Below are 72,089 nucleotides of genomic sequence, written 5' to 3' on the forward strand. Positions count from 1 at the left end.
CGTAATTTCTCGAGATAAACAATGTTCAACTTTCAAGTATAAATTTCTTGACTGACCAATCAGGGTCAAGGTTTAAGGCATAATTTTTAAAACTAGAAAAAATGGAAACTTAGAACAGCAGTTTTTCTGTCTGGGAGACGAATCTGACAAAAGTTAAGAAGACTTAGTGTTAGTAGAGAACAGTTGGACACAAATTACTGTTGGTGCAAACTATTTAAACTAATTTCTGGCAATTTTAATTTTTTGGTTTTTAAACACAAGTGTGACGCTAAAATCAACAAAATTGTCTTTTTATTCATGAAATTTTGCTTTTCTTATCGATAGATGTGACTATGATGTAGCAGGGGCATAAGGTTAAATTTAAAATTAAATAACTTCAGCTTATTTCCAAATACCGTCATAACTAGCTTCGCAATTGTATTGAAAGCACGATAATGGACAGAAAAGACAAGCACCGCTGCTTCAGGTGTAAAATCTTGGCCATGTAAAGCCTGGTATTTTTTTTCTATTTTACGTCTATGATGTTGCTTGAGATATAGTCACTCAAATGTGCACCTAGGACTCTACTTAAAAAATTATTATGGAAAAAATCTAGCATAATTCTTCCTCAACCTTTGAAAACATCCATGTTTTTTCAGTATTGACAGGAAAATTTCGACCTCATTAAGAAGAGACAAAACTGTTACTTTAATTTATATCTAATAAAAAACACTGATATTTCTTAATATCACGAATGGTGATTCGATCAACTTAGATCTTAATTAAATATTTAATTTAAACTAAGAATTTTTGAACTGCTGACCGGAAAACTGGCCTAAAACTCCCCTATGAAGCTGAATTTTTTTGGGAGTTATAATTTTAAACCAACAAAAAAGAACTTTGAATATGCATTTATTTCTTTTTAAAAATTTCTGAGGCGACATCATCTTAATAGTTAACTTAAATTGAAAAGAGAGAAGACAAGAAAACTAATTCTCACTCTTATGTAAGAAGATTGTAAAATGATACATATAAATACCGGAAAGCTACGACAATTTGAAAATAGTGCGTCCACCTTAAAAAAAATATTCAAATTGTCAACAAGCATACTGAGAAAAAGAAAATCAAAAAAGTACAATGATTCTATATGAAAACGAAAAACGCATCAATCAATGCAAAATGACTATTCAGATGTTGGATAAATGTGAGATCATTTATGAATGCAAGAAAATTTATTTTGTAAATACTCTGTAACCGCATGAGATTTTATATTCATTGTACCACACGACTACATATAAAAATCCCAATTTTGAAGCTTGCCAGATTTTAGAATTCTGGACACAAAATTAGGCAAATATACCTTTTTCTTTTTCAGCAAAACCAAAACTGTAATGGATTGAAGTCCTATTTTTTTTTTTAAATAGAAATGACAGCGAAGCTAACGATTATTTGGAGGGTTCAATAGTATAATGGCCAATCCGATGTTGTCCCAAAAGACTCATATTTTTATCAAAATAGCTCTGAAATGTCGGCCGACCTTCATCAAAACCTGGTATCTACATACAAATTTGATTTTGAGTTACGGATAGATCACCCTAATTTTGACACGGCAAATCCAACAGTGGAGTAAGAATCTTTCAATCTGCTTAATTTTTTTTAGAGATTTCACTGGTTTTCAACAGCCAACAGTTGGTATGGACATAATAGAATTACAAAACCGAATATCAATGTCCAGCAAAAAATCGAGTGACAAAAAATAGAAAAAAGGGCACTCAGAAAGCCTGCTGAAGAAATTACGTATTGTCTTCTATTTCTCCCGTTCCAAAAATTAAGAAAATCAATATTTTGCAACTTTCCCAGGATATGAAAAATGCAGATACTATTATGGCAGAGAATAGACAATATGTTAAAAGGTCTTAAAATTTACCACCAGTAATAAGGTTTTAATTGTTGGTGCCTTTTATTTTTGATTTTACTGGGATACCACTAATAATGAGCCCTTCATTCAATAGTAGACTTAGGTAAATACTATATCATCGCTATTTTAACTAAAGGTTTTCTTTTAAATTCTAATATTCACCTTGAATCCCTCTTCTTTCAATTCACTCAAAAGTACCATTATTTCATATAAAACCCTTGTCCTTACATCATGTTATAGACACTTAACAATTAGACCAAGCTTTATGGGTTACATTTCTGACCCTTAAAGTGCTCCTGCTCGTAAAGTCAGCTAGATGCTTGTAAAGTAGATGTTTTTTTTTAGTGTGAATGGCATGGTTAAACGTTTTTGCACAACCCTTTCTAACTGCTCAAAAATAAAAACGAACAGAAAAACAGACTAACTATGAAAGTAAACAAAATGGGTGAAAAAAACTCAACATTTTCTTATACAAGAAATGAAAAAAGGTGTTCTCCCAAATTAACAATAGGCGAAGGTAAGAAGTATTTGAAAATTTTTTAATTTTATTGACATATTAAACAAAAATGGATTGAATCAATATCAATTCAAAATTGAATAAAACTTCGGACTATCAAATTCCTCAACCTCCATTTCTGAAACTAAATGCAAATTTTACTTATAAATAATAATCAAATAATGTATTATATTTTCCTTAACTATCCGGTCGTTTGTACGTCTAATTCATTCTCATACTATGAACATCTTTTATAGAAAAATACCCAGCAACTTTGACTATTCGTTCTTCAACGATAATAACTATACAAAACTATCATTATTACTTCAGTTCTTTTATCAGGCGTTATCTATTAATTAAGGTCTTAATTGAAATTTTTTTCTAATCCTTTTTTTAGCTGGACTCCTGACGACAGTAATTGTAACTTTAGATAGAAGCGGCTGTAGACAGTAGATCCACGATCATTTTTGATGGGTCTCAGGCTACTTTTCGAAATCTTCAAAAATTTATTTTTGTAGTAGACTTTTAAAATTAAGATTAATTGAAATCATAATTACCATTCCCGAATCAGCTTCAAATGGCGATTAAAAAGAAGTAAAAAAAAAAAGAAAATGATAGACATTTGCTGTTTTGTTTCTCCTACTGCAGATTCAAGTCTCAGCCAACAAAGAGTAGATCTTGAGCTTAAAAAAAAAAAAAAAAATCAAGATTCAATCTGTCAATTAGTATAAATAACCGTTTGTAAATTAAGATATGTAAATAGCCTAATAAATAGCGAAAAGAGCAAAAAACATGAGGACTGACTAACTAAGAAAGTAGACAACAAACACAATTAAACAAATATATTTTATTTTCATAATAAAAATGGATAGTCAAGAGGCTTACACGGAAAAAGTCAGATGTATATAAAAAGTATGGCACATACTATCAAAATGAGTTGGTAGTGAAACTGAACTAATGGTAAACGAAGTCTAAAAAAGCGTAAGAAATAAAAAGACAAACATATCCTCAAACTATTAGTTTCCATTCTTATAATAAATGAAATAAAACAAAAATTTAGCTGAACGTAAGGAGCAACGTAAAAACTTGAAACGAACAGAAACTACTCGGTGTAGGAGGGGAGCTGCCCCTTCCTCAACCTTCGCTCTTTATGCTAAAGTCTTAAAGTTCTTTAAAAATACTTCCGATCCAAAACCAACGCCACTAGTGTTTGAGCAGTCTTTCCTAAATAATCAGGACAAAAATTCGAACTTTAGCACAAAGAATGATAGTTGAGGAAGGAGCAGGCCCCCTTATGTACAAAATAACTTCTGTTCGTTTTAAGTTTTTAATGTTACTCCTTACTTTCAGTTGAAAAACTTGTTTTAAAAAATTAATTTCTGATTGTTTTTCAAATCATGCCAGGAAATCCCCCCCCCCCCACGGGCGCCCATAAGGTGAATTCCAGGGGGGGAACCTGGTCTAATTGGCACTTTTAATGCTATATAATAGAGATCTCAGAACAAAAATATAAAACTAAGGCAGCATCATTCAGCCAGGGGGGGAGGCGGTTGCCCCGCCCCTTTTGGGCGCCCCTTCACCCCCCTCCCCCCGTGTAACATTTCTCCTGGAAAATTCTCCCCGGAAAACCCTCCATATGGACCCCCCCCACCATAGAAAATTACCCAAAAATGTTTCCATTTTTTTTTTTCAATAAGAAATACTATATGTGAACAATACAGAAAAATTGCGGAACTTACAGCCATTCCCCCAGGGACTATGAAGGGTCATGTCATCACCAAAAGCATAATTATTGGACATCTAATTTATACTGAATCAAAAGGCTATCTTTAAATTTTGATCAGACGTGTTTGGAGAAAAAATGGGTGTGGGAGGGGGGGGGGCTAATGTCCCTCCAATTTATCTGGTCACTTTAAAAGGGCACTAGAACTTTTTATATTATGTTCGAAAGAGCTACCTAGATTTTCTAGGACTATTGGTTCGATACGATGATCCCTAAACAAAAAAAAAACACAAAAAAAACGAAAGAAACAACAAACAAACAAACAAATAAACACAAATCCGTGATCTTTATTCTGCCAAAAATTCAAAATTCCACATTTTTGTAAATAGTACCTTGAAACCTCAAGAGTAGGGTTCTCTGATATGCTGAATCTGACGGTGTGATTTTCATTAAGATCTCTGGACTTTTTGGGGTGTTCCCCCCCTTTTTCGAAAATTAGGCAAATTTTCTCAGGTCGTGACTTTTGATTGGTAACATTAATCTTAATGAGTTTTACATATTTGGAATTAACATACAAAATCAATTGTTTTGAGTTATCCAGCGTTATCAAAATCCTGTTTTTAGAGTTTCGGTAGCTAATGAGCCGAGTCGCTCCTTACTTACAGTTCGTTACCACTGCATTAATCACTGATACTACTTGAGCTGTAGTTATTTTACTGCCTTATCTTCAAGACAGGGTATTTAGTTTTGGATCTCGAATCATTTTTAGGTTAAAATCAGAGTAAATAAATAAAAAAAAATCTTTAAAAAAAACAACAGTTTCATCCTCTCTGTCGATCAAAAGTATAAGAAAGCGATGGTTCATGACAAAAAAGACTCGAGTCCCAAGTTATGCTCAAATAACTATATTTTCTCAACAAGATTAGTAAATATCTCTATCATTAAAACAAACAATTCAATAGTTGTGGTTATTTTGCTAAGGTATCACAACAAGAAATGACATCAACTAATTCAGCAAAAACTACCGCATTTTAATGAAGAACAAGAATTATATACTGTTGACTGCAGCGCTAATTTTGCTAAAGGCAAAAAAAAGAAGAAAGACGACTGCACGAGATTATACTGATATACTATTATATTTCAGCAGCATGACATTTACACTTCATTTGATTGTTAATAAGGCATGTGAATTAATGGCAGAGCAACTCTCCAGAATTCCACAGCTAGACGTCCTTTTATCAATAGTGCACATAGAATTATCCTTACCATGCCTTCAAAAAATTTAATTGTTTCCCTTTCTGAAAACGTACACCAAAAATTTCCTGTTCACTTGTGGCAAGCTCAGATATATTAGTATAAGTTTTTCTCGCATTATAAAAACGGTGCAGTTTTAAAAATGCTAGCTTTATACTTAATAATAAAGATATTTAAAATCTAAAGGAATGTGTCATACGGAAGAGGGTATGTTGCCCTGAAGATAGAGCTCTCTTGTTTTTGTGGGGTTTTAAACCGCTAAATTGACCAATTAGATGTAATTATACACTGTTACTCTTACATGTTTTACTACAGGCCGTACCAGACTTTTATATTATTACTTTGGAATGTCTCTTGTTTCATTGAAAAAGATGCTTTATACCAATACAAAAGACGCACGTGAAAAATGATCCGCTACACTTTCTCTCTGCTAAATACATCTTTGAAAAAGTTAAAGCAATGTTTTTCAGGCCAACTAATTGTTCTTACGGACCGAGAGTATGTTTTCCAGTTTGTTTCTGAATATACTATTAACTTTGGTTTTTTGAAAAAAAACTTAAGTTTCTTATTATTCTTCACTATTCGGGCCACTACATAACAAAAATAACATTAAATAAAGTTCGAAATGAAAGTTTCAAAACTAAAACAGAAAAAAAATAAATTAAAGCATCATGTCTGAACAATTAAAACTATAACATAGATCTAATTAATATCACACTTCCGTTTAAAATTTTACTATATATGAGTGTCTTTATCTCAATTTTCTTAAGATATAGAGCAGCCGCTCGTTTTCTTTTTTTTCTTCTCCTGTCGTTCCGGATTCAATTGCGAGTTTTTGATAAGTCGAACCACCTGCAAGAAGAAACAAAACAAAAAAATATTTTCAACCTTTTTTTTTATTTTTCTTGTGCTTGGCATTAACAAACACAGAACAAGCAAAAAAAAACAAAAAAAAAAACAGCTAAGTGTTAACCGTCTTTAAACAATTAGCCTATAAAACTTAATCCAAGTGTTTAAAGAAGTGATGCTGATTGGCAACGTTAGCAAAATCGCAATATGTCCCCTAGGTATCCCCTTTTCTAGTCAAAACACAAATTCTAGCTATATTTGTGGGAAAATGAATATTAGGCGACTGTATAAAAACTTATCCCTACCCCCCCCCCCATTTATGGGTGAATACCCCGTCGGTTAGGGTCCTTGGTGCTAGTAAAGCGAAGCGAATATAAAGATAAAATACGGAGGGTTCAATATATAAGTGAAGAAATTTCAGAAAAAAAGTTACATTTAAGTTATAATATATTGCAAGTAACTGAGCTTTGTACATCTGAATTTTAAACAATTAGTAAAAATTATGAGGTCAATTTGTAACGAGGATATTTTAACTCACGACAAAAGCTGAGAATAGTACCCCCCCCCCCAAAAAAATGCATTTGTTCAATTATGCTAGGAAAGGACGTAATATAAAAAGACAAATAAGTAGGAGGAGCCAGGACCACATCCAACCTAAAATCTCGAGATACTTAGATCTATTCTCATTTTCATGTAAATCCCACATTACACCACAAGACAAAGCTCTGACTCCTCTGACAAAGCTTGAAAGTCTTCTTTCCTTCAACTCCTTGGAAAATTACAACCCCTGTTGTATACTTTATGCAAGTGTTTCATAATGGCATGGTCGAAGGCCTTGTTTTTAAGACTAATTGGTATGTGCTACACAGGGAGGAATATTCAGCTAAAAGTCACCAGCAAGGACATGGAACAGGTCTTTAGAGTCCATATACGTATGGGACAATAAAGCAACCTCGGACTTCCCAGTGCTGGATGAGAGCTAATAATGCTCCCTTATTGCCGATGTCATATCCAAAGACCGACTCAAAACCCTCAAAGATTTTCCACGCCAACAATAATCACCTCGATATACCAGACGGTTAACGTGGCCCTTTCTTCAAAGCACAGCCGTTGACAGAAGGCCTGCAAATGAACCGAAAAAAATCCTCCAGAATTCCGTATGATTCCAAGTGACGAGCAGACGGTCTGTTATAAGTTGAGACTGGATCTCAAGTAATATATCAAGAACATACCCCACTCCTGGTAAATCAAGTTTTTCACTAATACAGATACCAGTAAAATAACTATGACTTAAGAGGGAACTTCGTGGGCGGGTGTAAAAAGGGAGGCTTTGAATAGATTGGGGTGGAGGAGGAGCGTGCGTAGCTGTGTTGGCCTCAGGCGGCTTGGTGCTGCGATGAGTTGTTAGTAGTAGTAGTAGTTAGTCTTTAAAAGTGATCGGCTATTAAGATTTTTGAATTTACTATTTAATTTTAGCCTATTTGCTATAAAAGGGATTTGGTATCTTTTTGAAAATTTATCTCATTCACAATTAACCAAAGGGATTTTATAGGCTCCAAAACGAGCCGACGAAGAAGCGAGTGAGCGAATAGGGGTAACAAGAATTTGTGATTCATAAAAATAACTCGCCGGATACTGAATATCATAATGCCAGAGCGATAATTGCAATTCCCTAAGTTGATTAAGGTTTAATATATGAAGAAATAAAAATAAAGTTTTTGTTTCAGAAAGATTTTGAAGTCGTGCAGGACAACGAAAGAAAGTACCAAGGACTCTTACGGCTTTATTTTGTAATGTCTGGAGGGGTTTAAAATGATTAGGAAATGCATTTAGGTAAATAATGAGACAATATCTTAGGTATGATTCTATTAAAGAATGATAAAGAATTTTAATAATTGAAAAAAGAAAAACATACTTTAATCGATGTTAACACCTTAAATTTCGGGCTAATTTTATACGGAGATGATCAGAATGACTACGGAAACATAAAAGCTCATCAAGAATAATCCCCAATATCTATATGTCTTAACCCGTCTAATTCTACACCCAGAAACAACTAACTCATCAATCCCAACTTTAGCAACTCCTTACTTAGATCTCCCAAAAACCATAAATTCTGTCTTAGACAAATTTAGAACTAGACAATTAAAAGAAAACCACTAGATAAGTGAATTAATTTCAGACGCCATATTCTCGATCAATAATAAAGGGATTTTAGCTTCAACAGATACCACTGTATCATCTGCAAACATAAGTGCTAGGCCATCCTTATAGGATAGACAATTAGGGAGATAATTTATATATATCAAAAATAGTAACAGTCTAAGTATAGACCCCCGAGGCACTCCAATATCATCCAGGGAGTTAGGCTGAGACACATGGCCTTGTAGGTCTACTTGGAATCCACTGACTTTATTAAATCCAATGCCTTTAGAGTATCAAACCATTATTCAGTGAATCATTAGTTTTAAGCAAAAGGGCTGCAACTGCTTATTCAGTAGAACGATCCGATCTAAACCCAAACTGGCTTTTGGTTAAAAGATTTATTTTTATCTAAAGAAGACAAAATTCTTTTGTGAAATAACTTTTCCAAAATCTTTGACAAAGGAGAAAGTATTGCAATAGCTCGATAATTATCAGCATTAGTTTTATCACCTTTTTATACCGTGGGATAACTCGGGCAATTTTCCATTTAGTAAGGAATACCCCAGAAGATAAACCCAAATTAAAAATATAAACAAGAGGTGTACGAATTACAGACGCAAGGTGTTTCAAAAGATTAGTTGAAAGTCCATCCAAACTTAATGAATTACCTCTATTTAAATCTATTAAATTTTTTTGCAATTCATCAAGACTAACTGGGGTCAACAACATACTTGTGTCCTATAATTGACGAAGGTATTATTTATATGACTGAGATGAAGTCGAGATAATACCACTAGTAACATCAAAACCAATAATATCAAAATGAGCACTGAAAGATTCTGCAATAGCTGCATGTCCCTTTGATGTAAGACCATTTTTATTTATTAAGAATTCTGTGAAAAATTATTCCAATTGTTTCCAATCTTTTGTTTAATTAGATCCCATGTTTTTTGGGGTGAATCCACATTCCTAGAAGAATTTTCAAAATACCTTTTCTCACTCGTTCTAAGAGTTTTCACCAACAGATTTTTATAATTTTTAAATCGTATAATATTATAGGTGATGGATATTTCATTCTTATCTTATATAGACGATTTTTTTCATTAACTGATCTCAGGAGTGACTCATTAATCCATGGTTTTCGTGGAAAAAAATTTTTACGACGTATTTTTTCATAAGGACAATGATGGTCTAATCGTTCATTTAATACTCTAAAAAAATATCCAATGATCTATTAGGACCTCTCTCTTCTAAAACTTCACTCCAATCGACGTCACCGAGGGCTACTTTTAAATTATGTATATTTTTAAGTGAAAGATTTCTCTTTCTTGTAACGATCTCCCTAATCAAAGTCTTTCGAACCTTATAATCTGACATAATCATACAATGATCTGATGATTCATCCATAATCACAGACGTAGCCTCACATGTATAAGGCGAGAGAATATTGTCAATAAGCGAAGTAGATTAGTCGACTTCACGGGAAGGGATAAAACAAGCCGGATATAAATTACAAGAAAGAGAACATTCCAAAAACTGTAATGGATAATTATCCATCCCATGATAGTCTGAAGGTAAACATCTCATTAGGTCTATGTTAAAGTCTCCAAGGATCATGAATGGAATACGCCGACTTGAAAGGTAAACTAGCATATTTTCCAATCTACTTATGAAATTTACCTTACTAGAAGAGGGGGGACGGTATATCGCTACAATTAAGAGTTTTTCATTATTAGGCAAAAAAAAAATTCAACTACACAACATTCAAAAATTCATTTCAATATTAAACTGTAAAAAATCATCTCTCATTCGTGCAGGAATATAATTTTTAATTAAAACAGCTAAGCCACCCTGTTTTTGCTGAGTTCTATTTCTATGAAAAAATTGTCAATCTTTAACATCAATTTCATTTGCAGAAATTTCATCTAGTAAAGTCTCACAAACGCCTAATATATCAATGCCCGAATCAAATAAAAACTTCTCAATCACACCTCGTCCGCTCACCCATCCCCGACAGTTCCAAAACGATATCCTCCTAGAACAAGACTTTTTTTGAGTTATTTAATTAAAAATTCATATTTATTTGTGGAATATTAAAAGAATGTGAAATGTCATTAACCTCATGAGCTAAATGATCTTGAAAAACCGAATTAAATTAAATTAACCTTCTTTCTAATTCCTGCAACCTTGATAACGGGATTTCATTCAAATCACTATCCATTATCATAATTTAGTGCCACGCGAAAATATAACCTCCGTATCTCCCCCCACCAGAAACGAAAAACATTGAAAATCACACTGAATTGGCTTTTTCTCCTGGAAAACAACATAACACTCTACTGTGAGCCATAATATAATAAATAACACCTAGATATTGATAAAAAACGGAATTTTTTCCCCTTCTCAGCATACGAAGGCTAGATAGTTACACTCGTAAACTCAAACAAAATAAGAAAAACAAAAGCAAAAGTTACTTCCCGACCAAACCACAGAATCCATATTCACATTAGTCAACCGTACACAACTGGAACCAATCTCATTTCTTTTTGACGCCAAATTCATTGATGTATCACAGCACAGGGGGAACTACTGGTGGGATCCAGGCTTGTGAACCTTTCTGTTTGAGCTCATTTTTCTTCTTTATAAGAGATGATCTAATTTCCAGGACTCACTTGCTGAAATCATCTTTAATTAAACCTTTGAGAAATATGGCAATGCTCAATCTTTATTTCTTTTCTGAATTCATGGTTTCTAATTTTTTTATTCACTTGCAAAACCATATATTTGTTATTTGTATTTTTAAGTCTGAACTTGGTAAATTTATCATTGTGTTCCGTGATTTGAAAATCACATCTAACAGCGCTTTGACTATCAGCTGCGATTCCAAAACAAGAAAATTTCAAGCTCCATTTTCAACAATTACTACACAGGTACACCACCCGTTTGCAAGCTCCATTCATTCGAGATTAATTTTGCTGATAGTTAGTACAAACAAACTGAATGGTTTTTATCTTTTCCACAAGATTGTATCCGGTGCCTGGCAAAAGAGTCATTTCCCGAGTTCTTGGTGCGAAGCCACAATTGTTCCACTACACAAGAAGGGGTCAAAGGCAGTATGTGATTATTACCGTCCTATTAGCCTAACAAGTCAAACTGCCAAGATCTTCACCCGAATTATACTCCAACGGATCAAAGCCGTGTCATCCTTAGTCATCCAAGAATACCAAGCCGGTTTTCACCCTGGGAGATCGACCGTTGACCAAATTTTCACCGTTCGCCAAATTTTAGAGAAATATCTGGAATTCGGTCGCGACCTGTATCAGCTCTTCATCGACTTTAGGCAAGCATTTGACCTTATTTGGAGAAATGGCCTATGGCATATCCTCCTCCATTACGGAATCCCACTAAACCTAGTAGATCTTATCAAAGATATGTACTCCAAATTTGGGAGTCGTGTCATGACTAGTGAAGGTCTCACTGACACTTTCCAGACTTCCGCAAGTGTCCTTCAAGGACGCCTCTTGTCTCCAGATCTGTTCATCCTCTTCCTCACAGCAGTATTATCCCTGGCGGAGACAACTTTTGGCGCACATATAGGGGGTGTTCAGATAGAAAAGCTAGCCTACGCCGACGATATTGACGAAATGGCTGAAACACCCGAGGATCTACAAGCCGTTGCTAACGACGTCTTCGAAGCCACTAGTTCTTTTGGAATGATCATAAATGTATCAAAAACAAAGGCTATGTGCTGCTCACGAAAGACGCAGGATACAGTAAAGCCAGACCTGAAAATTAATGGAGAGAGTATCCAGTGGGTTGAATAGTTCCCTGACCTCGGTAGTTTGATCATCAGCGAAAAGAGTCTATCAAAGACATTAAAAGACGTCTCGCCCTTGCAAGTTTCAGTTTCAAAGCCCTTATTCCCATATGGCAAAGCAAGGATTTTTCTCTGTGGCTTAACACACGACTTTTCCCTGATCATCCCCCAGATCTGATACCCTGATCATCCCTATCGCAATCTGCTCATGTGAAACATGGACACTGAAGGTAAATGACAATCATCGACTTGCAGCATTTGAAACTAAGTGTCTCTACCACATTGGCGGGATCACTTACCTAGATAGAATTTCAAATGTCGAACTTCTCGAGCGCCTTAAAGTACAACAAACAATTCTCATGAAGATCCAGCTCCAGCAACTTCGATGGCTCGGTCACGTACAACGGATGAGTCGGTCCCGTCAACCAAAATTCACTTTCGAAGGCCAAATTCACGGTTCTCATCCTCATGGTCGTCCCTCGAGAAGTTGGAAAGAAAACTTTGCACCTCACCGCCTCTCAGACCTTCTTCGCCTAGCAGAAGACCGTGAAGCATATAAAAGGCGCATCCACGCCATTACGAAGAAAGAGGCCCCAAGACAACCTTTAAGGGCGGATGGACCTTAAGTCAAGTAAGTCAAGATCTTTTCACGGGTAGACAAGTCAGATCTCTCTTGAACGCGAAACTTGGCTTCAACGTTGGAACATTAATTTTGAAGAAACTATTTTTAAATTAATTTATTCCAATACATACATGAAAATCGGTAATTAGTAGTGCAATGTTATTATTAGATGTTTTTAGGAATTAAAAATAGGTTTCGAAGTCTCAAGTTGGTTTCAAAGGCATTTTGAGAAAGTTTCTGCCAAAATACGTGTTCCAGGGTAATTGGACCGCTGACGGCAGATCAAATGAGGGGAGGTGTTTGTACGCGCCGATATATATATATATATATATATATATATATATATATATATATATATATATATATATATATATATATATACATATATATATACATATATATATACACTACGAAATCTATACGAAAAAGAAAGTTTTTTTTAAAGAAAAGTAAAGGCCATATTAAACTTAAGATCAGAAGAAATAGAAACCTACAATAACTCAAATTCAAAACAATCAGAAATTATTATTAAAGAATACAAAAGGAAAGGAGAATAATTGGTATGGCGGTAACACTGCATATAAATGTATATGAATGTATATATAGTGAGTTGTAATAATGCAAAAGATAAATATAACATAGGTTTAAGAATAGAAAGAAAAACAAAGAATGAATTTACAAGGGTAATCATGTTAAAAATAAGTTTTACTTGAATAATGCCATAAAGCGATGACATTTGATTATGATATTTGGCGCTTCGTATTGATATTTCAGTTTTAAAAGTTTTATCAATTTTTTATCAAAGGAAAATTACGTGGTGGGCATGAATGTAGACTTGCAGCTAAATTAAATATAGTCACTTCCACTTTTCACATATGTTTATTGATATTGGTTTGATTTTTATTGTCTGTAGTACTAAGGAGCTCATTAAGGAGATAGTCAAACGCAAGTTTTAAAAATTGTTGCCCCTTTGTTAAAAAAAAAGAGATAATCAAATATTTAAACTACTAAAACTAAAATAATTACTTGCTGGTTTATTTTCCTTGATAGGTACGTCTCTCGATTTCCGGATTCTTAAATTTTACTTCGTAATATGCACGTGTGCGCAAAAAAATCTTATAAACTGTTCAAGGGGGAAGTCCTCGCAGCCAGTTTCCCAATTCAGTTCTTTGCACTCAAGCACTCATTACGAATAATGCTCTTTGTAACCATTTCTCATTGATTGACGCATACACACTAACCCATAAGTGCAGAAATAAGTGGGAGGAGCTTTTTGTTCGCACGGAGAATGTAGAGTCGGAAATCATCTGCGGTAAACTTACTGCCTGATTATATAAACTGTGCTGATGACATACAGAAAAAAAGGAATGAGAAAGTTTAGGCAGCGGAGCTTAGACAAATGGTGGCCAAGTGGTTAGGCAGTGGTTCGACTATAAGAGCATCTACAATGCCTCATTATGTGAAGTAATGTTTCTTCAGACAACTACAAATAACACGAGAGTAAGCTAAAGAGCTGTGTAAATGTTGTCCGTACCCATTATAATAGTAAACAAAACAATTCATGGTGTGTTGTCCTGATTAACATACTCATTGAGATGCGGCGGATAGAATCTGTGGAAAGAAATGGTATAAGCGTCTTTTTTTTTTTTACTATTTATTGAATTTCAGGTTTTAACACATAGCTGCATTATCAGCACCTTATAGGTCATTAAGGTAGAACCCACGAAACTAACCTATCAGACTTCAAGAACGAACAATCTAACTACCTTGCCTCCATAAGTAACACAAACCCCAACATCTCGTGCCATAGCTGCAACCACAGTTTGAAAGATAATTTTTCTGTACCTTCAGTAAAAATTAAAAAAATCTCTGCCCATCGGTTCTCTATTTTTTTTTGAATTGGTTCAACTGTATTTTCTTCTAGAAGCGAACCCCCTCGAAAACTTAAACTCTAGGTGGTAATCCCCAAGACTATTAATTAGGTTCCAATAAACTCTTCTGATAGGTACAAACGACAGGACTTTAGTTCTTTACTCAAAGAGGTTGAATCGAGCACGGACACAGAGAACCATTATCATCATTGTTGACCAGGTATTTTCAATTCTGCCGGCCCATCAAGTAGTTATGCTGATGGTTAGAGATTTGGAAACCGTCTTTTTTCCTTCTTAGATAAGATCAAGTGCACACGCTAGCAGGGCAAAACTTTGGATTTAGTTCTCGATTCCAACAAAGTATGGTTGGTATCCAACGTTTCCTTCTTATACGTCTTCCAAATTCATTAAAACCAAGCTTCATCTTAATATTTGTCATGAAAAGTACAGTTGATAGTTTAGTTACGTTCTTTATTGAAATCACACATAGGAAAAAGCCTTAACCGTTTTCTTAGCTGTAACCTAGTGTACAACAAAAAACAGTCTTAAGGTTTTCTTAAACTATCATCCTTACAAATGTAAAACAAGGCGTTTTAAAAGGTGTTTCTCTTCTTTTTATAAAATTGTTCCTGTGTTCTTTCTTCTGTTTGGGCTGGTCTCTGATGCTATATTCCTTCGATCCTATATCGTTTTGTTTTATTCCACTGTCGGTTTATTTTATTCTTCCCTCCCGCACCACTTTGCTCGCGTGTTCCTATGTTTTAACCCGTTTTGTTATTGTGTTCGGTCTTCTTTCCTTAGACTCAGTAGACATCGGGCTTCGAAAGCGGTATGAGGCCATATAAACTGTTGTATGATTTGCCATGAAACGTGCAGTTAATAGTTTAGGTATGTAGCTTACTAATATTTTTGAATTTAGCCGTAACTTTAGATTCAATTATACCCTTGTTTCCTTGATAGTATTTCTTTTGTGCTCTACTTTAAAAATTTTTGTTAAGCTCTACTCGAGGAATTTTGATACATTCTTTTAAAACTATTTAATACAATTTTAAAGGTGTAACTTTGCTCTTAATTTTTGTCTTTATTGCCTCATTTGTGCCTATTTTCCTTTGCCCCTTCGTTAATTTATCTTTTCCTCTGTCAATCATTTTCTTCGTTCCTGTTTTTGTCGCGTGAGTTCGTTTTGGTGATCACTTCTGTGTTTTACGACTTATGGAAAGGCCGTATCCATGGGGAGGGGGGGGGGGGCCTGGTTTTGAAACATTCCCGAAATATTAGTCCGACGCGTCAAAACGTAACAAAAACGTACATAAACAAAATTTGATGTGGTTGAAAGTTTTCTTCTGCAGCCCGGATGTGTTCCTGTGTTCATTCCCGTTAAAGCTCCAGTGTTTTTAAGACTTTGGGTCTTCCTACATTCTCATTCTCCTATTTTTGCTAAATTCCTGTGGGCTGTTTGACCTTGTGTGTTTGTAACACAAATGAAATACTTTTTTTTTCGGTGTCACTGTTCAAGTAATCAAGGAACGGTTCAAGGTCAGGTGAAAATAATCTGCTGCCAAAAAATCCAGTTTTGTAAAAACTGCATATTATTCTAATCCAATAGCTTTCGAGTCTAAAAATGAATGATTACTTTCAATTTTCAATCGAATGAGGCTCTGCCTTAGTACACGATCAACCCTTCTATACTAAGTGGCCGGGAAACAAAACAATAATACAGGCAAGACACCCGACTCTTTACTACGTGCCTCCAAAAAGGGGGCATTCAGATAATTCTATTGAAAAGAAATGAGCTTTACATGAAAACTTACAAAAAAATACACAAAAAAACATAAAAACAATGGTATATGAATTACAGACAAGATAAAATTAAGTTTATACTAAAACAATGTTTCAGTAACAGTCAACCAATACAAATGTTTGATTTCGCACTATTTTTTAATCATCGTCATCATTTCAAATTACTGAAATAATGTCAGATAAGTAACGTAGAGCTTCTTTTTCTCCGGAGACGTGTCAAATATGTACGCTGAGTAGCCTGCATGGCTTTTTAATATTTTAAAGCGAAAAATCAACGACCAGTCTGAAATGGCTAAAAATATAAACCCAAAACAAAAGGCGAAACAAAGGAAAAAACCTAGTTATTATTAAATTTGACTATTTATATCTTACGCATATGAACGAATTAAAAATAAAAGAATATGATTACCATGTGAAACGCCGCATCTATATTAACAGGAGGATCCTTTGCACTAGTTTCCATATAGGGGATATTCAGTCGGGATGCCGCCTCTCGCCCTTGTTCTTCAGTGATGCGGCGCATATGCACCAAGTCTATCTTGTTTGCAACTAGAAGCATCGGTACTGAATCTCTACAAATGAGCAGCAATACAAACAGTTTTTAGTCCATTGACCTCTTTATAATAAATGCAGTCTAAACAATGACAAAATTGTACTTTGACCGTGGTATATATATAAAAAAAAAAAAAAAAAAAAAAAAAAAAAAAAAAAAAACAGAAACAACAACTCATCGCAACTGATCTAAGTGTATTCTCCCTAAATGATACCTTCCGAATTAACAAGCTAGAATTTTTGCAGAGTAAGGGGGGGACTTTCAGGCCTTTGCCCCCTTTTCTGTCTGCAGTCTGAGGATTCTTACTAAAAGAGAAATTTACTCGTCCTTTCTCCTTCCCAGCAAAGCTTGAATACAGTAATTGTCCTGACGAGAAGGATTTAGCGTCCCTAATATCCCCCTCCCTAGGTTGAATTAAATAAGAACTCGCAACAGGGGCACTTACTCTCACTACTAATACTACAACTAACAACCTTTCTCTCATTATAGCCATAGAAAGCGCGATTGAACCGTATTTTTCGTACAGCCGACTGTTTGAAATACGGTCGGTCAGCCGAGTATTCAGAACAATCCGTAGGCAATTTCTCCGGAAAACATCTAGAAAATCTTCACCCGCTTTTCGGAGCGCCCATGCTTCAGAACCATACTGGACCACTGTCATCACTGTAGCTTCCAATATTCTAATCTTGGTTTGCAGACTTATCTTCGATTCCTTTCGAACTTTTTTCAACTGTGAAAAAACACCCTAAGCCTTGGCTATTCTACTTTAAACATCTTCCCTGCTCCCACCGTCTTTACTAATAATACTACCAAGGTAAGTGAAACAAGGTAAAATGGCACTTTGCTGTCGTGTAGTTTCTTTTCTTTTTTTAATAAAATACTCTAGCCGAACTCTAAATTTTTAAAATTGATTTAACATAAGGTAAGAGTCACTCCTTGCTAATTGTACATCCTAAAATATACCATTTTAAGCTTATACTTTACAATCTTTTCTTGTCAAAAAATTGTTGCTCAAACTTCAAATAAAAGATAATTTGAAAGTTTATCTTAATTTTAATATTTACTCGACGTGGAACGGTGAATAGCTACACATTATTCGCACGCAACACTTTGTAGATGGTAAAAAGCAAAAAAACTTGATAAGTAAACAAGAACTAGCAACATGTCAATTATATTTATTAAAATAAACCATAGTTCATAGGCTATCTATAACAATACTTATGATATGATCTTTAATCAAATAGCTTCTTTTTGCCTTCACATTTCATTTTGGTATTTTATATGAGCCTAGAATATTATCCACCCTTAATTTATTAATTTAAATTATATCAAATAATGCAGTCGGAAAAACTCCAAAAATAGTGTTTTTTCAAGCAACTTTACTGGGTGCACAGCAAATCATTTTGTACTGCTGAGGTCCATGTTGGGCCTCAGGTTAAACCTTATATTTTGTGACTGGTCCTTGCAAATGGGGTGGTTTAGTGGAAACGCATTGATGCATACCTATATGTTATTCATAGATAAAGTAAGAAAAAGAAAGGCTCAAAGTAAGCAATTTCCCATCCCAGCCGAGCGGCAGTTTGATCTTTAACATCAGATAATGCGTTTAAATATAATGACATTATTGAGGCGGTTGTTTCACGATAAAATGGAAAGTAGCAACAACCTATGGACTTCTGCAGTCAATACACAAATTAATAGCTTAGATTGAATACTTTTTTTAGGGTAGTATATAAAACAAGCATTAACAAATCATTCCTAAAAATTGAATTTCAGGCAATCAAAGCCATACCATAAAAAAAACTTCAATATTCCTAAAGATTTGATAAAAAAGATCCCACATTTCAGCTTGGAGATATTACTTGTCCTGATCAACTTCTTGTTATCAGATAGGACCCAAAAATACATTTAGAGGAGGATACGGGGGACAATTTTTTCCCCTTTAACCCTTGTGGCTCAAAACTTATAAAATGTTAACCAAGTGAAGAGATACATTAAAAAAGGGCATAACTGATTTTTATGCAGTCATAGACATGGTCACAATGGCACGACCTACAGTGTAGGTGAATGTTTTTTTTAACCACTCAGAGGGTTTTTGTAGTTTTTTTTTCAGTGTCTCCCCATTTTTAATTTTCTTTCACCCTCCAATTAAATATGATAAATTTTTTTTAAGCACAGGAAATACAATCACATTAATAATAATGTTACAATTTTTTTTTAATTAATTAATATTTATGTTACAAAAGGTGCATTAATATAAAACACAGCATTTTTGAAAGAGTGAACATGGATAAGTCTTATTCTGATTTACTCAAACTTTTCAGTAAAAAAACTGAGTATTTTCTTCAAATATAGAACGCAACCCTAATTGACTCCTGAATCACTACGAAACCTGCTACTAACCTCATTCCCTACTTTAACTGGACCAATTTTATTGCCGCTTTAACCAGACAAATTTTATTGCCCTATATACCATCGTATAAATCACTCGTATAAAGTTTTATTATTAAAATTTGTTACATATATCTATATATATATTATATATATCTAAATTTGTTATATGTTATATATATATATATATATATATATATATATATATATATATATATATATATATATATATATATATATATATATATATATATATATATATATATATATTCATTTTATTTAGCCAACCAATAAAAAACTATGCCAATTAAAAACAAACAGAAATTAATTTCAAAAACTATTTCCACAAAAGAGGTCTTTCCAAGAAAGACTGCCCAAAAGTGTACCAGGGTTTTTCTCCAGGTCTAACAATAGGTTTACATTACATCTCTAGTCATATATTCTCGTTTCTTAACGAGTGTATATGAATACAAATGTATAATTCTTATTCTGATTCACTCAAACTTTTCAGTGCAAAAACTGAATAGTTTCTTCAAATTGATGTAGGCTACCCATGGTCAAAAGTACTGCCGAAAAGTATACCCGGGCTTCTCTCCAGACCTAACAAGTTTTTTTCGCAAATTTATTTCCCCCTTGGTCAAAAGTATAAATCAAAAGCATACGAGGGTTTATCAATAGGTTTACGTTAAAAAAGAGAAAAGGCAGACATAACTAGAGGAAAAGTCTATTTAAAAGTTTAAAGCCATTTTAAATAATATTTCAACTGGAATATAACTTTTCTAAACAGCCATTCCCCTTGATCTCGTCCTAGAAACACTTAGCCATTCCCCAACGGACAGCCTCTTTTATTAATTTTCTTGGGCGTCACTAAATAGAATTTCTAAGAATTGATTTCCCTAAGTCATTTTCCTGAAACACTGCCAAGCCTATCCTACTGTAGATAGCAGCATTATGGAGGATGATAGAAAAGTTGATAACACATTTTGTACCTATCTTTAACTCGCTGAACTTGTGTCCGGAATTGATCAATATTATCAAAGCTTTGTTTATCTGTCACTGAGTAGACAAGTAGAAAGCCATCTCCTTTTCGCATGTACTGCTCCCTCATAGCACTAAATTCTTCTTGTCCTGCTGTGTCCAATACTGGAAAATAATACAGACTTCCATCAAACATCAATTGCTATGCTATTATACCGTTTTGCAGACAGATAAGTTTTAGCTGCTTATTTTCGCAAAATACGTCTCTCCTTATAAAAATCTTGAAAAAAGAAGTACTGAATGCAATATCACTCTTTTTTTTTCTTAACACTTTTTAATGTTCCATTTTTATTTTAAACCAAATACAAAAACTGGAATCACTTAACATTTCCGTTTGCTTACTAATGAACAGCAACCAAATTTGTGGATTTTAAAAATAAAAAATTAAGAGAGAAACGGGTTTCATCTAAATAAAGCAGTAGAACAAAACAAAAGATTAAAATCACAACAACAAAACTTTAAATAATAAAAAAGGTCAGAATATTTCGACTCCACGTCCGGGAGCCTTTTTCAACGACAAAAAAGAGAAACAATTAAAAAAAAATCATCTAAAGAAAACGGCAATTGATTATGAAATTTGACACTTCGCATTGATATTTCAGTTCCAAAGTTTTATCATTTTTTTCTCAAAGGGAAATAACGTGGTGGGCATGAATGTAGACTTGCAGCTAAATTAAACATAGTCACTTCCACTTTTCACATTTGCTTATTGATATTGGTCTGATTTTTATTGTCTGTAGTACTGAGGAGCTCATTAATGAGATAATCAAACACAGGTTTTAGCACAAACACAACAAAAGAGATAATCAAATTTTTAAACTACTAAAACTAAAATAATTACTTGCTAGTTTATTTTCCTTGATAAGTATGTCTCTCGATTTCCCGATTCTTAAATTTTACTTCGTAATATGCACGTGTGCGCAGAAAAATCTTATAAATTGTTCAAGGGAGAAGTCAAGAAGGGTTCAAGAAAATGATAAACCATCACATCTATTCCACCAGTTATTAGAAGAAAAATAAAGATCCTCTATCAAATTTCGATTGACGTTTCTATGACCCAAAAAAAGAGCATAAACGAGAAAAATTAAATGAAAATTAAAGGAAATTAAAATGAAAATAAAATAATGGAGATTAAAGGGAAAATTTTTCCTTACCAATAAAGAATAATAACAATAAGAATAGGTTTTGATGCTCCATGGCGCCTTACTATTATCTAAAACCACAGACAGTTGTGAAATTTTATAGATAATAAATACTACAACTGTTAGGTTGTCATTTTCTGGTAAAAAATTTTGTGGCCAATTTCAAAAACTCCCACCACTTCGTGGATCCCTTTCCACTATGAAATTTCGCTATTTCCTAGTTGCAGTATTGACTAGAAGTTAACACTAGAGATTTCCTTATTTTCACAGTTTCACCAACCCCCACCCCCCTTTTTAGAAATCCTACTTAGGCCAATCAGTTAAGTCCACTGTATATAAATAATAGATTAAGTCACAATATGTATATAAATTAAGACATACCTGTGAGATAGGACAGGTGCAAACCACTTCACCGGCTCACCAAGTTCCAAGTTTCTTACTGTTTTCGCAATTACGAATAATACAATTTCGAACCCTTTTTCAGTGACTGATAAACACAAACTAACATTACTAACCCGCTAATGAAAGAGTAAGTGGGAGGAGCTGTTTGTACGCACCGAGAATGAAGCGCCAGAATTCATCTGCGGTGAACTTACTGTTATATTATCTTTATACAGTGATTCACTGACAAGAAGGGAATTATTGTTCAAAATGGTTAAGCCTCTTGTGCTGGGGGCTGACATAACGTACTTAATCACATCTCCTGTGAACTAAATTTGTCCAATCAACACTCAAGGTCCTCAAATTCAACTTGTGGCTAGCATTTTAGTGCAGTAGAAATTCTTTTGTACGAAGAGGAGAGGGCCCCCGAAAAGCCTGAAGAGGAAGCTGTAACCTCTGGCGCTGTCAGTGGATCAGCTACCCCAATCAGCTGTGTGAATATGGCTAGTGGGTTTTCTCCAAAGAGCAACAGCTCTAAATTTCCTCATGGTCACACATAAAAAAAAGGAGACTGCTTGATCAAATAATGTGTCCGAACGATGATGCAGAACAGGATGAAAATAATTATGTGATTCATCGTCAAGTAGATTTAAATCTGGGCTTGTCAGCCCACGCCAGGAGATCAAAAGATCCTGTCCTAGTTGATGCAATCAATACAATCATTGCCTTCTGGAAAATATATTTTACTCAGCTGCCATGGATTGCAGCTTGACAAGAAAAGTACTATTGTTGCCGGCATTTTGTGCCACAGCAGAAAGGGTTTTCAGTGGTGCAGGACAAATTGTTACTGCCAAGCGTTCTATGCTGACTCCACACCGCGTAAACAAGCGTATTTTTTATACATGGAGACTAAAATCTGGTCAAAGCTTTAAAGGATAGTGCTTGAGTTTATTTCTAGCTAAGTGTTTTGAATTTTTAATTCTGGACTGCCTGACAATTGACAAAATAGGGAATTTAAAACTTAAACTCTTATTCAAATTAATCTTATTCAATCTTATTCAAATTAAAGTCTGAAATTTAGAGCCACAATTAAAAATTTAATAGTATATAATACTTTCCTCTATAAGATGTTGCCTTTTTTTTATATCAATAATAATAATAATAATAATAAAAAAAAAATCATATAACAAGTTTTTCAAAGAAAGTAAAGAGCTCCATTAAGCCAAATTTGAGCAGGAATAATGCAAAAAAATATTCCAAGCGTGTAATTACCACAAATCTTCATCAATAAATAAATGAAACTCAAAACGAACAGAAATTACAATAGTTAACCTAGTCAAAATCAAAACGAGCTAAAATTAGCAGGAATAGGGCTGACAGCCCCCATGCCTTCTCAAGACCAGAACATAATTTGCACTTTACTGAAACAAAATACATTTTAAATGTTTTCACATTTTTACTTTAATAAATAAAAAATATTAAAACTTTAAGGAATAAATATCAGTATATGCAAATTAAACTGACAATCCACGGTCATTTGTTTTTTGTCACAGTAGTAGTAATGGTATTGCTACTTGTGTCATTAATTGCAACAGCGCTAGTCCTAGTAGCAGCAGTAGTATTAACGAAATGCCTTTTGGTCAGTTGAAGATCCCTCTCATTAAGTCCTGGATGTTTCAACTTAATACAATTAGTCATTGCTATGTCAATGCTGATATGTCCTTTTGATAACCTATTTGTTCATATACTTCTTGAAATTTCTATCTCAATGCTCTTAGCCTTACAATTAGTTGCAATAGCAGAAGTATTTGAAGTAGTAGTAGTAGTAAATGAAGCAGTGATAGTAGTATTAGTAATAGCGTGCATATATTGCCTTTTGCTCACATGATCTTCCCATTAAGCATTCTCTGAAAGTTCCAACTTAATTCCCAAGTCAGTTCTTGAGATACGCTCTTTTGATAATGTAAATTCACATAGCGTCTTTTGATTTAGTTCAAATTTTCCCTCAATGTTGCAAATGGAGTAGTGCGGTAGCAGTAGTGGTAACAGTAGTAGTTGTTGCACCTGAATGCCCTTTGTCTTTTTAGAAATTAAAGTTCAAAATATATACCTTTCTCAATAGCATATACTTTATATAAACAATGAACAAATTGCCCCGAGGACTGTGGGGAGGTTGACATCCCCAAAGACATACTTACTGGATCTTTTAACAATTCTGAACAAAATAGCTCACTTAAAATTTCGATCGGATGTGTTTGGGGAATTATAGGGTTGGGGGGAGGATGATTGTCCTTCATTTGCTTTTGACTCTTAAAAAGGGCACCAGAACTTCCGACTTCCATTCAAATGAGCCCCATCCGACCCGAAGTTTATACAACCACCCGGTCCATAAAAAACCTTATATGCCCCGGGGCATAACTTGCAACCCTTGCCCTGGGATATGGGAGGGGGGGGGGTTGTGTCCATCCTGAAGACATTGTTATATGCTCTCTGGAATATTTTAAACAAAATGGCTATCTCACAATTCCGATCGGACGCGTTTGGGAATGGGAGGGGGGGGTTAGTTGCCCTCCCATCGCCTTTGACTCTTAAAAGGGAACTAGAACTATACATTTCACATCAAATGAGCCTCCTCTAAAGTTCACACGACCACTCCAACCATAAAAACGTTATATGCCCCCAGGGCATGACTAACAACCCTTGCCCGAAGACTCTGGGGGCTGTGTCAACCACAAAGATCTTTTTATGTGATCTTTCAAATCTTTTTGAACAAATACCTATCCCGAAATTTCTATCAGATATATTTCGGGAAAATACAACGTGTGTGTGTGTGTAGGGTGGTTGCCTCCCTTCGATCACTTTGATTGTTAAAAAGAACACTAGAACTTCTGATTACCAATTCAATGAGTCCCCTCCGAAGCTTATACAACCACCCTCTTTATAAAAACTTTATATATCCCCAGGCCATAGCTTACAGCCCTTGCCCTGAGGGCTGTGGGGTTTGTCATCCTCAAAAACATATTTTCGGGCCTTTCAACTACGCTGAACAAAATAGCTATCTCAAAATTTTGGTTGGATGTGTTTGGGGGAATGATAGTCATAAGAAAGGGGCTGGTTGCCCTCCAATAGCTTTTGACTATTAAAAAGGGCATTAGCCCTTTTGATTTCCAATCGTATGAGCCCCGTTCGAAGTTTTTACGACAACTTCTTCTATACAAAGTGCTGTGGTCTAAAGAAGCAAAATAAAATAGAAATAATAATAATAATAAAAATAACACATTGTGCCCACATCGCTCTTTACTTAGGGAGCACTATTGTGTTGCCTATGATAAAAGCTTCTCTTCACAAGATGTTGCTTCTTTTTCTTCTAACACCTGGGAACGAACTGTTCTTAAAGAACGACATGCCAAGTTTCCTGAAACCTGGCAATGTAAAAAAAAAAAAAAAAAAAAAAAAAAAAAAAAAAAAAAAAATTTAGGTTGATCAGGAAATTCAAGACCAGGAGATTCAAACGTCAAGTACGATATACACATCAAATTCTATTGAAGTTTCATAAATTAGCCATGGATTTTATAGTGCTTTAAAATATTTCTCATTCCACTTCAACTTTGTCCAAATTTGCGTTTGAGTCGCAGAGAATTGGGACAAAAGTCAAACTTTAGCCCAGTCAAAATACCCCAGACAATTCCGAACCCGCAAAAAATTTACCCCGGAGCATCTCCACATATAAAATTGAGTCGCCAAAGGGAAAGTAAGAAAAAAAAAACTGTGCATAAGATTTCTATCAAATGCCGCCCTCCCCTGTAAAATTCATCCCCGGGAATTTTTCTCCGTGGAAACCCCTCCCTCCCCCTCTCTCGAAAAATATCTGTATACTTCCCAATAGCAAATACTATGCGTGAACAATGGGCAAATTTTATAACTTACAGCCCTTTCCTCAGGGGCTGTGGAGGGTCCTGCCATTCAAAGAGGCATAGTTATGAGACTTTCCTACTATGCTGAACAAAATAGATATCTCAAAGTTTTGATCGGATGACTTTGGGGAAAGAGGGGCGTGGAAGGGGGACTAGTGGCTCTCCAATCTTTTTGGTCACTTTAAAGGGTTAAAAAAAACTTCATTTCCCGTGGAATGAGCATTCTCTTGATCTTCTAAGACCATTGGCTCGACAGGGTCACACCTTGAAAAACAAAAACAAATGAACCCTCATTCTTGATCTTTCTTCTGGCAAAAAAAATACAAAATTCCACAATTTTTTAGATAGGAACTTAAAACCTATAGGATCTGGTGGTATGCCTTTCATTTCATTTCTTTCAATTCTTCCAATGTATCTATTGTTTCCAAAATCCCACTTTTTAGTGTTTCGGTTACTATTCGCCTAAGTCACTCCTTAATTACAGTCCGTTACCATGAATTGTTTGATTTTATACTCACTGGCCTTAAGGTGTTGTCTGATTACTATTCTCAGGAAATTTTTCATTTTTTTTTAGGGGGAAGGAAGTTGCACCCCAATATCCCCCCCCCCCTAGATTTTTAAAAATGCTTTTTTGTATATTTTCACTGAAAATGTATTTTTATATTTTCAATAATAAAACTTATTAAAAAACAATATTACCCCCCTCCTGACAAATTTAGAAAAATACATTTTTATAACCTCTCCCCCTCCCTTACGCTTTCACAAAATTATGCCACCGTGAGCTATACTATCCAGCGTATAAACAAGGTCTTTGCTTTGTTAAAATCTAAATATGCAAAATTTGGTTTTGAATTTAACGCCAAAAAGTCCTAAGTCGTACTTCTTAACTGGAAGCAACAGTCTCCTTAAGATATTCCTCTTAGAAATAGCAGGATCAATCAGGTCAGTCATTAAATTAAAAAAAAAAACAAGTTTTTTCAACTGAAAGGAAGGGGCAACATTAAAACTTAAAACGAAGAGAAATTATTACGTATCTGAGGGGGTTCGCCCGATCGTCAATACCTCGCTCTTTAGGCTAAAGTTCGACATTTATTCCAATTCTTTAAGAATGACCTCAGAATCACAAAGGCCGTATAATTAGAATAAATAGGTCTTTTGAAAGTACTAAAAAAACTTTAGTGTAAAGAGCGAAGTATTGCTGATGAAGCGAACCGCCTCATATACATAATAACTTCTGTTCGTTTTAAGTTTTGATGTTGCTCCTTACTTTCAGTTGAAAAAATTGTTTTTTTTTTAAATTCAATTTCTAATCATTTTTAAATAATGCTGGAAAATCCGGCGCCCCCTTCATGGAAAACTCTCTTCTCCCATGAAACGATCCTCCCACGTAGCCCCCTCCCCACCGACCTGAAAACGTCAGTATACATCCCAATAACCAATATTATATGTAAACAATGGGCAAATGTCATAACTTTGCCAATTCCCCCGGGGACTGCGAGGGATTAGGTCATCCTCAAAGATATATTTATTAAATTTTTCGACTATACTGAACAACATGGCTATCTCAAAATTTTGATCGGGTGATTTCGGGGGAAAAAATGAGCATATGACGTGGCATAGTTGCCCTGCAATTTTTTGGTCACTTAATATGTGCACTAGAACTTTTAATTTCCGTTCAAATGAGCCCTCTCGCGATATTTTAGGACCGCTGGGTCGATACGATAACCCCTGAAAAAAAGTATAAATCTTTCTTCTGGCAAAAAATATCAAATTCTACATTTTTGCAGATAGGAGTTTGAAACCTTTACAGTGAGGTTCTCTGATACGCTGAATCTGATGGCGTGATTTTCATTAAAATTTTATGGGGGCGTTTCCTTCTTTCTTCGAAAATAAGGAAAATTTTCTCAGGCTCGTAACTTTTGATGGGTAAGATTAAACTTGATGAAACTTATATATTTGAAATCAGCATAGAAATCCGATTTTTTTATATATCTATTGGTATTAAAAATTCCGTTTTTTAAAGTTTCGACTACTATTGAGCTGGGTCACTCCTTACTTACAGTTCGTTACCACGAACTGTTTGATATAACATACCTTGATCTCACTATTGCATCCTCAATAAGGCATACATTAAAGTTCTGGTAGCATATGTTAAATGACAGGTTGAGCTTTCCTATGCATCTTTTGTAACCAATAAGCAACATTCTAACCATTGTCTGTTTTTGAAGATTTTCAATTTGGTAGCTCTCTTGTGTTACGTGTGTCCTCCACTGTTCTGAAGAGTATTACCAATTCAAAAAATTCAAAACTTTTCAATATTTTCACGCAATATTTTTATGTCCCTCCTGCCTTCATAAACTCATAATTCTTATCTTTTAAGAAAGCGCAAGATTGTTCATCCCATCATTTCTGTTGAAAGACACGTATCTGTAACACGTTGTGCCTGTTATTAAAACTAATTCATTGATGCTAATGCAGACTCTGCTAGCACTGGTCTTGACCCAGAAGCTCTATTTCTTTTCCAATTTTTTTCACATACCTTTTGTGTAATCGAATTAACTTTATAGTATATTTGCCGTCATTAATTTTTAATATTGTAAGTAATGTATGTTTATTTCTCCACGACCCCTTTTTGTTTTGTATAACGGATTATCAAATAAATAATAATAGTAACATAGTGTATGTACAAATTTACCGTCTAATATACACATATTTCCATCCACTTCACAGTGCTGCAAATAGCTATCTTCAATTGTGGGGTCATAGTCTGTTACAAACAGTTTCTGAAAGAACTGTATTGTTATGGCACTCTTTCCAACACCTCCATCCCCAACAACAACAAGCTTGTACCGAACCAACTGTTCATCATTGGGTATGGACGACATTAATAAACCTGAAAAGTGTATCCAATTAGTGTATATTATCAAATTAAATATGAAAATAATATGATCGATGATAGTAGTAAATATACGATTTCAGTATGAATAAGTAAGCAAAAATCAGTAAAATATAAAAAAAAATCAGCCAACTCATTCTGAGGTTCTTATATTGCTAGGACGTCTGTCTGTAAATATCTAACCTAATATGTTTTTCATTAAAATTTGCACTTTACTGAAAAAATATATATGTTTTTACTTTTATAGCTTAAATAATTCAAGCAATATTAACATTTTGATAAATAAATATCAGTATATGTATATTAAACTGACAATGCACATTCATTTGTATTTTTTTCTGTAAATTGCAAATTATGCTCTCGCCTTGGGAAGACATAGGGGTTTTGAGCCCTACTCATGTTAATTTCTACTCGTTTTGAGTTTGACTCGATTATTTATTGTAATTCTGTTCATTTTGGGTTTCATTTATTTATCGATGCTGATTTGTGATAGTTCCACGCTTGGTAGATTATTTGATTTTATTTTTGCTCATTTTTGGTTTAATGGAGTTCTTTACTTTTCTTTGAAAAACTTATTTTATGGAAAAAGTTTTTTTTTTAATTAATTTCTTTTCGTTTTATATTTACATAGTCTTTTCAGGGAAAAAGAAAATAATACTTTAAATCTTTTCGTTTTTAAATTTTCAGCAATTTTTAACAACATACACCCTTTTAAAAATCTGGACACAAATAGTGGTGTTTAATTTAGTTTCATACCTCCTCTAGTTGACCTGAAATAGAAAACTTGATACCATTCGCGAAAAAAATCTGTTTACTTACTTTGATAGCTTGGATACACTTACGCTCTTTTGATTTTGCTAAATTTTAAGAGCAGAAGTAGCCCCGAAAGTTTGAACATAATACCCTCAGTCGTTCTTGGGATACTGCTGAGATGCCTTATTGGGAAATAGCATTAAAACAGTGCAAAAAAAAACAAAAAAAAACAGTGCATTTTGATGTAATCTTAAGGCAACATTTAGTTTTTAAACATAATGGCCAGATGAGAGGGAAGTTTTCGACTATTAAAAAGGGCAATTGCCCTTTCAATTCCAATCGAATGAGCCCTTTTTGAGTTTCTACAACAACACTTTCCATAAACACCTTATATGCCCCCAGGGCATAAAATACAATCCTTGCCCTGAGGGCTCTGGGGAGAGGGTCATCTTCAAAGATCTAATTTCCAGAACTTTCAACAACAATAAACAAAGTGGCTGTCTAAAAATTTGGATTGGATGTGTTTGGGGAAATGGTGGGTGCGAGAGGGGTATTAGTTGCTCTCCAATCAGTTTCAACTACTAAAAAAGGCACTATGGGCGTGAGAAAGGGGTTAGTTGCCCTCCAATTACTTTCTAGCATTAGAAAGGGCATTAGCCCTTTCAATTTGCAATCGAATGAGCCGTTTTGAAGTTTCTACGACAACGCTTTAAATAAAAACCTTATATGCCCCCAAGGCATAACTTTAGAACCCTTGCCCTGAGCGCTGGGTGGAGGCTTTCATCCTCAAAGGCCTAATTTCCAGAACTTTCAACTACGGTGAAGAAAATTGCTATCTCGAAATTTTGATTGGATGTTTTTGGGGAAATGGTGGGCGTGAGAGGGGGTTAGTTGCCGTTCAATAGCTTCCGACTATTAAAAAGGGCACTAGTCCTTTCAATTTGCAGTAGAATGAGCCATTTTTGAAGTTTCTAGAACGTTTTCTTTCTTACGTTTCTTCTCTTTCTTTCTCTGAAGTTTCTTTCTTATAAATAAATTGATTGATTGATTGACAACACTTTCTATAAAAACCTTATATACCCCAGGGCATAACTTACAACCCTTGCCCTGAGGGCTGTGAGGGGGTTGTCATCATCAGACATAATTTCCAGACCTTTCAACTACGTAGAAAAAATGGTTATCTCAAAATTTTGATTGGATGTGTTTGGGGAAATGGTGGCCGTGAGAGGGGGGTTACTTACCCTCCAGTCACTTTCGACTATAAAAAGGGCAATAGCTGTTTCAATTTCCAATCGAATGATTCCCTTTTGATGTTTCTACGACAACGGTTTCTCTAGGAAAAAACTTTGTAGGCCCCCAGGGCATAACTTACAACCATTGCCCTGAGGGCTGGGGGGGGGGGGAGTGTCATCCATATAAACATAAATTCCAGACTTTTTAACTACGTCGAACAACATGGCTATCTCAAAATTTTGATTGGATATGTTTGGGGAAATAGTGGGTGCGAGAGGGGTGTTAGTTATCCTCCAATCACTTTCATCTATTAAAAAGAGCAAAATCTCTTCTAATTTCTAATCGAATGAGCCCTTTTTGAAGTTTCTACAACGTCACTCTTCTAATTTCCAGTCGAATCTTCTACAACATCACCCTTCTAATTTCCAATCGAATGATTCCTTTTTGAATTTTCTACGACAACGTTTTCTATAAAAAAAAAACTTATATGCCCACAGGGCATAACTTATAACCCTTGCCCTGAGGATTGTGGAGGAGTGTCATCCATATAAACATAAATTCCGGACTTTTTAACTACGTCGAACAAAAATGGCTATCTCAAAATTTTGATTGGATGTGTTTGGGTAAATGGTGAGTGTGAGAGGGGTGTTACTTATCCTCCAATCACTTTCGACTATTAAAAAAGGGCTCAAGCCCTTCTAATTTCCAATCGAATGAGCCCTTTTTGAAGTTTCTATAACATCACTATCTATAAAAAACCTTACATGCCTCCAGGGCATAACTTACAACCCTTGCCCCGAGGGCTCTGAGGGGTTATCATCCTCAAAGACCTAATTTCTAAAACTTTTAACTACGTTGAATAAAACGGCTATCTCAAAATTTTGATTGGATGTGTTTGGGGAAAAGGTGGACGTAAGAGGGGGGTTAGTTGCCCTCAAATCATTTTCGACTATTACAAATGGCGCTAGCCCTTTGAGTTTCCAATCGAATGAGCCCTTTTTCAAGTTTCTACGACAAAGCTTTCAATAAAGACCTTATATTCCCCCATGGCATAATGTACAATCCTTATCCTGAGGGCTGTGGGGGTAGTGTCGCCCTCAAAGATATAATTTCCGGACCATTTAACTACTTTGAACAAAATGGCTATCACAAAATTTTGATTGGACGTGTTTGGATAAATGGTAGGCGTGGAAGGGGTGTTAGTTGGGACTTGCCATTTCAATTTCCAATTAAATGAGCCCTTTTTGAAGTTTCTACGACAACGCGTTCTATAAAACCTTATATGCCCCCAGGACATAACTTACAACCCTTGCCCTGAGGGCTGTGGGGGAGTGTCATCCACCAAATCACAATTTCTATTTGGGAATCAACAACATTGATCAAAATGGCTGTCTCAAAATCTTGATGGGATGTGTTTCGGGAAATAATGGGCATGAAAAGCATGTAAGTTGCCCTCCAATCAGTTTTGACAATCAAAATGAGCACAAGCCACTCCAATTTCCAATTAAATAAGTCCTTTTGTAAGTTTCTACTATAGCTTCTTTGATACAAAGTGCCCTGGTCTACAAGAAAAAAAAAAATAATACATTGTGCCAAGAGAGAGAGAGAGAGAGAGAGAGAGAGAGAGAGAGAGAGAGAGAGAGAGAGAGAGAGAGAGAGAGAGAGAGAGAGAGTAGATAGAGAGAGAGAGAGAGAGAGAGAGAGGGAGAGAGAGAGAGAGAGATGCAGTCATAATTGTTTACACCACATTCTTTTTTCTTTTTTACTTAGTAAGTTATCTCGAGAAAAAATACCTCGAAAATAAGGAATACAACCAAATTCATACAATATATCAATATTTGTCAGCGGTAAGTAGTATCCCATCTCTGCTTTCTCTAAGGGCCCTATCCCTTTTCCACAGGATTCCTATGAGAGCCCTCTGACGTCACAGGAGCCCTGTTTCTAGCTGGCAAGATTCCCGGAAATCCAGCATTATGTTTCAGTATAATTAATCGGAGTGTGGTCGGGATAATACACAATTGGTAATAAATGATGTTACTATCACCTGTGCAATGCAGTCAGCTGGCAAGATTCCCACCCCTGGCAAGATTCCTAGAATTCCAGTATTTTTTTATATGATTAATCAGAATGTGGTTGGGATAATACACAAGTAGTAATAATAAGAGTTACTAGCCCATGTGTTCTAATATAGGAACACAGTTGGCAGGACTCCCACGGCACACCCCTCTGGTCTCTAATGACATCACATGACCTACACCCTCTTAAATGGTCAGGTGTAATATGCTTGACGCAATTTGTAACCTTGCGTTAGAAACCCATTGAGAATCCACTATTGTAACCGAGAACGGCACACACCTTATGTGATGTCAATTAATGATTGCGCAACCATCACTGTCACGTCATACATTTTTGGCGTTTGGTTTTCGCGCGAAACGTTCAAAGCATTTTTTTCTGTCTTTTAACTTAATGACAGCGCGCACTTTATTTAAGGTCAGAACACACTTTTTTGTAATGACAGCGTGCATCACTATCGCATATTTTTTTGTATTTTATTTTTCGCCTGAAACGTTCAAAGCATTTATTTTATTCTTTTAGTTCTTTGACCTCGCTAGGACTCGAAAGGTCAATTTTCTTCCAATGAGTCGGCTTTTCAAGCAACATGACTAAACTGCCATTGTCAATATTCTGTATTAGGGAAAAACATTCAAGAAATAGCATATTCCCATGACGTCATAAGACACACCTCTGTCTATTCCATGATAAATCTAGCGGGATTCCAAGCTCATGTCAGTCTTCACCTGGCCAGGTGTAACATCGATGATGCAAAACACGCATAGGAATTTTTTTTTTTTTGACAAAGTTGTTCTAAATGTATTTCTAGAAATAAAGACTAAGGGATGCTAAAATTGTGTAAACACCTTGATTGTGCTAAACAATAAATCTTAAAAACACAGGCTTTTTAAATAAAAGTTTTATTATTTCAAACAAATTTACAACAATATTAAAACACAGAAAAAAAACAGTTAAAAAACCCGACAAACAAAAAATAAAACCTGAAACAGGCTTATCGTAATATATGCAAAAAGAACCATGTATTATAGAAAGTCAAGGGTGCTAACATGGCGGGAGTCGGTGTTGGACTCGTCATATTGAAAGTGCCAGGAATTAGAGTTAAAATCAGTTATAAATTACAAATCTAGTTAAAAGAACCTTTAAAACAGGACTCTGAAGTTGGAGTTTAACAGCTGCCATCCCCTCCCCCTTAGCAATCATTTCCAGAGGGCGAGGTAGATATTAGATGCAAATTTTTAAGTACTATTGAAGTATTTTCGAGAGCTCTTAACGAAAATACCTCGTTTCTTTATGCCAAGACTATGAATATTTCACACCACCGTGACAATATACGGCTGCCCCCACCTCCCTAGCAGTCATTTCCAGAGGGCAGGGTTGATATTAGGTGCAGAATTTTTAGGCACTATTGAGGTATTTCAGAGAGCTCGTAACGAAAATATAGCGTTTTTGTACCAAGACTATGAATATTTCACACCACCGTGATAATATGCGGCAGCCCCCTACCCCCTAGCAGGCAATTCCAAGGAGGAAGGGTTGAAATTCGAGATAAATTTAAACCGTATTAAGAGGTATTTTTGAAGAGATTTTAATGAAAATGCATCATTTCTTTGAATGTTAGTTAAATTTTCAGCCCCCCCCCCTCCAAGGTAAAAATTCCTTAACACCTCCACCATAACTTTTAAGCTGTAAAAAACTATACTCCAAGCAATTCACACCACAGCAACATTATTTGACTGCCCCTCTGATATTACATCATCACCTAAAGACATTTTTCAGACATTTCTTGTTAAAAATTATGCTTCAATCTGGTAATTCAAGTTTTTGCAAGCCAAGTTTATCATAATAACCTTCAAAATACTCCAAACCATCGTGGTATGACACACCTCCTCCGTCATCCACGTGGCACCACCCTCATCACCCCCAAGGACATTTTCAACCTTTTCCCCACCGAAAATGAGCTCATGAATTAAAATTAAACCCTGTTTTTACTTGAACAGCGGAACTGGGCATTTCATTGTAAGAGTGTGATAGTTCAAGCAATACACGCCACAATGTCACACTATTACTGCTCTATGGCACCCTCTGACATCGTCCCATCACCCCCAAGACATTTTTCGGGCATATCGTATTTAAAATTATTCTGCAAACCATTGACTCAAGTTCTCGCAAGCCAACCTTATCGTAATAACCTCCACACCACCGTGGCATTACACACCAGCCCCCTCCGTCATCCACTTGTCACCACCCCTCATCACCCCTAGGATATTTTCAACTTTTTCCCACCAAAAATAAGCTTAAGAATCTAAATTAATCACTTTTTCATTTGAAAAGCAGAACTCGGTACTTCTTTGCTAGAGTGTGATACTCCAAGTAATTCACGCCACAATGCCACACTATTACTGCTCTCTGACACCCTTTGACATCCCCTTCATCATTTCTAAGACATTTTCAGATATTTCTTGTTAAAAATGATGCCTCAATCTGTTGATTCAAGTTTTCGCAACCAACCCTAAGTGATACACCATGTCAATTCACACTACCGTGGCATTATTACATTTTTACATATTTTCATTGAAAAAGCAACAAATTCTACATTTATTTTGGATAGGGGCGTGAAACCTCAACATTAAGGTTCTTTAATGTGCTGTATTTGATGCTGTAACTTTTAACCAGACCCGTTACACCTTTGAGAGTGTCACCCCTTTTCAAAAATCAAATTTTCTTCAATATAATACAAAACTTAGATTACATGCAAAATTGTCGTGGATTTTTCTCTGATATAGTGAATAACCAATATTTTCTACGTTTTTACCACTGACTATTCACAAAATTGTGAAGTTGTTTGACTACTAGCATATATTCACCAATCTTACCACATTGACTTTTCCATTTTTTGAATATTTTCATTAAAAAAGCAACAAATTCTACATGTCTTGTGGATAGGCGCATGAAATCTCAACAATAAGGTTCTTTGATGCGATGTATTTGATGCTGTAACTTTTATCAAGACCCTTTGAAGCCGTTGGGAGTGTTTCTGCCTTTTCAAAATTCACATTTTCCTACAATAGACTACAAAACTTAGATTACAGGCAAAATTCTCGAGGACTTTTCCACTGATACATTGAATAACCAAGATTTTCCCCCCTGACTCTTAATGATATTGAGAAGTTGTTTGACTACTAGCATACATACACCAATCTTATATTGAATTTTCCATTCTTACATACTTTCATCGAAAAAGCAACAAATTCTACATTTCTTGTGGATAGGCGCGTGAAACCTTCACACTAAAGTTCTCTGATGCGCTGTATTTGATGCTGTAACATTTTCTCTTCTTCGGAAAAAATCCAGAACAGAAATTGATCTTTTGTTCTCTTCTTTGAGTAAATTCAGAATCAAAGTTTAACATTTTTCTCTTCTTTGGAAAAAATTTGAAATGGAAATGTAACATTTCTCTTCCATGGAAAATTCAGAAGAGAACTTGAACTTTTCTTCTCTTATTTGAGAAAATTCAGAACTTAGTTGGAACTTTTTCTTCTTTGAGGGAACTGAGAACTGATGAGTAACTTTTTTCCCTTTTTTGGAAAATTTAGAATTGGAAGTTTTCTCTTTTCTGGAAAAAAATTAGAATTCGTTGGTGAATCACATAGCCGGAGTTCTCTCCTTAAAATAAAAATTCAGAAGGGAACTTGAACTTTTCTTCTCTTCTTTCAGAAAATGGAGAATTTATGTTGAACTTTTTTTTCTTCTTTGAGGGAACTCAGAACTGATGTGTAACTTTTTTCTCTTCTCTGGAAAAATTCAGAATCAAACCATAGGATTTTTTCACTTTCATGGAAAAATCCAAAAGAGAAGTTGAACTTTTTTTCTTCTTTGAAAATTCAGAACAGAAGTGGAACTTTTTTTATCTTCGTTCTTCACTTCTTTAAGAGAACTCAGAACTAAAGTGGGACTCTTTCTTCTTTATGAAAACTCAGAACTGAAGGATAACATTTATCCCCTTCTTCAGAAGAAAAATCAGGGTCAAAATAAAATTTTTCGATCTTCTACCAAAAATTCAAAGTGAAGTGGGACTTCTTTCTCTTCACTGAGAAATTTAAGAAGTGAAGTGAGACTTCTTTTCTTCTTTGAGAAAATTCAGAATTGAACTGGAACTATTTCTATTCTCTGGAAAATTTTAGAATCAAAATGTAACTTTTTCCTCTTCCTTCAGAAAATTCAGAAGAAAATTTGAACTTTTTTCTCTTTGTTGAGAAAATTCCAAACTAAAAAAGAACTTTCTCTCTTCTTAGGAAAACTCAGAACTGAAGTGTAACTTTTTGTATCTTCTACCGAAAATTCAGAGTCAAAGTTTAACATTTTTCTCTTCATTGGAAAAACATTCCTAATTAAACATTAAGATTTTTCTCTTCTGTTGAAATTCAGAAGAGAACTTGAACTTTTCCTTGGTTCATTGAGAAAACTCAGAATTAAAGTGAAACTTTCTCTCTTCTTTGGAAGAAATTCAGAATCGAAGCATGACTTTTTCCATCTTCTACCAAAAATTCAGAAGTGAGACGTCTTTCTCTTTACTGAGAAAATTCAGAACAGAACGAACCTTTTTTCTCTTTGTTTAGAAAATTCTAAACTAAAGTGGAACTCCTTCTTCTTTAGGAAAACTCAGGACTGGAAACTAACTTCTTTTCCCTTTTCGGAAAAAAATTCAGATTTGAAGTATAACTTGTTGCATCTTCTACCGAAAATTCAGAAGTGAAGTGAAACTTCTTTCTCTTAATTAAGAAAATTCAGAAGTGAAGCGAGATTTCTTTTTCTTCTTTGAGAAAATTAAGAATTGAACTGGAACTATTTCTATTCTCTGGAAAAATTCGGAATCAAAATGTAACTCTTTTCTCTTCCTTGAAAAAATTCAGAAGAGAACTTGAGCTTTTTTTCTCTTCGTTAAGAAAATTCAGAACTAAAGGGTGAAACTTTCTCTCTTCTTAGGAAAATCAGTTTTAAAAGTTTAAAATCAAGTTTAAAAAGTTTAAGTTTTTCTGTCTTCTATGGGAAATTCAGAGTCGAAGTTTAACATTTTTTTCTTCATTGGAAAATATTCACAATTAAACATTAATATTTTTCTCTTCTATGAAATTTCAGAAGAGAAATTGAACTTTTCCTCATTCCTTTGAGAAAACTCAGAATTAAAATGGAACTTTCTCTCTTCTTTGGAGAAAAAATCAGAATCTAAGTATAACTTTTTCCATCTTCTACCAAAAGTCAGAATTGAGACTTCTTTCTCTTCACTGAGAAAATTCAAAAAAGAATTTGAACTTTTTATCTCTTTGTTTAGAAAATTTCGAACTAAAGCATAACTCTTTCTTCTATTGGATAACTCAGAAATGAATTGTAACTTTTTCCCTTCTCTGGAAAAAATTCAGAGTCGAATATCCACGTTTTGTGTCTACTTTGGAAAACATTAAGGGCTGACTACTAACATTTATCTCTCCTAAAAATTCAGAAGAGAACTCGAACTTTTCTTCATTTATTTCAGAAAACGTAGAATTAAATTCGAACTTTCTTTCTTCTTTGGAAAAAAATCAGATTCAAAGTATAACTTTTTCAATCTTCTACGGAAAATTTAGATGTGAAGTGAGACTTCTTTCTCTTCGTTGAGAAAATTCCAAATTTAACTGTAACTTCTTCTTCTTTAGAAAAATTCAGAACTGAATAGTAATTTTTTCTCTCTTCTTTGGAAAAATTCAGAATTGAACTTTAAATTTTTATCTTCTTTGATAAATTCAAAGGACAACTGGAACTTTTTCTGCCTTGAAACATTCAGAACTGAAGTGTAACTTCAGTTAACTACATTTAAGTTAACTACATTTAAGTTAGGTTCATTTAACTTAGGTTAGCATGAGTGGTCATGCTAACCTAAGTTAAATGAACCTAACTTAATGTAGTTACTTTTGAGGGGTAATTTTTCGAGGGATAACCCTCCAGGGAGGGAATCATTTGGGAGGGGCATTAGCCAAAAAAGTGTTAATGCACAAGCAACAACAAAAATCCATTGAAAGTTGAATTCAAAGTGTTTTCTTTGGATGGGGAGCAAATTGATTAATGAAGAAATAATTAGCCTAAACAAGAAAATTAATAACAGAAAACATTACAGTTTTTTTCTTGTGAAAAATATTTGAAACAGGTAAAATTCAATGCTTATAAATATTGAACAAATTCTGTTATCATCAACTAATAAATGGAGAAACTTTTACACAAAATGAAAATGGAAAATAAATATAATTAAACTATTAGGAAAAAAGATTTAGACATTGAAATGGAATATACAATTAAAGCAACGAAATGTGTTACACCTAAATATGGAAAGAAAATCATTATTATTATTGATTTTAAGGGTGAAATGGTTGGTCTATTTGCACCTAAGCGTATTGATTCTAATGTGGCTGATCTTGGAAAGAAATTAAAAAAAACAGAAGCTATGATTTTAAAGGTTATTGAAAGAAAAAATAAAGATAATATAAATTATTTAGATACTGATCTAACAATTAAATATTAGAACAAAGAAGTAGTATAGGAAATAATCAAAAATATGATGTAATATATATTAATAATAATAATAATAAATTTAATAATTCTAATAATCTGTACTATTGCATAAAAAAAAATATTTGTAAAATCATGTCCATTTCTTATTTTTTAAAAGCTTTTTCTATTGTCACATCACCTGTTTTGATGGTAAGTTATGATGGGAAATGCTTAAAAATACAGATTTTTCATTTGAAAATCATGTAAATTGGGTTGAAAAGGGGTTGTTAAAGTGAATGGAATTGATGAGTGTGCAGAAACTCCATATTCTATACTACTGATACAAACAAATGAAGAACTGTCTATGTATAATACCATACTGACTTCTAGCAATTTCTTCTTTTCTAAATATTTCTTTTAACCATCTAAAAAAAAGAATTGACATAACTGTGCTAAGAAATATGACTGAAGTTAGTTGCATTTCACACAACACCAGTGCTACTTGTGTGAAATTTACCTCTGCATCAGCATGCTGTAGAAAATTTCTGCAGAGAATAGAATAAAGTGAATGTAAAAAACATATATAGGCTATATTTTTCTCATTATTTAGAAATTTTGTGAGCACCTATAAGCAGTACCAACCTTTGCTTTTGAAGGGAATTATAGACAAAAACAATATTCAGTGCAACCCCCTCCAGAAATATATACCATCCACATTGTGAATAACACAAAAAAATTGTGTAATTTTTATAGAATTTACTTTTTTATACAAAGATACAATGGGGAAGGTAAGTTTAAAACTCTGGGAGTCAATTTTCCCTTCCAATTGGCATCCCTGGCAATTTTTTGTTAATTATGATTTCTTTCACAATTATACCAAGAATTGTTCAGATTTTTCTGGATATTCTGTGTAAAACAATGGCCAACAGATAACTGGTTGATTTTAACTTTTAATACTTTGACTTATCCTGTATCTTTACTTAGACATATGGGCACCCATAGGGGAGGGCACCAGCTCCCCCTGGATGCACAATGCTGCATTGTTTTTATATTTTTGTTTTGAGATTTACCATTACACAGCATTGGAAGCGCCAATTAGACCAGGTAAGCCCCCCCCCCCATGAAATTCAGCTTATGGACGCCCATGCTTAGACAGTGCTATTGTGCTGCCTATGATTTTTATTTTGGCTTTATGTGGCCTACTGATATCAATGCTGTTTATTAATTTAAATTGGTGAACCAACAAACAAATCAATTTAATAAAAAAAACAAAAATAATATTTCAATAAATCACATATATTAAAAGTTTAGAACAACTACTTAAATCTTACTGAGTTGAAATCTAATCAAAATTACAAGCAAATGAATAGTGTGATACCTGGGGCTATTAGAATAGAGCTTGGTTCAATTATGAGATTGAAAATCCTGTGCTGGGTGAGGGGGCTGGGGGAATGAAGGAGGATATGTACTGCAGCCAAGGCTGTCATGTATAGGGGGGATGCCCCCCCACAATGTTTTAGGTCACTTGGTAAAAAAAAGTAAAATCATAGAGCTTTGTGTCACAATTTGTCCAATGTTGCTAAAATTCTTTGTTTGGTTCAATAAAAACCAAACAATACTGACATGTCATCTACAGAAATTTTGAACTTGGTTGGTAAACACAACAGTTTTACCAACTCCTGCCATGATTTACAGATGGTGCCACATCTTTTTATTTGGTATAATCAGCATTAAAATAGTGACATGATATGTACCAAATTCTAAATCTTGGTCAGTAAATGCAGAAGTTTTACTGACTTGTGCAGTGAATTTGTGTATTGTATTCAAAATGCATATTATATTGACAAAAAAAAGTTGGTAAAAATGGCCAGGCAGTTGGTAAAATCTCTTGCCCCCCACCCAAACATTTTGGCTAGTAATGACACTGACTGCAGCATTTGTGGTGAATCTGGCTGAAAAAAAGCCAAGTGTATACAACATTTACCAGTAAAATTCTAGTTGAGCTACTTTTTGTTATCTTGGAAAGGGGTTAGGTTATGAAAAAGAAACTTTCAGGGATGGGAATACAGACCAAAGTATGTCCTGGGAAGGTATTGTGAAGTACCTATTGCCACTCCTTCTCCTTCTAGAGGACCCTGACCTTTGATGACCTTTAAAAATCTTTGTGATATAAAAGTAAAACCTTAGAAAATAGATCTTCTGCTTAACTAAAGCACAACAAAACTGTTTTCAGCTTCACAACTTTGCTCAGTCCCAATTTATGAGGTTTCAAAGATCTACAAATACATTTCCTAAATTTAAAAAAAGCTCATTGATATGGCTTAAAATTCTACTCAACTAGCAGCAATTACATTTTCAGAACTAAAAACAGAAAAAGAAACTCATAACTGAAAATGAAGGTAAAATGTTGTTTTGTCAAAGTTTCAATAGGTATAGATCTATCAAGTGCGCAAATTTCTGAGACTTAGAAATCAGAAAAAGGTTGGATACTGTTCTATTATCTGTAGGCCATGCAATAAAAGAAACTAGTAAAACAGGTTCTTTCAGAGGAGAATTCCTATGCTGAGAATTGCAAACAGTGCTTTCTCATTGCATTTACAATATTTAAACTTTAGTTTTTTGGGGTTTAGGGGAGACAGAGGTACCTAGGTTAGGTTACATATTTAATATATGCTATGCTTTACCCCCAACCCCCCTAATGTACAAATATATAGCCAAAATTTATTTCTAAACTATTATTTTTATCCTATTTTGTTTTATTTCATTAGCATTAACCAAACTTCACTTCTCATTACCTTAAATCACAGCTTGGAGAGAAATTAAGGATTTTCATCCTTGTAATGCTCTGTTATGACTTCAATGGATTTGAGGTTGAGGACTAAATTTTGATTGAGGACTGAGCAGCTTCCCAGTCATACAGGAACTCTTGCTGTTACCATTCTTTGTCTAAACTTCTCTTGAAAGCATCTGTTGAATATGCAGCCACTGTATTTTCAGAGAGTAGATTCCACAAGTTTGTTACATGTTGGCTGAAAAAATGGCTTCTTTCTCAGACTAAGGAGCATTGCTTGAAGATCTTTTTGGAATGACCTCTAGTAACAGAATGTTCTGGGGGAAGGGTAAGGAGACAAGGGAGAAGAAATTTTGTGGGTTGTTATCATGTCACTACATTTCCTCCTGTATGCAAGAGTGGAAAGTTTCAAGTGATGTAAACACTCTTTGTATGGCATTTATTTGAGGCCTTTGACCATCTTGGTTGCTCTTTGTTGAACTCTTTCTAGAATTTCTTTGTCCTTCTTGAAATAGGGTGATACCAGGGACATTCCAACCTCTAGGTGCGGGCAAACTAGTGCCTTGTAGAGCTTCATAAACACGCTTGGACATCTGCTAGAGATAGTTCTTTTAATCATTCCAAGAGATTGGAGGGCAGATGATGATACATATTTTGCATGGGTGCTGAACTTTAGTTGATGATCAACAATGACTCCTACATGGAAGCTTGGCAATACCTTCCCAGAGTATATTTTAGGCCCTGAAGTCATTACTGTAAGTTTCAGTTTCATAGTCTAACCCCTTTCCAAGCTTGCAAAAAGTAGCTAAACTAGAATTTTACCTTGGTAAAATTCTACTTTAGCTACTTTAGGCTATCTTGGAAAGGGACTAGGCTAAAAAACTAAAACTTTCAGGGATGGGTCTACTGGCTAAAGTATGTCCTGGGAAGGTATTTTGGTAAATTTTTTGTTATTCTTATTATTGACTTATGAATAAATTAAACATACCCCTTGATGCCTTTTTTTATGCTCTTTCCAAATATAATAATCATTTTTGTTGGAAATGAATGTTACCCCCACCCCTATATATACCCATTCAGTGTATATATTTGCAGATTAGGAGGGGGTGGGGGAAAGTTGAAACTTACCTCTCATTTACACAAGAAATAAAATTTACCCCTACCCCCCTAATGTGCAAATATATATGCTGTATTGGTATATATAAAGGTGGAGGTAAAATCTATTTCCAACAAAAATGGTTATTATATTTGGAAAGAGCAGAAAAAAGGCATCAAGTGGTATATTTACTTTATTCATAAGTCAATAATATGAATAACAAAAGTTTACCAGTATTTTGAAGTACCTACCTCAGTAAAGTTCTACAAAATCATATTATTGAGTTAGGACTAAAGTGAATACACCATTTGATGCCTTTTTTATTGCTGATTTCGAATATACTAATCATTTCTATCGGTAATGAGTTTCCGCCCCCCTCCACTAGCTCTGGAACGTAAGGGTTAGGTTAGGTATAGTCAAGTTAGGGGGGGGGGCTGAAAGTCATTTCTGCTATAAATGCTTATTATATTTATAATCAGCCTAAAAAAAGGCATTAAATAATGTATTAACTTTATTCCTAACTCAATAATATGATTTGGTAGAACTTTACCCCTACCTCCACTCCTTCTCCCTTTAGTGGGTCCTGACCTTTGATTACCTTTAAAAATCTGTGTGTTATAAAAGTGAAACCTTGCAAAATAGATCTTCTGGTTGAATGAAGTACAACAAAATTTTTTTTCAGCTTCACAAATACATTTCCTAAATTAAAAAAACAAAACAAAAAAAACACTGATATGGCTTAAAACAGGCTACTACTCAAATAACAGGAATTGCATTTTCAGAACTAAAGCCTTATGAGCTTGTAAACAAGCTAAAACAGGGGAGATAATATTTGGCAATCTGAGAACTGGATTCACAGATTCAACACACCTTGATCAAAAGTATTTTTGGCCTAAGACCAAAGATCAACAATTCTTCGTCTTGTTGGGATAATTTGTTAAAGGTGCATTGGGTCTTCCTCAAGCGGAGTTGCAGACAAATTACAAATTCACGAAAAAATTGTTAGATTCTTGAGAAAAATCCCTTATGGTTCGTTTACACACTGCGGAAATCCGGCCGTTTCTGTTCGAACTCTGGCTAAAACAACGCTGCGTTTTAAGGCAAAGATTTCAAATTATTGCAACAGCTTGACCTACAGTAAAAGGGGTGAAAGGACTTATTGGTAGCCATATACTGGATATCCCTTGTAGCTATCATCAAAACATCAAGAAGGGTTTTATGTTTTCACCCTCTTCTGAAAGCTGTTGAGCAATAGAGAGCCAAATGACATTGTTTTTCTTAGTTTTCTTATAGCCTGGGTGCGCAGGATCATACAAACTGGGGCAGCCTTGACCAGAGTTATAAGATCGTGTAGTTTTTGATAATCCATAGTCATGGTTTTATTCACTTAAAACCTTGTCAAGATTCCGTTCTGATTTGACCTAAACGTTGTGGAAAGCTAGAAATTTTTCCAGAATGAAAACGGACGGAATTTTCGCACGGATCGCTAAATCTGTATGAATTTCCGCAATGTGTAAACGAACCATAAATTAGCAGCAAAATCCCTAAAATCACAATCAATCACTTCAACAGACAAAATGTTTTTGCATAATAAAATAATGCAGGAGCGGACAGTATATGTGCACAGCACCTTACGACCGAGAGTGATATATTATATAGTTATTTGTCATTAGTTTTTCAGATCATTTTTAATATTGGTATTGTTTGTGATTGTATATGCCTTGGTTTCGTTACACCTATCCTAAAAAAGGGAAACCCGCATTATCCTTGCTCGTCGCATAGGCCCTAGTGACGTATAGGTCACGGTGTCTAGTGTTTTTACGAAGGTTTTCGAGTTTTTGATCGTAGATCGGGTAAATGAGCATTGCACTATGCCCCAATTTCAGGTTAGGTTTCAGTTGTGGCTAGGATGTTTCCATGCTTTACGAAGTTTATGCTCTATTCTGCAAGATACGGAGGCGTCGGAGAGTATGTTGATTTTAGATGCATATGATGTGACAAAAGCCTTTGGGTCACTTCTCCAATCTCAAACAATGCTTGGATTATATAACCGCTTTGTTAGCCTGGACGTTATAGTGCCTCTTTACTACATGTATCACCATCTGAAGGTCATGCTGAAACTCGGTGACTCGTTCGATGAAGAAGATCTCCCAGTTTACGTTGGTATAAAACAAGGAGCAATAAAATCCCCGACCATTTATAATAATGTTGCTCTCCCTGCCCAGCTTGATCTTCTTACTAGCTGCGTATCTAAAGGTGTTGATTCATATGTACTCTGTTCTGCCGACGACCTGTTGAACCTGTGCCGTTACATTACCAGTTTATAATGTAATTTTGATAAGCTTGCAACTTGTTATGATAACATAGATCTATCTACTATTGCTGCTAATTTACAAGTGTTATTTTTTAATTGTCCTGATTCTTTAGTTCCAGAAAACGTTCGACTAGGTTTTTTAGATATTGTCCCTATATCAGAGCTAGTTCACCTTGGTTTACCGATTGAGTCTTTCCTTTGGAATACAAGGAAGCTCCTTATTAAGCATGCTGAGAGAAAAATACGTGCAGCCTATGATAATATTGTTAATTCGCAAGTTAGCCTTAAGCTTAAGCTACTGGCTAAGTTGTACAATAGTATCGCCCTTCTGCATATGCTGTATCTAACTTCTTTTTGAGACGTTTTGACTGATAATGATTAGAAATCTCTGCGCAAATCTTACTTTAAGTTTGACATATACCTTCTACAAATCCCTGGATGGTTTAGAAACGGTTATGTGGTTCGATTTTTCGGCGGTGTGGAGCCCCTCCTCGCAGGGGACTCTCAGTTCGAAAGTTTATAAAGCCGTCCGTCTTCACACCCCTAAAAAATGACTCTATTTTGATTTTGTTTTGATGTTTATGGTATTTGTTCATAGTTTGTTCTTTTTCTTTCTTTTCTTTCTTTTATTTTCATAATACTCCATTGCGTTTTGTTGTTTGTATGATGGGAAACAAATATTCATTCATTCATTCATAATAAAAAACCCAGTTTAGAAGCTTTTTACACTTTTAAAACTGTTTTACTAATTTGATTAACTTATTTCTATCATTATGTCCAGCGCAGGGCATTAATGGGGAGTTAGTATAACTATCCCCATACATTTTAAAAATACCTTCTTATAGCCTTAAAAAAAGGTGAAAAATCCTCGCCCCCCTTACAGAATTTTTCTGAATTGGCGCCTTTTGCTTATCCCTCCGATCTGGGAAATATGAATGTAGGCTCGGGTAGCGATGGTTTAATTGGACTGTTTACTATTCTTTTAAAAGTTTTAGCTTCCCCATTAAATCCAATATTTTCCTATAAATTTAGATGACATTTTCTTTTTGCTCTAATTGAATTAATATAATTACAGGAACACCAGCAACGAATTTAAAAAATATCATCGAAATTGATTAGGAAATATATAATATATCTTTACTTTTTTATCTTAATTTTATCGCAAAAATTTACAAAAGAAGTAAATGGCAAAATATTAAAGTCGCCTTTAAACCCAAAATAACTATAAGATTCTTAGAAAATTCAGGTAAAGTTGTAAATCCAAAACAAACAAACAATGTGACGTAAATAAAATACTTAATTCTCGTTGAAAATATTATGTTGGGAAACCCCCCCAAAAATATAGAAAATAAAACCTTACGGCAGAAAATTAGCACCTCTTCTAATCATATCTGGACGAAATATTCGTCCGATCATATTTAACAGATCGGACGAAATTACTGCTACTACTAACAACACAGCAGCACCAAGCCACATGAGGCCAAAACAGCTAAGCACACTCCTTTTCAATCCTATTCTATTCAAAGTCTTTCTCTTTACTCCCACCCAGGAAGTTAATATTTTCCTTAAATATTTCTTTAAAAGATACTCCTACCCTAATTGTGGACAACCGGATTTCTGTTAAGTCCTAGACGGTTGGCCGAAAAGGACAATCTCTGATAAACTGTCATCGTTCATCTGCAAAACGTGATCGAGGCATGTAATTTTTTTGCCATTAAAGCCCTAGAAAGCAGGATTGAACCATAATTTTCGCATAGGCTACTGTTTAAACTAGAGTCAGTCATCCGGGAACCCTAATATTTTCTTCAAAATGTGTTGTTGCTCATATGTCAAAAATATACAATTGTGTTGTTGCATAAAAAACGATGAAAATAGGCGAAATGTGTTGTTGCTAGAAATATGAAGAAAATATGCAAATGCATCGTTCCAAATGTCTTGTTTCACGATACACGAAGAACATATGCAAATGTATTATTCGAAATAAATCGTTGTTCAAAATACGATGAAAATATGTGAATGCGTGTTTCGAAATATGTTTTTGCTCGAAATACGATGAAGATATGCAAATGTGTTGTTGCTCAAAATATGATGAAACTATAAATACTACATGGTTCAAAATGTGCTTTGACTCGAAATACGATGAAAATATGCAATTATATTGCTGCTCATAAGATGAACATATGCAAATATGTCGTTAAAATTTGCTTTTACTCGAAGTATGATAAAAAAAAATGCGAAATTGGTTCAAAATGTTTTGTTGCTCGAAACGCGATGAAAAAAAATGCAAATATGTTGTTCAAATGTGTTGATGCTCGAAATAAAATGAAACTGTGCAAATGTGAGGTTCAGAGTGTGTTGTTGCTCACCATACGATGAAAATATGCAAATGCGTCGTTCAAAATTTGTTGTGGCTCGAAATACGATTTAAGTACGCAAATGTGCGGTTAAAATGTGCTGTTGCTCAAAATATAATAAAAATATGCAAATTTGATCTTCAAAATGTGTTGTTACTCGAAATCAGAAGAAAATATGCAAATATATGGTTAAAATTATGTTGTTGCTCGAAACATGATGAAAATATTCAAATGTGTGGTTACAAATCTGTTGTTGCTCGAATTACGATGAAAATATGTAAATGCGTGATTCAAAATTTTTATTGCTTCAAGTACGAAGGAATTATGCAAATCTATAGTTCAAAATGTGCTGCTGCCCGAAATACGATAAAAATATGCAAATGTGTGGTTCAAAATGTGTTGTGGCTGAAAAGACGATGAAAATATGCAAATATGGTGTTCCATCAAAACGTTCTGTTGCTTAAAATACGATGAAGATATGAAAATAAGTTAACTAAGTTAAAATAAGTTCAAAACGTGTTGTTGCTCAAAATATGATTAAAATATGCAAAAAAGGTTCAAAATACAATTAAAATAAACAAATGTATAGTTCAAAATGTGTTGTTGCTAAAAATGCGATTAAAATATGCAATAATGTGGTTAAATGTGTTGTTACTCAAAATGCGACGAAAATTTGTAAATTTGTCATTCAAAATGTGTTGTTACTCGAAATAAGAATGTTGTTCTGGAAATACGATGAAAATATGCAAATGTTTGGTTAAAAATGTGTTGTTGGTCAAAATAAGACGAAGTTGTGCAAATCTTAGGTTCAAAATTTGTTGTTGTTCGAAATAGCGTAGATGTAGCATTAATAGCATTCACAGCAGTAGTAGTAGTACAAGCGGTAATATAGTAGTAGTAGTAGTTGTAGTAACAGTAGTAGTAAAAGCAGTTGTAGTAATAGTAGCACTAATAGTAAAAGTAGTAGTATCAGTAGTAGTAGTAGTAGTAGTATTAGTAGTAATAGTAGTAGTAGTAGTAGTGGTAATAACAGTAGTATTCGTAGCAGTAGTAGTAGTAGTAGTAATAGTAGTAGTAATAGTACTAGTATTACTGCTGTTACTAGAAGTAGTAGTATTAATAGTAGCAGTAGAAGTAGCAGCGGAAGTAGTAGTAGTTTTACTAGCAGTAGTAGTAGTAATAGCAGCAGTTATTGTGGTAGTAATAGTAGTAGTAGTACCATAAGTAATAGTAGTAGTAGTGGTAGAAGTAGTAGTAGTAGTAGTAATAGAAGCAGTTATTGTGGTAGTAATAGTAGTAGTAGTACCATAAGTAATAGTAGTAGTAGTGGTAGAAGTAGTAGTAGTAGTATTAGTAGTATTAGTAGTAGTAGTAGTAGTAGTAGCAGTATTAGTAGCAGCAGTGGTAGTAGTAGAAGTGGTAGCAGTAGTAGTAGTACTACTACTAGTAGTAGTGTTAGTTGTAGTAGTAGTAGTAAAAGTAGTAGTAGTAGTAGTAGTAGTAGTAGTAGTAGTAATAGTAGTAGTTGTAAAAATAGTAGTAGTGGTAGTAGTAATAGTTGTATTAGTACTAGTAGTTGTACTAGCAGTAGTATTAGTAGCAGTAGTTGTAAGAATACAACAAGTTGTAAGCATCAGTAATAGTGGTAGTAGCAGCAGTAGTAGTAGTTATTATAGTAGTAGTAGTAGTAGTGGAAGTAGCAGTAGTAGTCTTAGTAGTATTAATTGTAGTAGTAGTAGCAACAGCAGTAGGAGTAGTAGCAGCAGAAGTATTAGTAGTAAGCAGTAGTAGTAATAGTAGTAGTAGGTGTAGCAGAAGTAGCAGCGGTATTGCTAGTAGTAGAAGTAAAGTAGTAGTATTAATAGTAGTAGTAATAGTAATAGTAGTAGTAGTAGCAGTAGTAGTAGTAGTAGTAGTAGTAGTAGTAGAAGTAGTAGTAATAGTTTCAGTCGTAGTAACAGTATCAGCAGTAGTAGTAGCAATAGTAGTAGTAGTAGTGGTGCTATTAGTAGTAGTAGTAGTTCTAGTAGAAGTAGCAGTAGTAGTGGCAGTAGTAGTAGAGGTAGTAGTAAGTAGTAATAGTGATAGCAGTAGAAGTAGTAGTAGTAGTAGTAGTAGTAGTACTAGTAATAGTAGTAGTAGCAGTAATAGAAGAAGTAGTAGTAGCAGTATAGTAGTAGTAGTGTAATGTTGCCCCTACTTATCAGGGCTAAAATTTGGTAGCGTGTTATAACTGAGGCGTTTGGTAAGATCGGTACTCAGAATCCAGTGACAACTGATATTTATTATAAAATAAAATCAAAGGAAAAATATTCTATTTTCAATTGTTTTGAATACTTCTAATACCTCTTCTAGGTCGGTTTTTGTTTAATATTAATTAAAAATAACTTTCCAAAAAATAAGTTTTTTAAAGAAAAGTAAAGGCCATTTTAAGCTTAAGCTCAGGAGATACAAATACCTGTTAAAATTCAAAGTCAAAACGACCAGAAATTACTATTAAAGAATAAATTAAACCCAAAACGAGCAGAAATTAAATAAACAATCATAGCAAAAAACATACAATAAGTAATAATATACATGAATAAATAGAATTAAAACGAGTAATGCTTAGATTGAATAAAAAAATCAAGTTTAAAACGAAAAAAAATATTTTGCTATTAAAGTATAAATGAAACTTAAAACGAACAGAAATTAAATAAACAATCAATGCGAACAAACATACAATATATATTAATATAAATGAATAAATAAATCTTAAAGCGAGTGAAATTTAAATTGGATATACAAATCAACTTTGAATTAAATAAAAATGGCGACAAAGAATTTGGGTATTACATCATTACAGAGGTCTAAAATCTACTGCGTCATTGGTACCTAACTGAAAACTATATGAGTCTTGAACAGTCTTGGAAGGTATAAGCAAAATCAAATTGAATATTAGATAGATATTGATATTAACTGTTGAAAGATCCATCAGTTCAAGATTTTTTTTTCACTGTAATTTTTATTTTCATTTTCGATGCTGTAAGAACTGGAAAAGAATAAATTTGTGATATACGAGTAAATGACGCAGAAGGCTTTAGATTTTTACAGTTAAAAAAGGGGGCAGTATCCAAATTTTGTTTGTGGTGAAACTATATTTGTCTTGACCAATCTTGGAAAGAACTAATAAATTAAACTGAATATTTGACGTATAATGATATTAATTGCTGAAAGCTCATCAGTTCAAAATTTTACAGTAATTTTAATATTTATTTTCAATATTAAGTACAAAAGAAAACATTTGTAATATCATTCGTTTTCAGTAAAGCGCCAATGACGCAGTAGGTTTTAGGCTTCTGCAGTGAGGCGATGCCCAGGCTTGTTTGTAGTTATTTTTATTCGATTCAAACTTGATTTGCATATTTAATTTAAGTTTCACTCTTTTTAAGATTTATTTATTCATTTATACGAGTATTAATACATATTAATGGTTTGTTTGCATTGATTGTTTATTTAATTTTTGTTCGTCTTAAGTTTCATTTATACTTTAATAGCAAAATATTTTTTTTCGTTTTAAGCTTGATTTTCTAATTCAATCTAAGCATTACTCGCTTTAAGATCTATTGATTCATTTATATTATTACTTGTTGCATGTTTTTTGCTACGATTGTCTATTTAATTTCTGTTCGTTTTCGGTTTCATTTATTCTTTAATAGTGATATCTGGTCGTTTTGAGTTTTAAATTTAACGGTTATTTTCATCTCCTAATCTTGATTCTATAGTTGCCTTTACTTTCCTTTTAAATACTTATTTTTCGGAATTTTTTTTTTAATTAATTTTTGTTCGTTTTTGATTGCAAAAGTTTTGAAGTTTTTATGGCGTGGGGGGGGGTTGCTTACTGTCCGATTATTCTTGACTTTAAAAAACGGATCTAGAACTTTCAATTTAAATCGAATGAGGCTTTTTTCAAAGTCTATATGATTACTTCTTTGATAAGAACCTTATATATGAACAATAGACAGCTTGCATAACTTGTGGACAGGATTGACAACAATGAATGGATTGAAAAAAATAGCTCTAATAAGGGGGTTTAGACCATTTCATTTGCTCACACAAAGGGATCACGAATGTTTGGAATTGACCTTAATAGGATTTTTTGTGCCGAAGCAATTTTGCATCTATCAAAGAGTATGTATTTTAACCTTAAAATTGGATAATTATAAGAGATTTACTATGTGTTCTTCTCACACAAAACTTTACCGTATTAAAGTCTTTGGGGTAGGGGTGGCGTACTTGGCATAAAGAAGAAAACTTTAGCGTAGACAGTGGGAGAGGGGGAGGGTGAGGTTGGAGACTCATCCAATACGGGGTGGAACTTCACTTATCTCGACCGCTCCCGATTTAGGAGATTAGACAGACTCATTGGGCTGTAGAATGTTGGACCGTTTGAGTTGTGGAAGACGTTAAAATACTTAAAAATACTTTATATTTTCAGTTATTGCAGGATTGATTTCATATATTGTGGAATGGTGAGCCCCCTGGGCCATCATTTGGGTGAGCCTCAACTCATATTATGCAATTTTGATCAATTGTTCCGTGTTATGTGCATATATTATTCTATATATGTTATTTTGATTTATACTTTTATCGTAATGGGTTCATTTTTAAGCCTTGAGATAAAAACTGAAACCCTAGCGTAGACAGTGGTGGGGGGGGGGGAAGTCTCCCCCTAACCTGCATAAATGAGCAGCCAGAAAGAAAGTAATACAACTAAAAATAATTTATATATTGAAAACGTATATTTTTCAAAAGACACGAACAAAATCGTCTAAAGGAACCTGAAGTACTATACCTGAGCTTTCCATTGATTCTTTATTCCCGTTACTTTCGGATGTAAACTTTAGAATATTATCTGAAGGTTTTATTATCAAAATTTTGATTGCATGTGTTTGAGGAAAAAGTGGAGTGAGAGGGGGGTTAGTTGCCCTCAAATCACTTTCGACTATTAAAAGAGCACTAGCCGTTTGAATTTCCAATTGAATGAGCCTTTTTTGAAGTTTCTACGACATCGCCTTCTATAAAAAACCTTATATGCCCCCAGGGTATAACTTAAAACCCCTGCCTTGAGGGTAGTGTCCTCCCCAAAAACATATTTTCTATCTGAAAATCAACTACGTTGAACAAAATGGTTGTATAAAAATTTTTATTGGATGCGTTTGGGGAATGATGGGCGTGGGAGGGGGAGAGCTAGTTGCCCTCCAATCACTTTCGACCATTAAAAAGGGCACCAGCACTTTGAATTTCCAATTGAATGAGCCTTTTTTGAAGTTTCTACGACAACGCCTTCTATAAATACCTTATATGCCCCCAGGGCATAATTTAAAACCCTGGCCATAAGGGTTGTGGGGGAGTGTCCTCCTCAAAAACATATTTTCTATGTGGAAATCAGCTACGCTGAAAAAATGGATATCTCAAAATTTTGATCGGGGGTGTTTGGGGGAATGATGGGCGTTGGGGGGGGGGGTAGTTGCCCTCCAATCACTTTCGACTAATAAAGCCCTTTGAATTTCTAATCGAATGAGCCTTTTTTGAAGTTTCTACGACAAACATCTTCTATAAAAACCTTATATGCCCCCAGGGCATAACTTAAAACCCTTGCCCTTAGGGTTGTGGGGGACTGCCCTCCTCAAAAACATATTTTCTATGTGGAAATCAACTACGCTGAACAAAATGGCTATCTCAAAATTTTGATTGGATGTGTTTGGAGGAATGATGGGCGTGGGGGGCTAGTTGCCCTCTAATCACTTTCGACTATTAAAAAGGGCACTATCCCTTTGGATTTTCAATTGAATGAGCCTGTTTTGAAGTTTCTACAACAACGACTTCTATAAAAACCTTATATGCCCCTAAGTTATAGCTTAAAATCCTTACCCTGAGGGTTGTGGGGGAGTGTCCTCCTCAAAAATATATTTTATATCTGAAAATCAACTACGCTGAACAAAATGTTTATCTCAAAATTTTGATTGGATGTGTTTGGGGGAATGATGGGCGTGGGGGGGGGCAGTTACACTCCAATCATTTTCGACTATTAAAAAGGGCATTAGAACTATCGATTTCCAATCGAATGAGCCCCCTTTGAAGTTTCTACGACGTCCCCTTCCATATGAAGTGCCTCTGGGGAAAAAAAAAAATAAAACATTGGAACCGTATGGCCTTTACTATAGACAACGCTACAGCGTTGCCTCATACTGTGTGTGTCTGCTGTCCAATCCACGAATGTTTACCGAAAAATAAGGATTCAGTTAGTTCTAGGCTTTCGATACTTCTAATCGCAAGTGTTGCTCTTAAATAATTAGACAAGACTTGGGTACCAAGTTAATTAAATTTCTTTGCATCAAATTATCGTTTCTCGGAAACTAGGAATAACCTTTTTATTAGACCTCAAATTATTTGTATAAACTAAACCAAGTTTTTATGTTTATTTCTTGGAAAAGAAGTTAATGCTCTTTGGAACTTTGGTAAACTTAAACGTTTCTAGAGAAAAATGAACGTATTGGAACAAAAGAGATTGAAATTCTTAATATGGCAATTTAATTCCCCTTTTTCCCAATCCTCTCTGTCAAACATAAGGGCCGCCTTTACGTAATATTAGCACGGGTTGAGAAATGCGAAAGTGGCTAAAAACTGGAATATAGTCCCCCTTTCGTATAAACGTCAGAGAATACACCAGGGAAGGAATATTGTATTGTCCTCTAGTTCCAATCTTCTTATATATAAGATTTTAATAAACGCTAGGTAAGTTCCAAGGGTCACTAAGCTGGAAGGAGGAGGCAAAAAGCTCTTTAATTTATTCATAAGGTTAAGGGTTTTTTATTGTGCTTAAACCTTAGGTTATTCACAAGTTTCAGTTTCTAAGATGAAACTAATTTTATTTCTATTTTAATCCTTAAGAATGCTATAGTTTATCTAAAGTGCCCAAGTCTTTATATCCTCTAACCGAATTATAAACCCAAATCACCAAAATATAATAAAATGTCGTGCTTTGACTAAAGCACCAGTTTATGTCTCTTACATAAGTATTAAATTGATTTAGTACTTGGCCTGATCTAGTCCATGTGACAGAAATCTTTCAGAAGTTTATTTCTTATCTCAATTTTTATTCTCAAAGGGAAATTTAGACAGACAGTGGTAGCTTTTTATCCTAATTATAAAGAAAACACTTACTCATTCTTAGTTCCAAAAGACTACCTCATTTGTGTCTCAGAATCATTATTTTAAGCTTTGTCTTATTTTGTCATTCTTGTCTCCCATTGGCTAGAGACCAGTTTTTTTATACAATTCCTCATTTTGTACTTAGGTCAATAATAGTCCGTTGTTCGAAAATGGCGGTTACGGCTTTCATTAAGTTAAAAAAAAATCTTTTTTGATGTAATTTTTATCATTTGATATTGTCACGTGATATTTTAGTCGTTGAATTCTGATTTTGAAACAGACTGGTTTATTTGCATTTTATGGACCTTGTTGAGTCAAGGGTACTCTTGGTCATGTCAGATTTCACAATTTTAGATTTGTTTTCTTTACACAAAGATCCTAATAAGGCTTTGTAAGGCTTTGCTATTTTTACATAGTATTTTGCATAATAAGGATTTGCTATTTTTACAATTTAGTTAGGTCATAATAAGGCTTTCTCACAGTAGTAGTATTAATAGTAGTAATAGTAGTACTAGAAGTACTAGAAGTAGTAACACTAATAGTAGTAGTAGTAGAAGTAGTAGTAATAGTATTAGTAGCATTAGTAGCAGCAGCAGTAGTATTAGTAGCAGTAGTAGCAGTTGTACCAATAGTAGCAGAATTAGTACTATAAGTACTAATTGTAGCAGAAGTAGCAGTAGTATTAATAGCTTTTGGAGCATTAACAGCAGTATTAGTATTAATAGCAGTAGTAGCAGTTGCAGAAGTAGCAATAGCATTAGTAGTCGTAGTAGTAGTAGGAAAAATATAAATAGTCGTGGTAGTAAGTAGTAGTTGAACTAAACATTCAGATATTTTCTTCAGATTTCGAGAAACAACCCAATTTCAACAACACATTTTCATTTTTACCATGTTTTACTTATCTTACTGACTCTGTCGCTATTCATTCATTAAAAATTTTTGACGCTTATTTTAACCCCTCCCTCTCATCCAATTTAGCCCAAAATTTGTACACGGCTTTGATTTACCTAACATTTCAATATTCTGATATACTTGGATCTCCAAAGTACTTAATTATTTTGTGAAAATTATGACAAATACCTCCGTTTCTTGCAACCCCAATACAGTGTTATATTGGGCTTCTCAGCGAGGAAGAGCTGCTGTTTGTAAGCTACTTATTTCAAATGAAGCCAGTAGAAATACATAAATTTTCCCCGTTCATGTGGCACTAACTAGGAAGTGGTTTTCGAGAATATGTAGCCTTGCCCTTAAAAACTCTAATGCGCTGAAATCTATTTGCCGGAATTTGATATGAAAAGATTCAAGCCATGTCCAAGGATGCTGTAATGTTAAAGGTTCTAGTATTTCTGAATATTTGAAAGATTACTTAATATATGAAGAAGAATTTCAAATTTTATTTGGTCGAAAGAAAAACAAAAGATATCTGTGCAGAAAGAGGAAAAAGGTACAATCACATCTCTACCTATAAAGAAAAACAATATAGCAAAACTAAAATAGAAGAGAAAGGTATAAATCACAAACTGTAACCAGTAGTAATTTAAATTTTAAAATATGTAGTAAAGAACGAACTTTAGAAATAACTGTAAAAATTATGTAAACTATAAGACATTGTGTTATTATGTAAACTGTATAAATACTTAAGTTGTATTACTAACCATTTTGTGATGGTCTTTAAAACTGGAAAATCAGATGCAACGCTATAGCGTTGCCTATAGTGAAGGCCATACGGCTCCAATGTTTTGTTATTATTAATCAAAAAAACTTTTTGCACAAAATAAGTTTTTCAAAAAAATGTAAAGAACTCCATTAAACCAAAAATGATCAAAAATAGAATCAAATAATCTACCAAGCATACAACTACCACAAATAAATATCAATAAATAAATGAAACCCAAAAAAACAGAGATTAAAATAAGTCAACTCAAAACGAGCAGAAATTATTCTGAGTAGGGTTCTAAACCCTATGCCATAAAAGCCAGAATATAATTTGTACTTTACTGAAAAAAATGTGCATTGTCAGTTTAATATACATATGCTGATAATTATTCCTTAAAATCTTAATTAATTTTTGTTTTCTTAAAGTTATAAGCGAAAACACTTAAATGAAATTTTTTTCAGTAAAGTACAAATTATATTCTGGCTTTTAGAAAGCATAGGGTTTAGAACCATACTCAGATTAATTTCTGCTCGTTTTGAGTTTGACTTATTTTAATTTCGAATTGTTTTGGGTTTCATTTATTTATTGATACTGATTTGTGGTAGTTGTATGCTATTTTTGTTCATTTTTGTTTTAATGAAGTTCTTTACTTTTTTTTGAAAAACTTATTTTGTGCAATTTTTTTTTTTTGGTTAATTTCTGTTTGTTTTATATTGACATAGTCTTTTTCAGGGAGGAAGACTGAGCCTCTTCTGAAGTTAAACAACCGTCCATTCCATAAAAACCTTTAAAACCCCCTGGGCATAACTTACAACCCTTGTCCCTAATCTCTGGGGTTTGTTTCAACCCCAAAAGCCTTGTTATAGGATATTTAGACTATTTTGAATAGAATGGCTATCTCAAAACTTCTATTAGACGCATTTTGGGACAATATGAAATGTTTGCAGGGGAAGAGGGTAGCTGCCCAATCAACTGAGCCCTTTCTGAAGTTTATATGAGCATCCCTTCTAGGAGGGGGAAAAAGGGTGCGTGGGGAAAGGCGGCAGGGCTAGTTGCCCTCTGATCTCTTATGACTCTGAAAAAGTGAACTAGAAATTTTAATTTCCAATCAAATGAGCCCTTTCTGAAGTTTATACGAGCATCCCTTCTATAAGAACCATATTTGTCCCCAGGGAATAACTTACAAAGCCTGCCCCACTGGCCCTGCTGGGTTGTGTCAACCCGGAGTTTTTCTTATATGATCTTTGAACTTTTTTTTTTTTTATCAAAATGGACACCTGAAAATTTTTATTGCATGTATTTGGGTAAAATTGGCAGGGGGGGGGGCTTTCTGCACTTCAATAACTTTTGACTCTTAAAAAGAGAACTAGAACTTTCAATTTCCAATCAAATGAGCCTTCTTTGAAGATTATACGAGCCTCCCTTCCAAAAGGACCTTAAATGTACCCAAAGCATAACTTACAACGCCTGCCCTCGGGACCTGGGGGGTTGTGTCGACATCGGAGTTATGCTATCTGACTTTTGAATTATTTTTAACAAAATGGCTATCTCAAAATTTTTATCTGCTTTAGATGGGGGAAAAGGGCGTGAGGGGGGGGGGGAGGTTTATCGTGCTCCGATATCTTTTGACCCATCTCTTAGAAATTTCAATTTCCAATCTAATGAGCCCTCTCTGAAGTTTGTACGAGTATTCCTTCCATAAGAACAATATTTGCCCCCAGGGCATAATTTAAAACACCTGCCCTGGGGCCCTGAGGGTTATTGTCGACCCCAGAGTTTTTGTTATCTGATCTTTGAACTAATTTTAACAAACGGACTACCTCAAAATTTTTATCAGATGTATTTGGGGAAAAAGGGCGTGGGTGGGCTAGTTGCTCTCCGATCACTTTCGACTCTTAAAAAAGGCACTAGAACTCTCGATTTGTAATCTAATGAACCCCCGTTGAAGTTTATACGAAGCCCCTTTCCATATGAAGTGCCTCTGAAAAAAAAAATAATTATAAAACATTGGAGCTGTATGGCCCCTACTATAGGCAACGCTGTTGCGTTGCCTTTGACACTTTCTTTATCTTTTTCAGCAGTGCTATTTTCTTACAATAGTTTTTGGATTGCTCGGCTTTGATGCTTTTCTCGGTTTTTCTTTTGCTTAGCTCGGTCAGCTGATACAATAACCAATCAGAGGCAACGCTATAGCATTGCCTATAGTAAAGGCCATACTACTCCAATGTTTTATTATTTATTTATTATTATTTTTTTTCTTAGAGGCACTTCATATGGAAGGGGTCGTCGTAAAAACTTCAAAGGGTGGTCATTCGATTGGAAATCAAAAGTTCTAGTGCCCTTTATAGGAGTCAAAACTGATCGGAGGGCAACTGGCCACCCAAGCCCTTTTTCCCAAATGCATCCGATAAAAATTTTGAGATAGCCATTTTGTAAGAAAATAGTTCAATGATCACATAACAAAGTTTTTGGTGTCGAAACAACCCCCAAGGGCCCGGAGGCAGGCTTTACAAGTTATTCCCTGGGGGTATATATGGTTCTTATGGAAGGAATGCTCGTATAAACTTCAGAGAGGGCTCATTTAATTGGAAACTGAAAGCTCTAGTTCACCTTTTAAGAGTCAAAAGATATCGGAGGGTAACAAGCCCCCCTCCTACGTCTTTTTTCCCAAATGCATCCGATAAAAATTTTGAGATAGCCATTTTGTTAAAAATAGTTCAAAGATCATACAACAAAGTTCCGGTGTCAACACAACCCCCCTGGGCCCGGGGGCAGGCGTTTTAACTTATGCCCTGGGGGTATATATGATTCTTATTGAGGGGATACTCGTAAAAACTTCAAAGAAGGCTCATTTGATTGGAAATTGAAAGTTCTAGTTCACTTTTTTAAAGTCAAAATAGATCGGAGGGCACCCAGCCCCCCGCCTCTCCTAGCCCTTTTTCCCAAACCCATCCGATAAGAGCTTTGAGATAGCCATTTTGTAAAAAATTGTTCAAAAACAATATAAAGAAAACTCCGGGGTCGACAAGGCCCCCCAGGGCCCGAGGCAGGCGTTGTAAGTTATTCCCTGGGGGAATATATGGTTCTTATGGAAGGGATGCTTTTAAAAACTTTGGAGAGGCTCGTTTGATTGGAAATTGAAAATTCTAGTTCAGTTTTTAAAAGACAAAAGAGGATGGAAGGCAACTGCCCCCCCCACACCCCCTTTTCCTCAAATGCATCCAATAACAATTTAAAGATAGCCATTTTGTTAAAAATTCTTCAAAAGTCAGATAACAAAAACTCAGGTGTCGACACAACCCGCCAGGGCCCAGGAGCAGGCGTTGTAAGTTATACCCTGGGGCATATATGGTTCTTGTGAAAGTAGTGCTTGTATAAACTTCAAAGACGGCTAATTTGATTGGAAATCGAAAGCTCGAGTTAACTTTTTAAGAGTCAAAAGGCATCCGAAGGCAACTAACCCTCCCAAGCCTTCTTTTTCCAAACCCCTCTGATGAAAATTTTGAGACAGGTATTTTGTTAAAAATAGTTCAAAGGTCATATAGGAAAAACTACGGTGTCAATACAACCCCCAGGGCCCGGGGGAAGGTGTCCTAAGCCATGCCCTGAAGGCATGTACGGTTCTTATGAAAGAGATGCTCGTATAAACTTCATAGATGGCTCATTTTACTGGAAATTAAAAGTTCTAGTTCAATTTTTAAGAGTCAAGACATTGAAGGGCAACTAGACCCCCCCCCCCCCTTCACACCCTTTTTACCCAAACCCATCCGCTACAAATTTTGAGATAGCTATTTTCTTTAGAAATTGTTCAAAAATTAGATAACAAAACTCCGGTGTCGACCCCCCCCCCTAGGGTAATAATTAAACAATTAATATCATTATATATATCAAATATTCAATTTAGTTTTGTTTATACTTTCCAAGACTGTTCAAGACACAAATAGTTTTCAGTAAAGCGCTATGAGGCACTAGTAAAGTACAAATTATATTCTGGCTTTTAGAAATCATAGGATTTAGAACCCTACTCAGATTAATTTCTGCTCCTTTTGAGTTTGACTTATTTTAATTTCGGTATGTTTTGGATTTCATTTATTTATTAATACTGATTTGTGGTAGTTGTATGCTTGGTAGATTATTTGATTCTATTTTGGTTCATTTTTGGTTTAATGGAGTTCTTTACTTGTTTTTGAAAAACTTATTTTGTGCAAAAAGTTTTTTTGATTAATTTCTGTTCGTTTTATATTGACATAGTCTTTTTCAGGGAGAAAGACTGAGCCTCTTCTGAAATTAAACAACCATCCCTTCCATAAAAACCTTTGATACCCCCTGGGCATAACTTACAATCCTAGGCCCTAGTCTCTGGGGTTTGTCTGAACCCCACAAGCCTTGTTATATGATATTTAGACTATTTTGAATAGAATGGCTATCTCAAAATTTCTATTAGACACATTTCGGGACAATATGACGCGTAGGGAGAGGGTAGCTGCTCTCTGATCACTTTGGCTTTTAAAAAGGGCTCTAAAGCGTCTGATTACCAATCCTATGAGCCCTCTTTGAAGTTTATATGACCACAATTTCTATAAAAATTCTATATGCCCAAAGGGCAAAACTTACAACCCTTTCCCTGAGGGGGTGGGGGGTTATTATTCTCAAAGAAATAATTTTCAGACCTTTCTGATGGGCTTAACAAAATGGCTATGTCAAAATTCTGATTGCAAGAGTTTGGCAAAATAATGGGTGAGGAGGAAAACATTTGCCCTCTGATCACTTTTGACTAATAAAAAAGGCACTAATCCTCTCAATTTCCAATCAAATGAGCCCTTTTTGAAGCTTCTACAACAAAACTTTCTATAAAAACGTTATATGCCCCAAGGGCATAACTTACGACCCTTGTCATGAGGGCTATGGGGGGAGGGTTGTCCTCCTAAAAGACATAATTTCTAGACCTTTCAACAACGTTGAACAAAATGGCCATATCAAAATAATGGTCTGATATGTTTGGGGAAATGATTGACATTGGGCGGGGGGCAATTCTCCCTCGGATTACTTTCGACTATTAAAAAGGGCAATAGACTTCTTAATTTCCAATCGAATGAGCCCTTTTTGAAGTTTTTATGACAACACTTTCTATATGACATTATATACCCCCAGGGCATAACTTACAACCTAAGCCCTGAGGGCTGCTGGGGGTTGTCATACTCAAAAAGGTAATTTCCGGACCCTTCAACAACGCTCAACAAAATTGCTATATTAAAATGTTGATCGGAAGTGTTTGGGGAAATGGTGGGTACGGGGGGGGGCATTGGCCCTCTGATTGCTTTTGACTAATAATAAGGGCACTAGCCCTTTCAATTCCCAATTGAATGAGTCTTTTATGAAGTTTCTACGACAAACCTGGCAAAGACCAAATTTCCAAAACTTTCAACTACGTTGAACAAAATGTCTATCTCAAAATTTTGATTGGATGTCTTTAGGGAAATGAAAGGCTTGAGATGGGCGTTAGTTGCCCTCCCATCACTTTCGACCATTAAAAAGGGCACTAGCGCTTTCAATTTTCAATCGAATGAGCCCGTTTTGAAGTTTCTACGACAACGCCTTCTATAAAACCTTATATTCCCCCAGGTCATAACTTACAACCCTTGCGCTGTGGGCTGTGGGGGGAGTCTTGTCCTCAAAGACATAATTTCCGGACTTTTCAACTACGTTGAACAAAATGGCTGTCTCAAAATTTTGATTGGATATGATTGGGGAAAAGGTGGGCGTGAGAGGGGGGGGGGGTTAGCTGCCCTCCAATCACTTTCGAGTATTAAAAAGGGAACTAGCCCTTTTAATTTCCAATTGAATGAGCTCTTTTTGAAGTTTCTAAGACAACTCTTTCTATAAAAATCTTATATTCCCCCAGATCTTAACTTACAACCCTTGCCCTGACGGTTGTGGGGAAGTCTCCTCCTCAAAAACATAATTTCTATCTCGAAATCAACTACACTGAACAAAATGGCTATCTCAAAATTTTGATTGGATGTGCTTGGAGAAATGGTGGGCGTAGAATGGGTGTTATTTGCCTTCCAATCACTTTCGACGATTAAAATCACTTTTGAAAAAGCTGGCAAAGACCAAATTTCCAGAACTTTCAACTACGTTGAACGAAATGTCAATCTCAAAATTTTGAATGGATGTCTTTGGGGAGATTATAGGCTTGAGATGGGCGTTAGCTGCCCTTCGATCACTTTCGACCATTAAATAGGGTGCTGGCGCTTTCAATTTCCAATCGAATGAGCCCTTTTGGAAGTTTCTACGAAAACGCTTTCTATGAAACCTTATATACCCCCCGGGTATAACTTACAACCCTTGCGCTGAGGGCCGTGGAGGGAGTGTCATCCTCAAAGACACAATTTCCAGACTTTTGAACTACGTTGGACAGAATGGCTATCTCGAAATTTTTAGTGGATATTTTAGGGGAAACGGTGGGCGTGGAATGGGTGTTAGTTTTCCTCCAATCAATTTTGACCATTAAAAATGGCAATAGGCCTTCGACGTTTTTGAAGTTTCTATTACAACGCTCTATAAAAACCTTATAAGCCCCCAGGGCATAACTTACAACCCTTGCCCTGAGGAGTGTGGGTGGGGGGGGGGGAATTGATCATCGTCAAAGACTTAATATCCAGAACGTTCAACTACGTTGAAAAAAATGGCTATCTCAAAATTTTATTGGATGTGTTTGGGAAAATGGTGGGCGTGACAGGAAGGTTATATGCCCTCCAATCAGTTTCGACTAGCCTATTAAAAAAGAGCACTAGCCCTTTCAATTTTAAATTGAATGAGCCTTTGTCGAAGTTTCTACGACATTTTCTATACAAAACGTTATATAACCCCAGGGCATAATTTACAACCTTAGCCCTGAGGGCTCGGCGGGGAGTGTCATTCTCAAAGACCTAATTTCCAGAACTTTCAACTACTTTGAACAAAATGGCTATCTCAGAATTTTCATTGGATGTGTTTGGGGAAATGATGAGCTTGAGAGGGGTGCTAGTTGCTATCCAATCTCTTTCGACTATTAAAAAGGGCACTAGCCCTTTGAATTTCCAATCGAATGAGCCTTTTTTGAAGTTTTTACGACAACACTTTCTAGAAAAATATTCTAGATAAATAGTCCCAGAGTCCCAAACTTTCTAGATAAATAGTCCCAGAGGATAGGCATCTATCCCTGTACCCAGGCTTGTTCCCTCTTATAGAAGGAAACTCCTTTTCAGTATTACTACTGAATTCATCCCCTTTCAATGGTTTGATATCTCCGGACATGTTTGAGCTACCCGTATTTTACTCACGTCCCTCACAGGGCCTGATCAAACCAGTCTGGCTCGACTGTTCATTTCTACCCTCTTTAGGCTTTTCATTATTTTTATCTATATCCTGGGGAGATTTTAAGCCTAAGAGTGTCTTTTCCAACCTTATTATTTCATCAATTGCCACCTTAATTTCAGGGTCCTCTAATTGAAATCCCCTCATCTCTTCTTTACCAATTCCAAAAAAATCAATCGGTTCCTCGTCTCCTAATAGGGCTAAATATTCTACTTCTAACTCATCAAGATAAATTGATCTATTTTCCTTAACAAATTGTGAGCTAGGGTGACTCAAATAGTCTGCAGGGTTTTTACTGGTGCTAATGTGGTGATATGTATACAAATCGTTGTCTAATAGAACCGCAATTCTATATAATTTTGAGTGAAGATCCTTTGATCTTTTAAGATATGTTAATGCAGCACAGTCTACAAACATGTGAGTTCTCGCGGCCCATAAATATCCTTTTTGGAAGTGCTTTAGACTTTGTACTAAGGCAAAAAGTTCCCTGTTGTGGTTATCAAACCTTGAGGCTGCACCACTAAGAACCTTCAAATAGGTTGCCACTATTCGAAATTTATCTGTTGTTTTGCATTGTTGCATTAAAATTGAAGTAACACCTTTTTCCAAGGCATCTGTGACAAGGTAAAATTCTTTGTCTTTATCAGGAAATTCTAAAAAAAATACTATTTGGATTTAATAATTCTGTTTTTAATTTTTCAAAGACTACGCTTTGTTCTGGGCCGAAAATAAAAGGAATGTTTTTTCTAGTTAGTCGAATTAAAGGTTCGGCTAATTTTGCGTAATTATGATAGAATCCCCTGTAATAACCTGTTAAGCCTAAAAATGACCCAATTCCTGTGACGTCACTTGGTGGTTCTAATTTCTTTATAGCTTCTAATTTTTGTGCTTGTGGTTTAACTCCTTTTGTGGCGACTCAAAACCCTAACAAGTCACATTCTTCTAAAGAAAAATTGAGATTTATCAATATTAAGCCTTAGATTTTATAGCCTGTTTAAAAGTTAGTTCAATATGTTTTAAATGTTCTTCAAAGTTCCCTGACATATGTATTGTCAAGTCATCTACATAACTTGATAAAAATGAAGAAAATTCGGATCCATAAACCTGATTTAAAAATTCAGCAAAAGCGCGGGGCGAGAAAACTGATCCTTGTGGCACGAGTTTAAATACATAAGAAATCCCCTTATTTGAGAAATTAAAATATTTTTTGCTTTCTTCAGCTAAGTTACAGTGACTAAATCCATTTCTAATATCAATAGTTGAAACGAATTTGGTTTTATTAGATAGATCAGAGATGACCTCTGAAATTCTTCGAATACCCCACTGTGAGTCTTTTATCACCTTATTTATTGGTCTTAAATCTATAAGGAACCGACTATTACTTTCATCCCACAAGTTTTTTGGTGGAATTTTCCCATCCTTTCCTGGTTTTCCTATACAAAATATTGGAGCTGTATATTCAGAACGTCTTATTTCAATTATTCCTACTCTGACCATTTCGTTCATGAGTTTTTGTAAACATTCTGTCATTAAAAATGGTACAGGGAATTGTTTGACACATTTAATAGGTATATCTGGGTCTATTTGTACTTTATATCCTGGAAGGTCATTTTGCCCTACATCATAAGGTCCAGTAGCAAAACTTTCAACTACATTGTACAAAATGACTATCTCAAATTCTGATTGGATGTGTTTGATGAAATAGTGGGCGTGGAAGGGGTATTAGCTGCATTCCAATCTCTTTTGACTATTAAAAATGGCACTAGCAATTTAAACTTCTAATTGAATGAGCCCATTTAGACGTTTCTACGACGACGCTTTCTATAAAAACCTTATATTCCCCAACGGCATAACTTATAACCCTTGCCCCGAGGGCGCTGGGGGGGGGGGGGGTTGTCATCCTTAAAGACCTAATTTCCAAAACTTTCAACTACGTTGAACAAAATGGCTATCTCAAAATTTCGATTGGATTTGTTTGGGGAAAAAGTGGGCGTAAGAGGGGGGCTAGTAGTCCTCCAATAACTTTCAACTATTAAACAGAGCACTAGCCCTTTGAATTACTAATCCAATGAGCCCTTTTTGAAGTTTCTACGACAAAGCTTTCAATAAAAACCTTATATGCCCCCGGGGCATAACTTATAACCCTTGCCCTGAAGGCTGTGGGGAGGGGGGGGGGGAGTTTCCTGCTCAAATATATAATTTCCGACCTGTAAACATCTGACCTGTAAACATCTGTTTTGTTTTTAAGCCGGATTAAATTTAGAATAAATTACAGTGGACAGTTTCGCAATAAGTGAATTAATTCGTTTCGCTGTATTCACGTTTTGTGAAAAGAAAAAGGACTTATATTACGGTAGCAATCAACAGATCGTCCTATTATTTGTGTGGCGTTCCAATTACTTTGGATTAGCTGATTAAGGATGCCAGAGTACGGTGGTGAATAACAAAGCAGGTTCCGCAGACCACCGGGCCAGCCATCAATTGCTGATTGCCACTGCTGCCTTGGGCCTGCCCACTGAAAGATAAGTTGATTTTTTTTTCTCTTTTTTGGTTTTTCTCGTAGTAGCGAAGAAATGTCAAAATTTAAACAGTTCGAGCTTGCGTTAGCGAATTTCAAAAGATTCCCGCTGTGGCCCGTAAGAATTATCCAAGTTTCAAAGGATAAAAAAGGAATTTTCAACTATTTAGTTTTTGCGTATGGAGATCACACAGAGTCGCGCCTCACGGAGAATAGTCTCATCTCGTTAGGGGACAATTACCGCGAAGCATCTACAAAAACTGATAAAAATGTTGGAAGTGCGTTTAAAGAGGTTAACCAAAACCCAGACATTTATAAGACGGCTTCCAAAACTTTCGCATCGCTGAGAGCAGTTTCTTCTGAACCATCTACCGCGGATTTGATAGTTAAAATAGTCGCAACTGAGGAAGAAATCGCTAAGACAAAAGAATCAATGATGAGCGCGAGTACTAAGCAAGCTCAAAATAAATGCGGAAAGGACCGAACTCTGAAAACTTCGGTTGGGACTATCGTGAGTGAAATATACTCGTCAGTGTCGCTTGAGTTTAATACGAAGCTAGAGCAATTGTTGGTATCAGTAAGGAATATCAAAGGACTGATTGAAAATTTAGAGAACATAATTGCAAAATTAGAAGTGAAAATTGATAATTATGAGCAAGAAAAACAGCTTGGAACTCTAGTTTTTCACGGTATTAAGCAGCAGCCGGGTGTTGACTTGAAGTCGACCATTCTGAATATAGCCTCGCAAAAGCTGGGGCTTTCCGGTATCTCTGATTGTGATTTTGCTATGGTTTACAGGTCGAAATTGAATAATCCAGGGTCATCAAACGATAAAGTTGCACCAGTGTTCGTGAGATTTTCTACCTGTGAGACGGTCCGTAAAGTGTTTGCGAGTAAATCAAAATTGGCTGGTTCGAAAATCTTTTTGTCTGAGTCTCTCACCAAGCGCCGTCGCGACATCCTGAGTGCCGTGAGAGACAAGTTTGGCGTGAAAAATGTATGGTCAGATCGTGGCCAGGTTCTCGCAATGCTTCCGGGTGAGCGAGCTGCTCGTCGAATTAACTCGCTTTCAGACTGCGTTTAGTTTGTTGTTTATGAGTAGTTTGGTAGTGTTTAACTCGTTAAGATGTTCTATATTACTCTTTATTTATATTTTTATTTTGTTGTTTATTTTTTGATTTCTTATGAGTATAAATATCGTCACGTTTGAGCGCTGAAAAGGGATAAATTATAGGATTCTTTTTTGCGTAAGTTGATATGAGTAGTAGTTGAACTGGAAGATTGAGTGATTTGCAAAATAATCCCTTTAATGTTGATGATTATTTGTTGACGGATATTGAAAATGATGGGTCGCAAATTAGTTTTCGTCCATCTCTTGATAGTAAATATCGTCAGTTATCAACTTTGGAGGAGTTAGGCCGGTCTGGATTTCATGCATGTACATGGAATTGTCATTTAACGTCTTCTTACCATGAGATTTTTGATTTTATTTCCCGATCTAATAATTTACATATAATGGCATTATGTGAAATACTTTTGGGTCATGATACGCTTTCTTGTCCTTTAACTTTCCAGGTTATTAACTGATTGCTCGAAATCAATCGTCAATGGGACGTGGAGGCCTGGCTTTCATTGTCCGCCAGAATTTGAGTTGGAAAATTAGAAAAAATTTGGACATTTGGAAGGAAGGATTTGAATTGGTAAGATAGAAACCTTTAGTATAGAAATTCAGTTTGAAAATTGAGCTTGTATTTTTACTGTTGTATATAAGCCACCAAGTGCATCATTTGAAGAGTTTGCTGAAGGATTTGAATGTCTTGCTGCAAAGGTAAATAGATCTAGTCAAGAGTTTATATGTATGGGAGACTTTAATTTTGATTTGTTAAATGTACGTGGACCAAATTTGGATTTTTTGAGCCTGATGATGTCAAATGATTTATACCCGACCGTGAGCATTCCAACGAGAATCACGGATCATTCGGAAACGCTCATCGATAATGTGTTTGTGTCTTCAGCGATACTAAGTAAAGCTTACTGCTCTGTTGTTATAAGACCAGCCTCCGACCATCTTCCGGTTATATTGCATTTGAATTCTGAAGTGAAGAAAAATAACAGAAAGAATAAAATACCAATGCGTGAACTGAAGCCAGTTAATCTGAAAAAAATTGAAGAACAAATTAGTGTTATTAACTGGGAAACAGTACTGAATGAAGATCATCTGTTGGAAGCATTTGAAAATTTTAGCCAAATAGTGTCAAATATTTATGATAGGACGTGTCCGCTTAAGCAAACAAACCCCAGAAAGAATAAACCGAGAAAACCATGGTGTGATGATGAGCTGCATAATACGTTTAATATGAGAAATCAGGCGTGTGAGGAGCTGCTGAATGATCCGCAGAATAATGAGCTCCATGTGATGTATAAAGAGCTAAGGAATAGGGCAAATGCCCTAAGAAGGAAAAAAAGAAGGCATATTTTACAAATGTATTTGAAGAAAGTAAAGGTAACCCCAAAGCAACATGGCAAGTTGTGAATGATCTTCTAAAAGGCCCTATGAAGCCATCGGAGCCAAAAATTGTGCTAAATAATAGGACCTTGGAAGAAACTGAGGAAATCTGCAACGCATTTGGACAATATTTCTCTGAAATTGGCTGCAAGATTCAAGAAGAAGCAAGGAGCTCCCATGTTTTCGAATCAAGCAGTTTTGTGGATGAGCGAGGAAGAGGTTTGGAAATGCATTTCCAGCCTTGTACTGAAGAGGAGGTACGCAAAATTGTTAGCACGATTAAGTCAAACAGTGCAGGAGTTGATGGAATGAACCTTAGAACGCTCAAGTCGGTTCTGGTTTATTTGCTTCCTGTCCTCGTATACCTTATCAATATTTCTATGGAAAAGGGGATGTTTCCGAGTGCGCTTAAAATAGCTAAAGTTGTACCGTTGCACAAAGGTGGAGTCAAAACTGATATATCTAATTGGAGACCAATATAAATTCTCCCGATTCATTCAAAAGTTTATGGAAAGATTGTTCATCACCGGCTTTACGAGTATCTGATGAAAATTGGTGTTTTACACGATGGTCAATTTGGCTGCCGGAAAGGACATTTGACGACGCAGGCAGTCCAGTATCTTCTGGAAAATATTAACTCAGCACTTGAGAATGGTGAGCAGTGCATGGGCGTTTTTATTTATTTTAGAAAGGCTTTCGACACTGTTGATTTTCAGATTTTATTGGAAAGGCTATGTTATATAGGCATAAAGGGTAGTGTTTTAAATTGATTTGAATAGTATTTAAGTGAAAGGAAGCTACGAGTGACTCTGAGTAACAAATCTTCTCAGCCGTTTCCCATAAAGTGTGGTGTTCCACAGGTCCTCTCCTGTACCTGATATTTGTAGACACAATGAGATTCTACATTCCCGGAGCTTCAGTTACTTCTTTTGCTGACGACGCGGCTTTAGTGATTGCAGCAAAGTCGCTGCAAGAGCTCTTGTTCAAGGCTAATAAGGCGCTTGATGGCCTACATGAATTTGTTTGTTCTAGCCTACTTAGCGTCAATGCATCAAAAACTAATTTTATGATGTTTACGAGGACTGGTTCTGCTCCCACTCTTCCTGGTGTTATTATTTACAATGGCCTACCGCTCTCACAAGTCGAAGAGATCCGATATCTAGGATTCATCCTGGATTGAAACTTGAGTTCTGAACCTTGGAGTTCTGAACCGTTTTCAAAATTTTTTACCTTTGAAAATTCTGCTTTTATTGTATTTTTCCATAAAAGCGCCTTAATAAATTATGGTTGTTTAATTTGGGCGACTAATTTTACTTTCAACTGCAGAAGATCTGGAGATCGACAGAATTAGGTTATAAGGCTGATTATAAGATCCAATTGATGTATGCATTGCATTAAGCCACTGTTTAGAAAGCTTAGAATTCCAAAAGTTGCTGAAATAGGAGGTTATAAAATTGAAATATTTGTATTTCAGTGTCTGAATGGTTTTGCACCGGATTTTTTTATGAATATTTTTAAGCCTAATTTGTTTTATCACGATTATTCAACTAGGAGTGCGGATAGTCTTGCATCTGAGCCACGGAACACAACGAGAGCGAGTCAAGTGACCAGACACATGGGCCCGTCAGTTTGGAATTCGTTCACAGATTCTGTTCGTCAAGCTGAAAGTGTGCCGCAACTTAAAACCCGTATTAAAAATCATTTCTTTTCAGGAATTTGGTACTGTTAATGTTTCGAGAGATGGCTTTTTTTTTCTTTTTTTTTCTTTTTTTTGTAGATATTTTATTTTTATTTATATTTTGTGCCATTATGTATTTATCATTATTTTCAGTTATTATTATTGTTTTCCTCTTTTTTCATTTTAATTGGTTTGATGATTTGGCATGCATGATATCCAACCGGTCGCTTTTTCAAGCATCTTCTTGCTTTAGTGCGACTTGTTATCACATTGAGTTGTTTTTTTGTTAAAACAAATGTATGAACCTGAAATGTATGAACCTGAACCATTAAAAAAAATTACTATCTCAAAATTTTGATCGGATGTGTTTGGGGAAATGGTGGGCGTGTAAGGGGTGCTAGTTGCCTTCCAATCACTTTCGACTAATTAAAAAGGGCACTGGCCATTTCAATTTCGAATCGAATGAGCCTATTTTGAAGTTTCTTCGACAATGCTTTCTATTAAAGCCTTATATGCCCTCAGGGCATAACTTATAACCCTTGCCCTGAGGGTTGTAGGGGAGTGTCCTCCTCAAAAACATAATTTCTATCTGGAAATCAACTAAGCTGAACAAAATGGCTATCTCCTAATTTTAATTGGATGTGTCTGGGGAAATATTGGGCGTGGAAGGGGTGTTAGTTGCCTTCCAATCACTTTAGACTATTAAAAAGGGCACAAGTCACTTTAATATCCAATCAAATGAGCCCTTTTCGAATTTTTTACGACAACTCCTTCGATACAAAGTGCCCTGGTCTAAAGCAAAATAAAAAGTAAATAAATAAATAATACATTGTGCCAAAATCGTTCTTTACTTGGGCAGAGCTATTGCGCTGCCCAATTGTATGAACATTTGGTTAATGTATGCCACGATTTGTTATTTGTTAGGTTTCAGTTATATCTACAACCAAGAACCAATAAAACTTATATAGTCCCCATTTATAATGAAAGCAGCTGATCCTTTATGTAACTATAATTTAGAATCCGTTCTTTGTTTTAACTTAATTTGTTCTTTGCAGTGAAATTTCCTGATGTTTCAGCTACGCTGAAAAAAGTGGTTATCTGAAAATTTTTATTGGATGTCTTTGGGGAAATGATGGGCGTGGGGGGAGGGGATAGTAAAATGTTAAAAAACTTAGTGAAAATTTTCGTATTATAAATTTAAGTTTTTAACTCTTTTTTTTTATATAACAAATTTTTACTTTTTAATGTTTTGTAT

General features: G+C 35.0%; 1 protein-coding gene across 1 annotated transcript; it reads right to left on the reverse strand.

Moving 5' to 3' along the window:
* Window positions 1-3,252: 3,252 nt before the first annotated feature.
* Window positions 3,253-44,254, reverse strand: LOC148949429 (ras-related protein M-Ras-like). The gene is made up of 5 exons (XM_089093455.1): window positions 44,125-44,254; window positions 28,589-28,786; window positions 20,408-20,561; window positions 16,884-17,046; window positions 3,253-6,222 (listed from the first exon to the last, which is right to left on the reverse strand). The coding sequence occupies exons 2-5, from the start codon at window positions 28,776-28,778 to the stop codon at window positions 6,136-6,138; spliced, it is 594 nt and encodes a 197-aa protein (XP_088949581.1). The 5' UTR covers window positions 28,779-28,786; window positions 44,125-44,254; the 3' UTR covers window positions 3,253-6,135.
* Between the last annotated feature and the right edge of the window lie 27,835 nt (window positions 44,255-72,089).

Source organism: Artemia sp. Qi Xiang Cuo, chromosome 8, assembly GCF_049724085.1.
Source record: "Artemia sp. Qi Xiang Cuo chromosome 8, ASM4972408v1, whole genome shotgun sequence".
Classification (NCBI taxonomy): Eukaryota; Metazoa; Arthropoda; class Branchiopoda; order Anostraca; family Artemiidae; genus Artemia; species Artemia sp. Qi Xiang Cuo.

Coding starts and splice junctions, on each gene's coding strand:
- LOC148949429 (XM_089093455.1), bottom strand. CDS start 28,778: ATGTCGTCCATACCCAATGATGAACAGTTGGTTCGGTACAAGCTTGTT. Junction 20,562..28,588: donor AAATATGTGTATATTAGACG/GTAAATTTGTAC, acceptor ATTATTTTCCAG/TATTGGACACAGCAGGACAA. Junction 6,223..16,883: donor TAGATGCGGCGTTTCACATG/GTAATCATATTC, acceptor TTCTTCTTGCAG/GTGGTTCGACTTATCAAAAA.